We start from the raw sequence: 72,089 nt of genomic DNA, 5'->3' as shown, positions 1-72,089 counted from the left end.
CCCAATCTTAAACTTCAGCTTAAACCCCTTCTTCCTTTTCTTATTCATCATAAGGCCTTCCTCATCAACTTCAAGTGCAGCTTCTTCATGCTCATCACTCAACAAAAATCCTTTAAACCTTGCTGTAGTTTGAAAACCAAACTCATCAGGTATCAACACGTTCTTCATGGAAGAATTAGCCAAGGGGAGTTTTGCGGCATTGTCTCGAGCAGGTGGTGGATTTGGTGAAATACCAAAGCCAAACCCTGCTTGACCAACACTTGCAAATAGGCCAGTTGGATGAACATGAACGTTATCCCCATGCGATACCCATTCTAACTTTATTCTGCGTATTACTACATCTCTGCAGCCATATTCAACACCTTGCACCCTTCCCATGTCCAATGATATATCTTAAGCTACAAAAGACAAGCTAGTTCCTTCAAGTGGTTTGATACTTGTATAAGAACTACAACTCGTTTTAAAAATATTAACTTTATAAAGTGTCGAGAGATTAAAGATGGTTTTGAGAAAATGGGGACACAAGAATATGCCAATTCTGGAGGTGATAATAACATAGACTAAACTTAGCTGATGAAAAAAGGGAATAATTCTACTATTCTAGGAATGACCAGGGCTGAGGAACACAATGAACTGAGGAATAAAGTTAAAGTTGAAACAAAAAATAAAAAAATGGAATTTTATTTGGATGAGGAATATTGACGAAGAACACAAACCAGAAACTCTCTCTCTCTCTCTCTCTGCCTCGGCAACAAAGGCAAAGAAGAGAAGAGAGCGAAGATGGTGTAGTTCTCAAAGCTCTGCTTCTTAGCTTTATGGAACTTGTTTCCTTTGTGTGATCCAAGAGCCAAAGGAAACTATAATTTGTCCATTTAAATTTGGATAATGTACAAAATATTATAACTATTTAAATGATTAAATTTATATATAAATATGCTAAATTATCTGTCATAACTTCAGCTATTTATACTTCTAATTTTATGTAAAATTTCGATTTTCAATTTATAGAGTATGATAGCGCTGACAATCAAATTTTTTAAACAATGCTTAAGAAAAAAATAAAAAGAAATTAGGAAACTGGTAGTTCATTATATTTTATATATCTTTTCTATTTTTATTTTTTTAATTAAGTTTATCTTAGGCCACAGGATTCGGATAAATCTTTTTTGGTGATTTCTTCTAAATCCATGGCAAATTTGTGAGTAAGTTACCTTTGCACATGTGTCATCATCTTAGCCATTGATAAAAAAAATTTTAAACTTTCATTAATTGATTCATTAAATGCTTTCACACTACATTGTATTTTATAGTATTTACATTATACCACACTAAGTATTTATACTGTAACATAAATGGGTACAATATACAAATAATTGATTTTACAAATCCCTCCCCAAATACCATACAAATTAAAACCTTCTCCAAATACCATTTCAATGTCTACAGCTTCTTCTTCTTCTACCTCTCAAAATACAGTTCGAATGAACTGCTTCTTCTACCCTTTTATCCACTACTCCTTCTTCTTTACCCTTCCTATAGGTGATGGGTGTGATTTTTCCGGCGATCCACTCTAAAAACATTCCCCTAATACCCCTGTAATGTCCACAGATTCCTCTTCTACCTCACTGCTCCTCCAACCGTTCCTGTAGGTGAAGCATTTGATTTTTTCGGCGACCCACTCGCAAAACCTTCCCCCAAAAACCGCTTTAATGTCCACAGCCTCTTTTTCTACCTCGGACTTCTGATTTCTTCGGTGACTCATCGTTAGTGAACCGACTTTTTCGAACCCCATCCAAGATCCTGCCTACTGCTTCTTCGTCTAGGGTTATGCGGGTGTCCTTTTTTGTGACTCACAGGCAGAGTGAAGTATTTACGAAACCGTTGAAGAACGTAAGTCATCCCCTAGGCAGAAACGGTTCCGGCAACCCACGAGGAAAACCCTCTCGAAAAACCATTGTAAGGCCTACTGTTTCTTCCACTAGCTAATTCGTTTGTTTCAGTTGTCGATTTTAACAACCAAATTTGCATGATTTGTTCTGTTATTCACTTTCTTTAATAACCGTTCATCGAAGTAGATTATTTCAATTTTGAATGTAATAGTTGAGAATATTTTTTCATGGTTGTGTTTAATGTTAATCATATTGATGGCCAGTGATGCATGCTCCTCAAACACGAGACGAGGCATAGTTGAAGCCGGCTGACAAGAGGAACTGATAGCTAGATATGCAAGTTCAATTTCGCTGCAACCTGGGGATGTAAAAGATGGTGTGGCCCCAAAATGCTTCTGCGAAAAATATGCCATCTGTTACATGTCTAAGACAGACACCAACGCGAATAGGCTATTTTTTGGATGCCCATTGTTAAAGGTAAGCACGCAATTCTTCATGTATGATCACTAAGTTTATGCTAAATTTGGGTTGATTTTGAATTTTTGGAATGGAGGTTTAGAATATAGATTTTGGTTATTTTCCCTAGCTCAAGTTGTTGTGGATGTGATTTTGAATTGTTTGAAATGGCATGCCTATTGGTTATGAAAATGATTTGATTTTGTAAGCAATTTGCTGTTAAATTGGGTTGATATTGTATATAATTTGATATTGGTGCTGGTTAATTTTGAAGAATGATTTTGACATGAATTCACATGAAACCTGATCTGATATAAAAAAATTGCTTTAAAATTTAAAAGGATTTTTAATATTTAGCCTTTAGGGATTAATTACATTCACATATGTGGATTAGATTGAATTGAAGTGTTTTGTACCACCATATATTCATTGTGTTCTATTTGATTTAGGTGACAGAAGCACACTGCAAATTCTTTCTCTGGGTTGACGACCACATTGTAAGGGTCAGAGAGGGGGAGGCTACAAGGGGATCGGGTGATGGAAAGCAGAATCATGTTGAAGAACATCTGGAAATGGATAACCTGATAGCACATGTAGAGGAAAGAAAAGTAAACCTAAAGAAGCTGTTGAACAAGAAAAGTATACAAGCAGAGTTGAGGAAGAAGACAACAAAAGCAGCTACAAGAGAGATGGAGGCTTCATCAACAAAGTCTAATGATTAGATGAAAACTAGAACCTGAAGCACCTCTATTAGGTTGAGAAACTTAATAATAATTGCCTTCTATCTGAATTTTTCTGCTAGAATGTAGACACTCAATTGCTTGAAGCTTTTAAAGGAAAAATTGTCGATGTCGTTTATTTTATATGGGCAACATGGTTGGAATTTGATTATGTTTCTAGTTACGTGTTCTTGTTTTAGCTATACATACGTATACATTTTATGTTATATATTTTTGTGAGTTAGTTATCGAAGTGCCCTACTAATTTCAATAGCATATGAAGGCTAATATGTTGTAGTAAGTCAGTCCAAATACCAGAAAGAAACAACCTTTTTTTTAGTGACATAAATGCTGAATATTGCAGTCATGTTATAACTCAATTTTCGGCAATTCTGTGAGAGTAGCAAGGAGAATGGCATGACAATATAGACTGATGATTTGGTGACTTCCATGACAAATTATGCTGCCACCACAATAGATAATTGAGACGATATATTTTTCTTCTAATCCAAATAACTTGTTGCAAGCATTAAGGTATTTAAAGTTTCGACCAAGAAAAATTATTAAAGGTCTAACTGAGCTTAACACAATTATTTGTAGGGCTTAGGTATGAATAACTCAGAACATATTTCCTTTCCCATTAACCAATCTGTCTTCCTTCTTACATATTTCATTATAGTATGTCTTTGCTGCCTCAATAACTTCCTGGGATTTCAGATTGAATGGATTCATCACTAGATCAATAGCCAGCCGCAATCTTGTGCTATCATTTACCTAAGTTCCAAAAACTCAGATGTTGAGTAAGATTTTAAGAGAGTATACCAAACCATTAACGAAATATTTTGGTAAGTACCTTTATATTGTAGTTTCCCTTTCATTGGCACTCCCTCATCCAGGTTGTCACCCAAACTCCACAATCATTCCTTTCATATTAAAAAACTGTTTGTTATAATATATAACAGGGTTAAATTCTTAGGGAACATGATCATAGCATATGGAATGATACTGTAAAAAATAATATCATCCTTATCGAATGCTGGAAGGAAAAGCATTCTATAGCACTATAACAACATCACTTTCTAGGCGGTCTCCTTAAGTTGTGCCAAAGAAAAAAAATTTCATCACAAATTAGCAAAATTATTGATGTGTCGCACTAATTTAGAAATCAACCAGAAAAAAAATTATACGGTTTCTTACGAGTCATCCTTCTGCTCGCCAATCTCTGCAGGGTGTATTATAGGATAATCCGAAATTATTGGTCTGTGTGTGGTCTGATTAGCATAGAAGGTCGAGTCATCAAGCATCTTCTCAATAAACAGTGCCTGTAATCATTGTAAATTTTATTTAATGTGTCAACTCCACACCAATTCTGAAGTTAGAATCGTTATTTCTACTTGTATGAAAGCCTAAATCAGTACCATTAGCTTCGCACAACGACGGCGCCTGGTTCTGCTCCAGACCGATGGCTTAGAATCTAGTAATATCAGGTGTCTTTTTTCAACATCAATTACAAGCAGGTACCAGTGCATGTTATCCTCGTTCATTGGAACGAAAATCTAACATAGATACACACACAAGTTATATTGGACTAAGTATTTTGTGCTAACCGTAACATATACTTTGAATGGTAACTAAGAAGCTTACCTTGCATAATGTTTCAAACTCTCCCATGTATTCGTCAGCGTAATAGCGTTTCAAAGTCTTCGGCGAGTGAGTCCAATTAAGGGCAAATTGCTGAAATTTGAGTTTACATGGTTTAAAATAGGATCACTAGAAACCATGCAATGGAAAATGTGTATGGTTTGCACTTACAGAAAATGTTGTGGGTAAAAACCACATGCAGGGAAACCTGGTGTCTTGGCGTGCATCAGACATGAGCATGCTTGATGTCATGTTAATTATCTGGTAAATTATTTGTTGTTTGAAGGCCAAAAAGAACAAACATAAACTGTTATGACCTTCATATAACTACTTTATACAGTCGCAATTTCATTTACAAAATTACATAAGGCTAATGACGAAAAATTCATACCTCATCCACCAATGGTTTGTTTGGTAGTAGAGTATACATGACTCTCCTATTAGCGTGCCATAAGTTTGTCTGCGAGATTATCTCCGAATTCAATTCTACATCTTCCAAATCTGAACCAAAGACGTAGGTGACGACTGAAAGTTCATCCTTGCATAATTCCATATCAGCTGATGGACGGAACAGAACAGGCGTCCACTGATAAAATGATCACTCACCCGTTAGTTATTAATACATAAGAATAACAACAAAACTTCAAGGATTAGTAAGGATGATATAACCCACCGCAGGTATCTTTGGGCTTTCCTACCAGTTCCATCATCACAAAACAAATTGCGGCGAATAACATAATCAGCTGGCGTTGTTTGTTCACACTTCAGAGACATTGAACAACACTTTGGTTCTTTTTGCGGAATAGAATCAGCGGCTTCATGAATGTTGGACATGTTGGATTGAATCTTTTTTTATGAATCTAGAGTCCTCTCAGCAGTACCTAATGGCATACTGAATCCACTCATTATTACTGGCATCACTGTAGGGCTGAAGTTATCGGCCGGAGGATTGCGAAGATTAATCGTTTGTGGCATTGTTCCGAACAAAGGATAACAAGTCTTGGTCTGGGAAGCAATCAGGTTTGAAAGTGTATTCATCATCGTCGACATTTGCGATACTATATCTTTCAGTGACCCTTCTAGGATGGTACTTTTACCTAATTTCTCGCCAATTTCTTTACCGGATCCACTGTTAAAATTTACATGTAGTCGCTGGTCATGCATGGTGCTTCCGCAGAGACTGTGAGAAACAAAACACAAAACATTTACAAGTTGTAGTTGCAATCGATTTAAATGAACATGGAAAAACATGTTTTTTTCACCTGGATGACAGTTCTATCACTTCCTTATCGATAACCTTTCTTGAGATTTTTCTACTCTGTTCCTTTCTGGCTTCGTCGTCTCCTTTTTCTATTTTCTGTGTTGAGCGTCTCTTTCCTCTGGCAGCCATTGGGTGTTTTAGTTGTTTATATTTAAAAAAAAAAACATGAAAAATATTGCAACATGTACACTTAATGAGTTGCCCTCCACTACCAACCACAATTTCTAAAAAGAATAACAAACATGGTATGTTGTCCCTACTATTCAAAGGAGTTCTGACAGCTGATTGATATTTGGTAGTAGACCTAAGACCTCTAATATATGAAGCAACTTACGTATCCATATTATAGTCATAACGTTTTGCCAATATTTAGTTTATTTAAAACTCTATTCTCTGATTGGCAAGACAGAAGGCTCCATCTTTTGGAACTAATTGTTGTTATTCAGCTCAATAGTCAATACATTGATGTATTCAAAGCTAATATAAATTTTCCAGTAACTTACTATTATTTATTTTCATAAACCAATATGTTAACTGAAGATTGATTTTAATTTTAATTTTCGTAATGAATGCTTCTCTCCATGAATTTTAATCAATTAATTCTCATTATGTACGATACTCGTATAACAGAATTCTGTTTGTTGCTATCTCTCATTATCACACACACGGTCAAAGATTTAGTCCACAACAAAGTTTAATGAGACGGCTAAACACTCAAAAAAGCTTACTTTGAAAAATCATACACGTATTAGGTCAATAACTCGAGAAAAGGGTATATATTCTTTTTCATTTCCTATGAGTTATATTCTTTTTCATTAATTATGTGTATTACATTACCTGTCTCCCACACAATTCTTTAATTTCTCGTTTGTCACGGACACTCATCATGTAATTTATTGCCTAATGACTTTTTTGCTTTCCAGCTTTTAGCCGTCTCCTATAACTTATAGTAGACTTAATTACCCATACCTGATAACAACGCACTTCCACCCCCCCAAAGAAAACAACGAAACTAGAGGTTTTAGGTTGTGTGTTAGTATACTATGTGTTTAGTGTATAATCAACCAATAATGATTTAAATTAGGATTAGAGGTTATTCAATCCATTGAGTAATAATAAAAGACGATAGTTTTTCTTTTTCAGAATTTATACACATTTTACTCGTCTCTGTGGAAATTTTTTAATTAACATACATAATTGAATATTTAAAAACTATAATAGCCCAATATTGTATATATGATCAAATTATGGGAACTATTTTATAAAATTACGATATTTCTAGTGACGAGTATTATTAAGAACCCATATTAGTTGGCGGGACGGGTTGTGTGTTCCGTTTATAGGAAGACGAGGAGCGCCGTTAAACAGTGACCGTCTGAAACTAAACCGCTGAACATGAACCGTTGATGATGCACCCTTAACCGGAAGGAACTAGCCCTAAACCACGCAACCATAAAACCACTACCCTAAACCGTAAATCGTAAAAAGTAAACCGTAAACCAGTATACCATAGATAGTAAACGGATAACCGTAAACAGAAAACCGTGAACTCTACGCATTGAATCGGAAACCGCATACGTTAAACCGCTGAACATGACACGTATATGGTGAACCCTAAACCGGAAGGAACTAACCCTAAACCACGAAAGAAAACAACGAAATTTACAACTAACTATTAGTAATGTGTTTGGAACTTTTTTAGTATAATTGATAGTAGCATAACATTGAAACTATTCACTATAAAACTGGAACCATTCACTCGAAGACCTTATACCTAGTCAATAAACAGTACATATTTAACCGAACGCATTGAACCGAAAACCGCCAAACCATAAGCCATAAACCATACGCACGAAACCATTAACTATAAGACATAACGACCAAACCGTGAACCCTAAACCGTACACATTGAACCGAAAACCGCCAAACCATAAGCCATAAACCATACGCACGAAACCATTCAATATAATACCTAACGACAAAACCGTGAACCCTTAACCGTACACATTGAACCGGAAATCGCCAAACCATAAACCATAGGCACGAAACCATTCACTATAAGGCATAACGACCAAACTGTGAACCTTAAACCGTACACATTGAACAGGAAACCGCCAAACCATAAACCATAGGCACGAAACCATTCACTATAATACCTAACGACCAAACTGTGAACCCTTAACTGTACACATTGAACCGAAAACCGCCAAACCATAAACCATAGGCACGAAGCCATTCACTATAATACTTAACGACCAAACCGTGAACCCTTAACCGTACACATTGAACCGTAAACCGCCAAACCATAAACCATAGGCACGAAACCATTCACTATAATACCTAACGACCAAACTGTGATCCCTAAACCGTACATATTGAACCGTAAACCGCCAAACCATAAACCATAGGCACGAAACCATTCACTATAATACCTAACGACCAAACTGTGATCCCTAAACCGTACATATTGAACCGGAAACTGCCAAACCATAAACCATAGGCACGAAATCATTCACTATAATACCTAACGACCAAACCGTGAACCCTAAACCGTACATATTGAACCGAAAACCGCCAAACCATAAACCATAGACACGAAACCATTCACTATAAGGCATAACAACCAAACCGTGAACCCTAAATCGTACACATTGAACCGAAAACCGCCAAACCATAAACCAAAGGCACGAAACCATTCACTATAATACCTAACGACCAAACCGTGAACCCTAAACCGTACATATTGTACCGGAAACTGCCAAACCATAAACCATAGGCACGAAATCATTCACTATATGACCTAACGACCAAACCGTGAACCCTAAACCGTACACATTGAACCGAAAACCATCAAACCGTAAACCATAGGCACGAAACCATTCACTTTAAGACCTAACGACCAAACCGTGAACCCTAAACCGTACATATTGAACCGAAAACTGCCAAACCGTAAACCATAGGCACGAAACCATTCACTTTAAGGCGTACTCACTAAACCGTACATATTGAACTGTACGCATTGATCCGGAAACCGCCAAACCATAAATCATAGGCACAAAACCATTCACTATAAGACCTAACGACCAAACCGTGAAAACTAAACCATACACATTGAACCGAAAACCGCCAAACCGTAAACCATAGGCACGAAACCATTCACTCTAAGACGTACTCACTAAACCGTACACATTGAACCGTACGCATTGAACGGAAACTGCCAAACCATAAACCATAGGCACGAAACCATTAACTATAAGACATAACGACCAAACCGTGAACCCTAAACTTTACGCATTAAACCGGAAACCGCCAACCCATAAACCATAGGCACCAAACCATTCACTCTAAGACATAGTCACTAAACCGTACACATTGAACCGTTAGCATTGAACCGGACACAACCAAACCATAAACCATACGCACGAACATATTGAACCGTATAATTTGAACCGTACACAGTGAACCGTGAACCCTAAACCGAACACATCGATAGCACTAAAACTCAGTTTTCGTATAAAGTTGCATAAGCTAAATAACTTGGCACGATTCATAAAATATGTGGAGGTTTACCCAGTTTAACTTCAATTTCTCCTTATTAGATAAAGTTATCGCATGTTATATTTCAAGAAGAAACTGTAAACCGCACCTAGTGGTATCCACCATGTACCTGTATACCACGTAATTAAGGACATTAATTAATATTCCAATAGGTAGGTGATGGTTAGTCTAGGATTACGAGCAAGAACATGGTGCAATAAAGTGGAGACCATGCTGCATGCGTACAAGAAGAAGGCAATGAGTTGGTGGACTACGCACAAAAACTACATCTACAAACTATATGCTTACAAATTCTACCCCATACAACATGGATACTAAAAGAAAGCCCTCAAACATGGCAATTGAATGCTTGGAAATGTTCCATGGAATCGATCGAACTGCATTCAGGATGCTGACACAAGTCCTTCACCGTGAAGTTAAACAGTCCTTGATGGTCATGGCATTTCTACTGTCAATGGAGACCATGGGACTGAGTGGTATTGTGCAAACAGCCATAAAAAAGGAAGGCTTGTTTATGAACAATCTTGCCGAGGATTGTGTCATCTGTTTGTAATGCCTACTATCTCCGGAGTTCTCAGGGGTTGTGGAGAAATCCAGAAAACTTGAAACCCTCAGACACGCGTTAAAAACTGAGCTCACCTTATACCAGGTTCATAGTATGAGATCCATCCTCCTAACGATAATTCCTAATACCCTCTCAAATATTTGCTCTAGAATTCTAGGCGACATAACAATGGATGCCATTTGGTTGGAGTATCAGACGAATCCTAAAAGACTATTGGGTTTCAACACACAGGACCAGTGCATATCAGTTACACCAGAGGAATTGAATAGACATAACAACGTCCGAAGAATGCATATGCAACAAGGAGGAAGGCAAACTGAACAAGATAAGGGAAAGAAGAAGTACGTCTGCAAGGAGCTGGATGACGCGGAACATCCAAAGACACTAATTGTATGCTTCGGTCGAGAGTCTATGCCCACTGCAGATGGCATTGCTGAGTTTTTCTGCAACTTGTTTGGTAATGTGGTTCAAAGGGTGACAGTCATGCCTCGGAGGGACAAAGACTCGGGTGATTTTGCTTTCGTTCTTTTCAACGACGCATCAATCCCGCGCATTTTTATGGGGGACAAAAATGTTGTTCATCATAGCATACAAGGCATGAAAAGTTGGATCAGATGGTGGACAGGAACACATTATCGCTGTGTGGATTAGTCTACAATAGACGATAAAGGTTAGTGTTGTTTTTTCAAAATAATTTAGTTACACCAGAATGTTTACTTTTTAAGGGAGCTGATATATACGTTATATGGAATTAAAACACAATTCGAGATACTACAGAAGCACAAATGGTCATTTTTTATATCCAAGTTAAGTTATCGTTCAATTATATGTTACCAAATTTTGTTGATAAAATCTTGATCAATCTGGTTCCTTATTCGGCTGTGGTCATGAAGTTTAAATTGGAAATAACAAACCCTATGACCAGTAATTAACTTCATGTCATTTGGAGTCCTTCACCATCCACCACCCAAACATAAGATATTATGATGTAGTTGAACTTGTTGGGACTAACGTAGGAGACATACCAGGAATGTTTTTTGGAAATATACACATTGAATATCACCTTTTTTAGTTGGACATTTTGAAATCGGAATGGTGTATGTGGCAGACACTTTGTGGCCGCCTTTTTTATTTTTTTTTGTGGGCCCTAAAGCTGTTGTTAGAAAAAAAATTAAATCTTTCTAAAACATAAAGGATTATACACTATGTCCAAAAATTCCAATTGAAACTTAAGTGGGCCGGTGACAATGTACTTGTTTTGGAATTCTAGTACGTTTCATTTTTTTTCTTATATTTTTTAAAACCCAAAACCGGGAGAGTTCCCCAATTAACAAATAACATAGTGAAGAAATCAAATAACACAGAACATCACATACAAAATATCACAACCGGTCACCAAAATGTCAAACACAGAACATCACATACAAAATAACACATTCAGAATAACATTTTGATTAATTAAACTACACAGGAAATTCTAAAGGTCTGCATAAATCTGCTAAGTTGACCCATGGTTGACGGACGAGTCATGAGAGGTATCGGATCGCTGTCGCTTACTAGGACCTGCCTCAGCCCCACACCATGTCCCCTCTTGTTGACACTGTAGTTGAGTTAAAAAAATTTAGGCATAACACATGAAAACGTGAGAAATTAGAACAGAAAATAGTGGTCATATGTTGCTAACCCTGACTGTTGAGTATCCAAATGATGCTGTTGTTGGCTCCCGCGGTGATTCCTAAGGAACATCTCAGTGTGGTAGACTCTAAGTTGGGCTTCTTTGTTGAAGTAAGCACCGCACACCGAAGCTAAGCGTTGTATAATTTGTTCAGGCAACACCTTCGACGTATACAGTTCATCAACGACACACGGAGGTTCATCATTCTAGTTAATGTCCCTGACGATCATGTAGAATACTCCACAGCCAACGTACCTAAGCTCCACACTCAGCAAAAAAGATCGTTTATACATGCATCGTATCCTCCCTAAATCAGCTCCCTTAATCCAGAACCTCTCACCGTCTCTCTTGGGCATGATGTGGAGGCAATTATCTTGAGTGTCTATTAAATAAAGATCAGTGGTACTGTACCACTTGAATAGATTCATGATATTAGGTGGGAATTCAATATCATCCTGTGGTGGAACAAGACAAAACCATGGCAAGTTAGTTTTCTAAATGTTTTTTAATAGAAGCATAACAACGAAAGAAGGAAAAATTGTGGATATACGTACATCTGTTGAAAAGAGCCCAAAGACATAAAACTGGTTGTACGATTGTTGTATGTTCCTTAATGCATTAACATACCTAAACAACATAAATAAACAACAACAAATAAAAAACAGGGGAGCGAAACCTAAAAGAAGGGAGTAGCTAAACATTTCGTGACTCTATCTTTATTTGTTCTCTGCATGCAGTTATTTAAATATGGTCAATTTTATTCTTTACAGATACGGCTGCTATCAAAGGAGGTAGTAAAAATTGAAGAAGATACTAACCGGAATCCAGGTTCCATTCTTGTTTAATTACTTCGAAGATGGCTGTGGTTGAAGGGAGGAAGATGCCAAGGAAGTGTTCAGACGAAGAATAGTTGATTAATGAGTGTAACTTTTTTCTTATGAGTTTTTTTGCTATGTTACTATGTTAGTTGAGAATTTATTAAACATTTTAATGTGAAATTAATCCAAACGTCGAATCAGTGGTAGAGGGAACTTATTATTAGCCAACTCTGTGTTATCCTAATATTTGGAAAACATAAAATATCCTTTACTTGATTGATTATCAAAATGTTTTGGAAATGTGTCGTTTATAAATGTGCAGAGATCCCCTTTAATTGAATCAGAAAATATTTTCAAAAAAGTTATCCCTTGCTAATGCACGTTGTTGTTAAAGAAAATTTTATAACTAATTTATTTTTTAATTTGAATTGAATTGCAAAATAGTTTATTTGTTAATTACTATTAGTTATCAAGATAGCAAGTAATCAAATGATTTCAACATTTTAATTTACCAAGTAAATTTTGCCTCAAGCATGAAAGATTTTTTTAGTTTTATGTAGGTTAATAATTTTCATTAAAGAATTTAAATTTAAACACTAATAGTTATCAAAATAGGTAGTCACAGGCATTAAAAAAAAGAAAAAAGATACCCAGTAATAAAATTATTTAAAAAATTGAAATTAAATTTAAAAAATTTAAAACGTTTGTTTCGAGTTTCAACCGGTTATATTTTAATCTAGCATTAATTTCGCTAGTAACAAATGTTGAAGAATTTAATTTTGAAAGGAAATAGTAGTAGTTACGTATAAACCGATTAATTAAATTAATTCTTTTATTTAAGTCATAAAATGTGTTTCAACAACTTTGCTAACATTAATTGGGTTAATAGCAAACAATTAATAATTTCATTTTTCTAGGATTTCTTTTTTTTTTTGGAAAGCAAATTAAATTTTATTTAGTTTTTCGTTAACAACGGGAATTGATGGAGAGGGATTTACGGAGAGTTATTGGGATAGAACGGAATATTTGTTGGAGATTATCATAAAACGCAAGGTTTTAATAGCTAAATTAAATTTTAAATTATTTGGTTAAACGCCGCGTTTTAATACCTCATTTTTTACCTTTTTTTTTCATTCACAAGTGTGTAACATAAGTATCATTCACTCTTCACTTTCCATCTTCCTTCACAAAACACTCCTCATTGTAACCCCAACCTAACACACAATTTTCTGCTGAAGGTATCGACTCCAACAGCTTCGTCTCCGAGAAAATGTCAACCGAGGTAAAACTCTATCCTAACTCTTCTCCTGATAGTGATCGGTTGTTAATCATCATCTGCATGTAGTGTCAATGTAATAAAAATGTAATCGTTGTAAAATCAAAATAAGCCAGTTAACCTTTTTTAAATGAATGGGTGACTGATTTGGGTTTCTCATTTGTTCGTCTGAAAAAGATTTTATGCATTTAGGTTTGTGTAAGATTGTTCTGTTAAAGATTCAATAGTTCACGACAGTAACCCATTTCAACAAAATATAATTGCACTATTTGTGGAAAAATTGAACCACTTTGTTTCCAATTCAAAAAATATGCATATGGGTTGATTTTAAATCAAAAGATTCAATTGTATGAGTTTTTTTAAATGAACTCTGATTTTGTTCCTTTTCAACTTGATCTCTGTGTGACACTTGCCATAGATGACGTCTTCGAAGGACAAGGGTAAGAGAGTGCAAGCGATGGATTACGGTACCACACAGAACTACAAGTTGAGGTTTCTGAAGCCAGTAATAAGGCCATCAATGTTCAAACTTGTAATTAACATCCCTTGACTACACACCTTTTAACTTTAAAGTTTTTGCAATGCTATCGATGTTTTGACAGAACTTGACCTATGTGTAGCAGTCATTACCTATAACTCTCGATGAGCTACCAAACCGTACCCCCTACCTGGACCTGGTTGTGCCTGACGGAAGGAATAACCCCTGTCGGTGCTTTTGGACGCAACTCCAAAGTGGCAAAATTGCATTTACTCGTGGCTGGAAGGAGTTCTACCAGATGTACAAAATCAATCTGGACTCCATGCTATATTTCACACACAACGGAAACTCCAATTTTCAAGTCCGGATTTTTGATTTTGGTGGCATTGAGAATTCATACCAACTCCGTGATCCTGAAGAACCACCATATGTAAGGACTGGTAATATGAAATTGCAAAGTGTATCAACATCCCTCCTTCAGCCAGTACTAGAGCGGTTGCCACAAAGGTCAAAAGCAAGTGGCCTTTTTTTGTAATGGACCTAACTGCTCGCATGATGTCGTCGCGATTGTTGGTAAGCGTGAACTTCTCGCAACATTTTGGCTCAAATGTTATTTTACTAAAGAAAGCATTAAATTAGCTAATACTAACTGAAATTTCTTGTGTTATAATCAGTCGAACGTCCCTCATCTCAGTCACTTCACTGGTCAGAGGCACCCTATCATCCTTACATAGGGCCACATACAGGTCGAAGCTACATATACAAGGTACAGTAGAAAAAGGGATGGTAGCTTCGGCGTTATTTCTGGAGGATGGGAGAACTTTGCTTCATTGTGCAACTTCAAGCCAGGTGGTGTGGGGGTCTTCGAGGTGATATCAACTGAGCCAATGACGATCATCCAGGTTCGATGCAGATAGGATGCATAAGGATGAGTAACTGAAGGCGTAATGCCCCTGTGTTTGACATCTTTGTCCATATATCATGCTAAGACTTTTCCCATAGTTTTCGGAAATATTAAACTAGATTATATTTTTCTTGCTTGTTGAACAATTATATTGACTTTTTGTGGGTGTTATTAAGTTGAAAACAAATTTGGGTATTAACTAAAACAGAATCGCATTCGCAAATATTATATGTTTCTGCTCGTTTTTTTATTGACTTTACCATTTTAACTTGATTGGACAAAAATTAGTTTTCCAAGTACAAATGGCAGAGTTGCCTTTCTGAAGTAATGCCAGAATGAATTTATAACTTTGTTGGCCTTTACAAAAACTTAAAAAAAAATCTGGCCCAATCGGTGAGGAGGACAACAAAACCTCATGTTTTTGTAAACGAAACTCTCTTAATATGTTGGGTATTAAATTGACCATTTAAAGGGGAATTTTTTTAAAATTTGTTTTATTGGACCTTAAAATGTTAAAGGAAAAAAAGTGACTCGAGAAAGATGAAAACACCGGTAATGTTTGAAGGAAGCCATATGTCACCAGTTATTTTTTTTTTGTTGAACTTGGTTTAATGAAAAATGTTTCTTTTTGGTACATGAACAGAATATTAAAAAATTAATCCGACCCATTCTATGAGTAAAATAGCCCAACCGTAGTTTCTTTTAATGAGTCAAGGCTGGGTGATTTATTGTAGTTGGGCTTAGATCTCAGCTGGGTTCCAGGTCCAGCGTTGAGTGTGTACTTTTTTTTTTATTTTCTTATGGTCCTTAAGCAGATGTAATCAGAGGGTGATCTAGAATCGTAAACAAAGTAGGTAACCGCATACTTTGATATCATCATCCTATCACCTCAGCCATATCATGTTTGTGGTGGCTTCTACCTTTAAGGCGTTCAACACTATATCTTCATCGTAAGAACTACTTCTTTTTCCCTTCGATTAACATGTTTGACTTTGTACGTTATAAGTTATAAGGATCTGTGTGTTTTTCATTTAATTGATTTTTTTAATCACTTTGAAATCAGATGGACAGGGGTTGAAACATTGGAAACAACACGGAGAAGGTTGTGTCCAGTGCGAAAGGAAATTGATGAAGAACCTAATACCCAAAGAAAACAGGATTGGTAGCAGTTTGGTGGATCTCTTTATTTTTGGGTATGTGAATATTTGATTTCTTTGCTTCAATGAATACTAAATTTCTGTATATGTTATTTTTGACATCGTTGTTTGTGTAACCAGGTTGATTTTTAGGTCATTCTTCAGGCCACCTAATTATATCCAGAAACACTAACGGATGAGGTACATGCGAACAATAGTGAAGATGATGATTAATAACCTTTGCTGCTGCATGAAGGAAGTATGAAAACTCGATATACCCATACTGGAACACATGTAAGCTTAAGATCCAGCTATTATACAATGCCCGGACCCGTTTTTCTTCCGCCCACTACTGATGAATCGGTACGTAATTTTGTATTTAGCTTTGTCTATGCCGTTAGAAAATAAGCTGTTAAAATTTTTTCTGACGCAAACCTAATAAAAGGGGATATGTTTTATACTATGAAATTTGAATTCGTTGGAATTACCAAGCGTAAATGAAATAAACGCAAAAGAGAGTAAGAATGAAGAGGTTAGCGTTTGGTTAAATGAATGTTTGGTATAGAGTTCTCAAGTTACAGGGACTAAAGTCTGAGTATTTTTGTGGTATGTATGTGTTAAGGTCAATCCTAAGTTAAAATTCGTGTGTGATCCATTAATGTGACTCAGAAGTCGATTATTCCAGTTTGTCGAATTTCCGTCACGATCACTGCCGTGTGGGAAATGATTTTCCGATTCACACGGTCGCGATCGTTACAAAAAATTTCTCAAACTAAAAAAATCGATCGCTGAGATACTAGATTGAATCACCATGGATTTGTATTTGGATTAACTTGTACTCTTAAAACCCACAAAATATCCATGCTTTAATCCTAGTAACTCATTAATTCTGTGCCAACCTTCATTTAACCAAACACTGATATCTTCTTTCATGCTCGATTTTCCATTTATTTCATGTCCGGTTGGTAGTTTCAACGATATCAGATTTCAAGGTTGTCTATGACCTGCATTACAAAGCACGAACTAGCAACTGATTTTGTTTTACTAGTAGTTGCTTAATATTAATTAACGCAGAATGTCATTTTGGAAATTATTCTAACACATTCTCAACTACATGTATGAGGGGTGATCCATAATCATAAACGTAGTAGGCCACCGCATACTTTAATATCATCATCCTATCTCCTCAGCCCTATCATGTTCGTGATGGTGAGTACCTTTCGGGCGTTAAAGTGCATATCTTCTTTCATGCTCCCTTTTCTTTTTATTTTATTTTCGGTTGGTAGTTCCAACGATATCGGAGTTAACGGTTGTCCCTGACCTTTGTTACAAATTAAAAAATAGAAACAGATTTTGTTATACTACTAGTAGCTTAATATTTATTAACACAGAATGTCTCACTGGTAATTATTCTAACACATTCTCAAGTAATTAAAATGTTGCAGTCTTTGCTTTCTTGAACGGAATTCACATATACTTTTCTAACAGTCATTGTTAATTAATTTTTAGTATTAGGTCATAATAGTCAACAATGTTACGGATGCTAGATGACTACATTTTGGAAATATTCAAGCTCTCAATCCCAGGAAGCAAAACCCTGCCTATCAAAGTCATGTTGTAGTCAAATAGCTGATAACATAGAAAGATTCGCTATTGTTCAACTTAAAGGAAATGTCCACAGTGTTTCAAATATTTATTGTTACTAATGTTAAATTCTGTCAGTATGTAAGACTCTAACAACTTCAATAGGTTATTGAACCAAATAATCGAAACTATGATATGCGCGAATAAAAATGTGTTTGTGTTTACGATTTTCTGCTTCATATATAATAGATTCATGACACATATATATATTTCAAACTGCTTTCATACACAGTGTGCCATTTCCCCTTAAATTAAATTTCCAATGATATAAGAAATCCATAATAACAAAATAGATTCACAACCTCAACGTAACAAAACAGATTTACAACCATCTATGAATAATTCAACCTTGGAGACTACAACCCATTCAATCTAATAATTTGGTTGGTAAATCAAATGCACTAAGAAGGGAAAATACAGCAACTAAAATACAGCAATGTAAGCAAAACACATGCATATTATATTCAACATGGTTGTCATAATAATGGACTAAGTAGGGAAAAAAATCAATTTACACAACTCTAATTGATCAACTGAATTGCATAATCACAATGGTAGCAACTCGTTACCCAAAAGTCAACCACAATTAACTACAACGAGAATACAGCAATGTAAGCAAATCACATACATATTACTGAACATAATTATCATACTAATAGACATATTAACAGTTAACGTAAATAACTACAAGTTAAAACTCCTCAATACCAAGCAATGACAAATACATTGCGGTCAGTAAATCAGGATATATCATGCTTTTAGAACCAATTATACTTGCATTGCACTAAATTCAGAAGACTAATTCCTTCATATGGTCAAAGAGTCCTATGCATCGACGCGAACAATGCAATGTACGATCCTTGTTTGTTGCCACAAGACAGTGACGATGGTAACGGATCTCGGACATCGAAATGCACATGTCGTGTGTCACATTTATCATCAATGACATCATTAACGCATTCATAGTTCGTGAATGAATGTCTCTTGTCCTGCTGTGACTCCTTCACCTACTGATGACATCATAATCCCCAATCAGAAACCATAATCATGCATAAAACCATAATGGTCATTCATCGCAAAGTGGTTAAGAGGAGTTTTACACATCACACTTGTGTTAACGAGTAGAGATTTTTATTGAAAAAACCATTCGTGGACGCTATGTCAATGGATTCATTGCTTTCATGGAGGCTCCGCTGTTTTATAAATTTTTTAAACAAGAAGAACGAGATCTTCATTAATTTACCCAGTTCATGACACAGAAATTAGAGGTTTATATTCAAAAAATTACCTCATCAAAACTGTTGTCTTTACCCTTCCGGCTCCTCATACCCGTCACTGTAAACTTCCTTGTTCCACCCTTTTTAAAAGGCTGCGCAAACAGAGGAACATTCACATAGTTTAATGGTTTTTAAAGGGACACACACCAAAAAATATATTCACAGCAGGAGCCTAGTTAGAATAAACAAATCGTACCTTGGTCTTAGGTCCTGAGTGGTGTTCGGACTTAACTGAGATCGACATCGAACAATTAGCAAACCTTTCTGGACTAAAACCTGAGTCCTTGGCTGATGCATTGCCGTCTGATCGATCGTGAGGGTTACCTTCCACACTATGCTGCATCAGATCTGGACAGGGCTTGTAGTAATGACCGTATTTGTGGCAATTAGAGCATGCTCTCTTCTTCCTCCAAGAAGACCTCTTGGAAGGGGCTCCTTTGCTTTTGACAACAAAGGGATCGTTGATGCCTTCCACGTTAACATTAGGAGTTGACTTGCCTTGTTTGCGTGACTGTAGGCGAATAACTAAATTGACAATTTCAGACTGGACTTCATCAAAATCTGCAATATCCTTACAAGTAATATCACACAGCTTGTTGCAATTTGATGCCAAGGCACCAACTCAAAACTTTAAGACCCTTTCGACATCATCATTCACAGGCATTTCTGTGCTAATAAACTCGTTCTTTGCATTCTTTGTCCACCTTTTGTAGATCAACGACTCTGGAAACTCAAGTATGTTTTCGAACTTCATGGCACAGAATACATGACTACATGGAATACCACGTGATTCAAACAGCTTGCACGAGCACGAGAACATATTCTTACCTCTATCGACTTTCACCCGTCGATCTTTGGCCGGGTCTCCGAGAGCAGTCACACTAAACTCGACCTTGTCCAAGGTTGTGCTTAGTACCTTGATATTCAAAGCCCCTGCCCTCTGAATCTCATTACGAATTTCCTTGAAAATGTTTCGCGTGAAATAACATGATGCAGATTTTTCATATACCTCCAATGAGGTAATCATCACTGGCTCTGAGAACTGAGACTTAAATTCAGCTATTAATTCGTTGTTTCTATACTCCTTTAAGGCCCTATCCAGGTTATGCACGAAATCAATGAGGGTGTTCTTGCGATTAACACAAAATCTGATGAGAGAATTTATACCTTCGCACTGTGATGTCGTCCTTATGTAACCGAAAAATTTATCCCGTAGGAAACAATGGGACCACATCGCACGAGTTTCGTACGTCTTTTCCATCCAGGTACTCCCAACAAGGTTGTGCTTATCCAAAATGGCTGCCCATCTCCGATCAAATTCTCTTTGGTCGTTGTTGTCGTATATAAGACACTTAAAATCTCGCAGGAAATTAGGATTCTTTATATTTTCACATGCATTTCTCTGCAGATGCCATCCGCATAATCGATGGGTCTCATCAAGAAGAACATTCTTGATTGCATCTCGCATGGCAAGGTCTCCGTCAGTTATTACTGCTTTAGGACTTTTCCCACCCATCACTTCAACAAAAGTTTCTAACAACCACTTATACGTCTCTGTGGTTTCGTCTGATAGTAGGCCGGAGCCGAATATAACAGTCTGTCCGTGATGATTACATCCGGAGAAAATGACCAAAGGCTTGTTGTATTTATTCTTCTTGTAGGTTGAATCAAAGGCAACAATATCTCCAAAGCAGTGATAGTCGATAATTGACTGCCCATCTGCCCAAAAAATATGCTCGAGCCTTTCGTCACTAGTGAACGTATACTTTCCAAAGAACAGCGGATCGTTGTTTGACTTGCCAATCAAATAGTTTATTGCCGCATTGGCATCCCCGTTTTTAACTTTTGACTGACGATAACGATCAATGTGGTTGCACAAATCTTTGCGTGTGAAGCCAGCATGACGATATCCACCCTTCTAGAACGCAATATACCCCATAATATGGTAGGTCTTGACACCAAAATTATGAAGATTTTTCACTTGGACTTTATCAATGACACTGAGACGACGATTGGCCGGAACCAGATGCGCAAATTGGGGTGGCGTCAGATCGTGGTTGTGAGATTCCACAAAACCTGATACCTTCCATATACCGCAACCATAGTCAAGCTTTACCCTAAGCCGAGCTGGACACTTGGTTCGCGTTAGTGACCTTGCCTCCCTTGGTCTATCATCCAGATCAAGATACCTCACATTCCTCCACCCCTCTTTGTTGCAAACAAGTTGCCTGCTAATGATTCTACCTTGATTATCCCTAACCACGTCGTCCTTCCTCATTACAAATCCATGCCAACAAGAATAAGCATTATAAAATTGGCAAGCCTCATCCTCTGTCCTAAACTCCAGGTTCCAAATATCCTCCACCATTAAATCTGCTATTCTTTTTACACCACAAACTTCTTCACTCTTGCTAGTAGAATCCAGCGAATCCACATCGTCGTCTTCAGCATCATCTTCTGCATTCGGTTGATAATCGAAATCATCACCCAAATTATTATCAGAATCTTTCTTCACATCATCCTCGTTTATGGACATAATTTAACCGCTGCCAAAATCCAAGTTTGTGAACCAAAATATGAATAAACAGAATCAATGGCAGCAACTGCATAAAGCTAACTTAAACTCCTTAAAAAAAAACTACACTCATCGGAACCAAGGCTCTTAACCTAAGCCAACTGTTTAAGAGTCCAGTATAACATTTTAATTTCAATGCCCCAAACCTAGCTACAGCATACAACTGGCAAATGTGAATTAAAATCCTAATTCCATAACCTAAACCCAACACCATAAACAGAGTAATGTTTAAAAGACAGATACTTCCATTAAAATTAAAATTAAACTAACCTCCATTATTAAAAAAAATTGAAACGGAGATACCTTGATGACAACCAAAGCTTGAAATCCAATGAGTAAAGAACTGAACTTATTGAGGGAGACAATCTTAATTAAGCACCCGCTCGTGATTCGTAGCCGGCTGAGAAATGTGGATGGTAAACCCCTTCCACCTGCAACAGCTTGTTCGCGATCAGATGTAAACCTTCTAGGTACACAAAATTCACAACATGCAAGCACATAGAGGATATCCTTCGACGTCACCTAAGTCGACGCCGGAACCCAGCCGATGGAAACAAGTTCCAGTGATGGCTCCCGCAATCACAGAGTTCCAGTGATGGCTCCCGCAACCATAGATAACAGAATGAACTTGTGGTTGAAGTGAAGAATAGAAAACGAAGAGGGTTGGGTCAGTGGTTCTGTGCCTAGGTCCTGGGATTGAATAACGTGTTGGAGAGTATAGAACAAAGGCCAAAAAATGAGGGTTGGGTGACTAGTGGCTGTGTGTCTTCTTTTTCTCAGAAATGCATGTTGAACTTCAGGAACAAAAGAAGGGTTTGAGGAACAAAAGAATGATTTTGTGTTAAAAAATTAATTTAGAGTGTAAAAATTTTAATTGTAAATTTCTCCAATACATTATAAAGTATTAATATATAACAACTACTCATACATTACAATGTAGTATACTTATGCTATACATTCATTATGAACTTTGACTTTTACAATACATCAATTAATGAACCTTTAAAAACTTTTCTTGATCAATGGCTGAGATGATGAGACATAAGCAAGGGTAACTTACCCACAAATTTGCCATGGGTTTGGAAGAAATCACCATCTTTTTTACTTCTCAGAAAAAAAGAAAAAAGGAGATGTTTAACAAAATTACTAAAAGGGACTGTAGAAGTTTTATGTGCACGTCCTTTGGGCCTACTACGATCCAAAAAGAGTCATTCAAGTATGCCCAACACGATCCATTGGGCCAAACCCATTTGACAATTCAACAATCGTTGACCCGGAGTAATATGTAAAAGACAATATAATCGTCAACAAGGAAAAAATCTCACGTGTGGCGGTGGCATGAAACAGAAGGCAGAGACTGATAAGCACGTGCGACATACAGCGCGTGGTAGTGGAAGACATAGTGCGATTTAACGTTATAAGGCGGAAACGAAGGTTGAGAACAACTGAGGGTTAGAGAGGAGGTCCAAATTTTATCCAACAATTCCCCAATCACGAACCCTAATCCCATGAATTGAAGCAATTCTTCGACGATCATCGTCTCTCTGATTCAATCCCCATCTGTAAGTTCAATTTCAATTCCCTGAATCCCAATCCCAATCCCAAGCTCTTCTTTTTTATTGATTAATTTCCAATCCTATCCCTAATTCCGCAATTTCGATCATCTTCGTTTTCTATATAGCTGGTCAGATCTGTTAACTAGAAATCGAGAATGGATGGGAACAAGGACGACGCGCTCAAATGCTTGAAAATTGGGAAACAGGCTTTAGAATCTGGGGATCGAAACCGCGCCTTGAAGTTCCTTACCAAGGCTCGCCGCCTCGACCCAACGCTTCCCGTCGACGACCTTTTGTCGGCCACAGAAGGCACTGCGGCGGCCGAGTCAAACCCTAATTCACGATTCGAAACGCCAGCGCCAACCCCCGAGGTGCGTTCCAGCGCGTCGTCGCCAAAATCGTTCTCAAACGATCAACCCTCAATCCGACGAAGGGTTTCGGCAGCTGAACCCTCTTCGTCTTCTTCATCGGTATCATACACGGAGGAGCAAGTCACCGTGGTTAGAGAGATTCGGAGGAAGAAGAACTATTATGAGATTCTAGGGTTGGAGAAGAGTTGCACTGTGGATGACGTGCGAAAAGCCTACAGAAAACTCTCCCTGAAGGTTCATCCTGATAAGAACAAAGCTCCGGGCTCTGAAGAAGCCTTCAAGTCCGTTTCAAAGGCGTTTCAGTGTCTCAGCAATGATGAGAATAGAAGAAAGTATGATCTTGCCGGAGAAGATGAGTCCCTCTTCGAGCAGCGGGCCGCTGCCAGGCCGGGCCCCAGGGCCTATCGCCATGGGTACTATGAGGCTGATTTTGATGCTGAGGAGATTTTCAGGAACTTCTTCTTTGGTGGGATGGCTCCTACAACCCAATTTGGTGGGTTCAGTTTTGGGCCTGGGATGGGTCCTAGGCCGGCGGATAATGGCTCCGGTGGTGGCTTCAACATTCGAGCTTTGATTCAGCTGCTCCCTGTTCTGCTGATTCTGCTGTTGAATTTCTTGCCTTCTTCGGATCCTGTGTATTCTCTTTCAAGGTCTTATCCTTATGAATTTCGGTACATTACCCCGAAGGGTGTTCACTACTATGTTAAGACAACCAAGTTCAATGAGGAGTATCCTATAGGTAGCACCGAACGGGCTACAATTGAAGAAAGGGTTGAGAGGGAATACTTCAGCATTCTTCGGCAGAATTGTCGTCTCGAGGTGCAGCGTCGCCAATGGGGGTATATCCAGGAAACGCCACACTGTGAGATGCTCCGGAAGTTTGATTCCGTGAATTGATCATACCCCCCAATCAAGGTCAAGTTTTTATCTTACTTTATTATATAGATGTAGATTTGCCCCCATTGTGATGGATACAGAGAATTTATTATTAGTTTTTGACTCCTATGATGCAGCTTATCATAATAATCCATTTGGTGCCTTGCTTGTGTACCAATTGGTCGTCATAAAAAGTATTGCCTACAACACATTCTTTCTTCTCATCACATGTCACTTCTGAACAAATATATTTTAGCATTTTGTTACCTATTTACCCACCATTACTGATTTTTTCACTCCAGTATATGCATTAAGTTGCCGCCAGGCATACTGTTAGATATTACTTGAATCATGAAGCTCTGTTGAACTTTGGCATCACTAGTAAACTTTAAAGTTTGAATAATCAATAATGTGTACTGATATTTAAACCAAAACAAGCAGTAGCATGTGAGTAGATTAAAAAGAATTTAATATTCAAGATCTTGCTTAGCTCTAGTGATTTTAGTTCAGCAAATTCTCGAGTTTTTTTTTTTCCTTTTTTGTTTTGTTTTGGAGGGAAGGCAGGGTTGAACTTCGAAATGGGTGCGTTTCATACTTCCTTATTTAACTTTAAGGATGACGGTCCATAAATTTAACGCGATCGGTTGGCTGATATCAAAATATATGCATAACATTCAGTTGATACGAGTAATACATAATGAATCCGAGGGTTTCTTATTCTTACATCCGTATTAACAAATTGTACATGGTAGATTCCCCTTATTATCCTCGCTAATAGTGATAGGATCTGTGTTTATAGTTTGTATCATTTGTCTGTGCAGAGTATCTTGAATAGGGTGTTAGCATTTCCCTTTTATGGAGGATACATTGGAAATATGGAATCTTTCCTGGGTCATGGCATTCTCTTTACACGCCATTGGAAACTTTTCCTGTGGAAATTTGGAATCTTCACCCCGAATTCTAGCACGTAAGCGCCTTTTGTGGGGTGGGGGTTATATTTTCTGTCAGTTGATGTATGAAGTTGTAAGGCACTATTAACTTACGATCTTTAATTGTTTGCCTACGTTTAAAAATTGAGCTCTTCAGAGTCGTTGTGCTTGGCCGTGCTCTCACACAACTCGTTAGTTGTATTTTCCTCGTGCGTTTTGTATGGGGTTCCAAGTTTGGGTAAGTACTAAGTACACGTACTTGTGATTGTGTTTTGGGAACATTTGAAAAGCGTCCTTAAAAATAAGGAAGGTTGACTTTAAAACAGGGAGTTAATGGTAATTAATGATCAAATTAGTCTCGATGAGTCGTTCTTTGAAATTGTCACTAAAATATTTTATCAATCAGTTTGGTTCTTCAAGGATTTTAAATTAATCATTAATTCATTTTTATCTTTTTGTCACTCCATTAACAATATGCATTAAGATAGCATATATGATACTTAGGGCTTGTTTGGGTGAGTTTTTAAGAAAATATTTTTTTTCGAGTTATTTTTTTTTAAAAAATCTTATAAAAAAATAAAAATAATTTTATATTTGGCTATTTCATGCAAAAGATCTTTTTATTTATCAATTATGTTTGAGTATAACAATATAAAAATACTTTTTTGTTTATATATTACATAAAAAGTATATTTTTTTAAGAGAAGAAGATCTTTTAAAAAAATATGTAAATTACAACTTTTCAAAAAAGATATAATTTTTTTTAGTGTTTTTATTTTTATTACTAAAAATTTGTCAAGCATGCTAAAAAATAAAAAAAAAATTTCGTTGAAAAATATTTTTTTATTAAAATAATAACGTCCAAACAAGCATTTAGTATGTCTAATTAGACGTTTATCAAATATATTTATTAAAATTTATTAATTTAGTCATTTTTTCAATTAAATAAATCCTAATTTTAATATAATTTAATGACTAAATTAATAGATTTTTAAAATATTTGTTTAGTGTATAATTAAACATATTAGATTAGGTGTTATATATATTGTCAATTAACATTTTATATTATCAATTGCATAGTGTGTAATTGAACATATTAGCTTAGGTGTTATATATATATATATATATATATATTGCCAATTAATATTTTATATTATCAATTACGGACAAAAAATGTTAATAGAATAATGGAGGAATAAAAATAATTAATTTATGATCTTTGTAAAACTAATTTGATTGATAAAATATCTATGAGACAAATTTAAAAAATAATATCTTTAAAAAATTTTTTTATCAAATATAGGAAGATTCGAACCAACAACTTTTTAAGTAAGTATAAAAAAATTCAAAACTTTTTAAGTAAATATAAAAAATTATGTTATTTGAATTATAACTCATTGTTAATTTGACTGCCCATTAGCTTGAGTAATCATTATCCATTGCACATCATCTGAGCCTCTAAAATCAGTTCGAATAAACTTATTACTGGTGCCATTTCGGCACATCAGTTTTTGTTTATGCATGCAAAAGATTTGCCATCCAAACTAGCACCTTGCTTCCGCATGAATGTGCTTTACTTGGTTGAGGTGTTACGTGGTTATTCAAGTTACCCTAACGTGAACATAAACGCTTTTTAATTTTGGTGTGGAGTTTGCAAGGGTGTTTTTAAATAATATGGAGACTTGATGTGTTTTTTTATGTGGAGAGTACATTTGTTTCTCTTTATTTTAATTTTTTTTAAACATATAAATATCTAACTCTCAAATTTATATTTTAGTATTAAAAAAAATTAAGTGTGCAAATCATACACTACAATTTACTTTACTGTAGAAAAAAAAATATTTTAACACAAATTGAATCTTTCAATTTGTAAACTTAAAAATTTGATCCCCAGATTTTTCTACAAATTTTATTATTCTTTAAATTTGAAGGTCTAATTTATTATTTAAAATTAAAAAAAATTAAAATTCATATAAAAAATACATCAATTAACTGTTATCATGAATTACACATGATCTTTTTTCATATCTAAAAAAAATTAGCTGAATATAAATGATCGCAATATAAATACTTTTTTTTTATTGCCCACGGTATCTCTCAACTCGACAGGTCAAGGACGAATCTTTCGCAGATCTGAACTCCATTTAAGAGCCTGTGGGTTGTTGCATGCACAAATAAGAGTAAGATGATTTGATAAGTTCTTGCGGCAATCTTTCTTAAGGAATATGTTTTACTGTATATAATCCAATTTTTACTAAGAGGAGTTATCAAAATATGCTCAAATGCATAAAAAATTTTCTGTTGAAAACTAAGAAAATGACCAATTTTTTTTATACTATAATTCTTTTTCCATGGACTAATTATATGATAAAAATAACGATGATGATGATACTATCTCTATTCACAAATAATAATTCATTTTAAAATTGTAGTTTTTCACAAATAATTGTTTATTTAGAATATCTAGCCAATATTAAGTGAATTTTTTCATAATTACATTCCTCTTTTGGGGTTTTTTTTTAATGATTTGAATAAGAAAAGAGAAGAATCCATCAGTGGAACGCCAAAAATTTTAATAAGAGGAAATTAGGCCTAAAAGATCACAAATTTATTTTTGGAAATTAAAGAGAAAACGTTAAAACGTAGAAGGCCCAGTACGTTTTTGCGCAATAGGCCCAGTTGAGTAGAACGAATGACCATAACCCTAGTAACCCAAAAAAGGCATAACCCAATACAAAAAAAGAAAAAAAAACATTAGTGGGTGTGTATATAAAAGGACAATTATACATATTTAACGACTCAACATCTCTCATAAACCCTGCAGCCCCTTTTTGTGTCTTCGAAAAACCCTAGCCCCCCTTTCTCCCCCTCTCTTCCTTCAATCGAAAATGGTACGTGCTCTCTTTTTCATTCCACTTCCTAATCGAATTCTGTTCAAATCTTGATTCAAGGATGAATTTCTCTTCCTTTATTAATTTTGTTTTGATTTGAGTTTGCAGACAGGAGAAGCTGTGAACCCGAAAGCTTACCCTTTGGCAGATGCTCAACTCACCATAACCATACTCGATCTTGTTCAGCAAGCTGCCAACTACAAACAGCTCAAAAAGGGTGCTAATGAAGGTATTATTATTATTATTGTCACTCTATTGTTACTTCAAACTGCAAAGGTTAACCATCATTTATTTATTTGTTGCAGCCACTAAGACCCTGAACAGGGGTATTTCGGAGTTTGTTGTTATGGCGGCTGATACTGAGCCGCTTGAGATTCTCCTCCACCTTCCTCTTCTTGCTGAGGATAAGGTATATATATCTCTCTTGCTCGCATAACATTTATTTATAGCGAAGGAATTGCATTGACAGAGTGTGTATGCGGACATTGGAAGTTATTATTAGTCACGATTCAGTGTGGGAGGCTATAAAAATCTATGGGATTAATTGAAATTGCTCCTGGATCGCGATTAGTATGCAAAGTAACGATTAAGGAACAAGCTGGGTTATTTTATTGTTAGTGACCAATATGTCACGCTTCTGCATATTGATCATTTGGAAAATTGAATTATATAATGTATCTTTAGTTTAATACTTTAGTTACTTTTTGGTCATTTTTATTTCAGGATTTTATTATGTGGCATGTATTATATCTTCATTTAGAGGTTTTAGCTAACATGTGCTCTAAGGGAACATCATAAGCTTACCATTAGTGAAAAGTTTTAAATGTTCTCATTTAAATGAACGCAAAACATATGAATTGAAAACTTAGATTTTTTATATTTTCAATAAAAACTTTCTTAACTTGTAAACCCTAATTTCATCTATTATTATCGTTTATGTATCTTATGTTCTTTTGTAGTACCTTTCTTTTATGAGATTCTTTCTTTGCAATTATGTGCCATGATGTGTAATAAATCGATTAAGTGTCATGGTTGAATTTGTCTCCATAGTGTAGATGTTGATTCAGGTTGCGGGTTGTTGTCAAGTTGTTTAATAGTTGGAGCAAGTAAGATATAAATTGTGTGTGGAAATGATAGTACAAGGCTTTTAATATTGATTCATGACTATTCATGATGCTTATTTTAACTCTCTTACTCTGTTTTTTTGTGTCTCGTCATTATAGGTCATTGATCATTTATATGTGTACTTGATTTTCTTTTAGAACGTTCCCTATGTCTTTGTCCCATCAAAACAAGCACTTGGGCGAGCTTGTGGTGTCACCCGGCCAGTGATTGCATGTTCTGTGACAACAAATGAAGGAAGTCAGTTGAAATCACAGATACAGCAACTAAAGGTACTTTCATGATATTTCTATTGCTGTTCCTTTGGTTTTTGTGGTCATATGTTTCTTTAGTTAAGCATATATTCTAAGTATGTTGTTTCTATTGCAGGATGCTATTGAGAAGCTGTTGATCTAAAATATCCATGATATCGGTATGATGGGCTTCTGGAGCAGTGCTGAATGAGCCCTCAGAGGCTTTGACTGGATGAGATGTTGTTGTTCACATTAGGCATAGATGATGCTTATATTTTAATCTACTTTAATTTTTCTATCTACTTTGAAAGATTATTTGAGTGGTATTTTTGTTGAAGTTAGAACGAGTGAGTGTGATGTTTTAAACTTGTTATTATATTTTGTTCATTGCAGTTCTCTGGTAGTATGGCGGTGATCATTGATGAATTTTTAGAGTTACTGAATTTCTTTTCATAAGTCAGAATATTTTCTACAGACATGAAATTTAAATCAATTTATCACGATGCAGTGCTAAGGGAAAAAAACATGGCCAAAATTACAGACATCTTTTGTAACAAGTTGATAACCCATTTTCTATCATTTAACTACTCAATACATTAAGCCCGTAGAATTGAGTTTATCTTCATCAACTCTCAATTTATATAACCTTTAATTAAACTTATGCAAAACTGCGTATTTATATTAAATAGATATGGTTAATAGTTAAATTTGTTTTTAGAATTACTTATTCTTTAAATTAGTCTCTAAAATAAAAGTTTATACTAGTCATTAATTTTTAAAAGATAAAACATAAATTAAATTTATTTATTTTTTAATTAGTTAAAGATGTGTCATGTGACATGATGTTATAACTTGTGACATGTCACATATTATTAGACATATCAGTTATTTAGAGTCAAATTAGTATTTTTTTTTTGGTGACTAGTCAAATTAGTATTTAAAAATACACATGTAAGTTATTTTATTTTTAAAATTAATTAAATTAATTTTTATATAATTTTTTTTTCATAATATTACATTTTTGATATTTTTTAATATTACTAATTTTAATATTTTTTAAGACCTTAATAAATAAAATTTTCTTTACATAAAATAATAAAAATAATTAAATTATTACAAAGTTATCTTTTTTCATTTGCATTTCAAAATTTTACATTTCCAAATTTTATCCTTTTTGTAGTGATTTTTTTTATTTAAATGATTTTATGAAATTATTATTAATTATATAATAAAAAAGTAATTTTTTGAATTTTATTAAATAAATATAATAGTTATTTTAAAATTTAAATCTTTTAAATTTTTTAAATTTATGTTTTATTATTATTTAATTTATGTGATAGAACTCAATAATTAAAAAATCGAATTTGTAGCTTGAATTTTAATAATATCTTAATGTAATATTATTATTATTTAATTATTGTCATTCCTTATGAAGCATAGACGCTTTTCTTATTTGTCGTGGCTGTGTGTCGGACATATTTCGTATCTCCGTATTTTATAAAAATTCTAAATTTGCATGTCTGCGTGTCCTATGTCAATATCAGTGCTTTATAGACCATTTCTCTATATCTTTTTAATTATCAGACTTTTTTTCTTTTCTTTTTTAAAAAAAAAGTTAATTTGTTAATCAGAATTTTGAACTAAAACAACTATAGAAGGATGACAATGGATAGCTAATTATAGATTGGACTAAATTTTGGGAGGAATCAACTAAATTTTGCATGTCATGTGTCACTAATTTGATATGTGAATCAATTATCTTGTGACAAATGACATTAGCATACTATGTTATCGTGATACTTAATGTAACATGTTATTATTTAACTAACAAAATAACTAATTTGACTTATGTTTTATCTTTTAAAAATTAATATGATTAATTTAATTTTTTGAAGATTAATTTAAAAAATAAATAATCTTTTAAAAATAAATTTGACTATTAAACCCACGTATATAAACTTGCTGTTATCACTTGGAGATTTTTCCAGAGAGTCTAAAAGTATAATGGTAAAGACATTATTTCACGAGTTATAACGTATTTTCACTATTATTTCAACTTTTTTTTTTCTTTGAATGATTTTCAACTTGGAATACTTGGACTAAAAAGTAAAGATACAAGAATAAGCATGCTATATTATGTAGCATCTTTACTTTCTTCAAAGATTTCCAACTGAGAATACTTGGACTCAATACAAGGATAAGCATACTATTCTACGTGAATATGCGACATATTTATTTTCTTCAGAATACTTGGACACAAAATACAAGGGTAATCCTGCTGTATAAGCAGTTTTCAATAAAGTGAAATTTCGATTAGGGGAGTCAACATGAACTAAATATAGTGGGTCGATCTATTTATTCATTTAAACGGAGCGAATTTTATTTCTAAAGCTAAGTTTGTTTATATTTCAAGTTAAACAGATTAGTTTGTAGGATAAACAAGATGCTATTAACATATGATACTTGTAATTTTACCAAAAATAATAAATAAAAAAATAGAACCTCAATGCATTAGTACACAATCCAAAAATAAAAAAAGTATAATGTCGTTTTAAAAATATTTATTAGGGAAAAGCACATTAAAAAGTGGGCGTGCCGGAGTGGTTATCGGGCATGACTAGAAATCATGTGGGCTTTGCCCGCGCAGGTTCGAATCCTGCCGCTCACGTTTTTTTCTATTTGGCAGACTTTGAAGCAAATCCAATACCAAACACCTGTCAATGCAATATTCAGAACGATGGGAATAAGACCACAGAGTCAAAATGGATCCCATTCTCATGCATGTGTGGTATTGGTTGTACTCCATCACCTTCTCTTTTTCAAGCCTTAATTTCCACACATAAATAATATGAACAAAGAACTTAAGGGTTCCTTCACCCTGATCCATACAAGCTTAGATTTTGCACCTTTTCGATCCATTTTTTAAGCAAAGATATGTAATCCATGACTTTATAAATTATATGTACAGCACGCAGCGTAACTATATATTTGTAACCAATGGACCAATTTTGAACATCTTTATTTCCATCATATACTTGCATTGTTAAATATGTGTATATACCTTTAAAGGAATAAGGTGGTGAGGGTATAATAATCAACAGTTATGTTACGAGGGTACATAAAAAGATCGGTCACTAAATTAATTACATGTATAAAATATAAAAAAAATTTCAAGTGTTTTTAATATATTGGTATTCTAGTCGTTTTAACCGTTTATCTCAACTATAAAAAATATATAATATATATTAATTAAAATCAACAGTTAAAGTTATTGTAATTTTAGATATACTTACAGTTTTTTCTAAAATATATATTATAAAATTTAAAATATATTTTTTATTCTTAATGTTTGTAATTTTTTTTTAAATATCTTTAACATTTAATTTCATTCAATTTTTTTTAATTTTTTTATTTTTGTCAAAAATCAAAACTATTTTTAAAAGTTTTCAATTTTATCCATAACATTTTACATGAAATTGATGTCTAAAAATAATTTTGACACAAATCAAAAATATTAGAAATAAAATTAAATGAAACTAAACACTAGAAAATTTTTTAAAGAAAATCACAAACGTTAAAAAAAGTATACTTTAAATATATATTAAAATCAAGTTAAATAATATATATATTTATATATAAATATATAAGGACTAATTGGTGACTATTTTTTAGTATGTACATAAAAAATAATTAACTATCATTGTTCAAAAATCTTGTTTGTTACCTATACTTTTCAAATAAACTCTTTTAAAATGAGAAAGTTAGTAAAGTAATAAATGAGGATTTAACCATTATTACTCACATATAATGAGAGTTATAAATTTCATGGTAATTAACCCTTCATTTTATTACTTTAATTTACCAATCTTCTCATCTTATAGAATCTAAATTAAAAAAAAATGTATGTAACGTCTCATAAAATTTTTTTATTATATTATTATAAATAAATTTGATTATTTTATTATAGCATATTTGATTATTTTGACGACTGATTAAATAATTTAAAATAAAAATTCTATAAATCAAAATATATAAATATGTATAAAGACATAATAATTTATTTAAAAAAGAATGAAAAAATGTACACATAAAAGATCGTACGATAGATAAAATTACGTTATTTTTATCTATGCTCCGATGGTCACATTTATCACTCAATAAAAGTGTATCTCCTTTAGTAGAAATGTACATGTGTCATGTTTTTTTCCATTCTAACAGTGTGCAATAAGTAATGTGACTATAGTAATTAGGTGGATATTTGTTTAAGATTTTTAAATTAAAATTGAGACTAAAATTTCTTTTACCTTATCTTTCCTTCCTCATTTTATAACCAGAAATGGGGAAAAAATTGTGGAATTCTAACAAAGAAGAAATGATTACAACTCAACGAAAGAAGATCCCATATTCTTTAGTTGCACTAGTATTTCTGATTGCTCTTCTTCGTTACTTAGAAGCAAGAAGAAGAAACAATTTGACTACAACAATAGCAAGTACGTATTTGCATAAACTTGATGCAGTGATGCTGGAGTCTAGAATGAAATGGAATCTTAGAAAATTGTTTTTTCAATATCTACCGTGAGAGATATGCTGTGGCGGTGCGTTGCTGTTGTAATTTATTTTTGTTCCATGATTTGTCTTTCTTCTCTGTTCTTTCTTCAAATTGCACAAAAAATTGAACATTGATGTGAATATTTTGTATGTGCTAGTGAAATTGAAGATGGTGAAAGAAATTTAGTAGTTCTAGAAAATAGTAAATAAAACCCATAAAAAGATTCATGTTTCTAAAAGACAGAACTTGTTGTTGGTGCGCCAAAGAAGGATGAAAATATATGTGAAGAAATTGCTATTCACAATTTTCAGATTGATGAAGAATTAAAGTACATTAGAAAAAAATAATACGAAACATTTGCTTATGATTGAGATTTTGTGCTTTGTTGTCGCTTATGGTAATTATCCAAAAGTGAAGTTCGAATTATAATACTTTTGTAAAATTATTCTTCTTTGTTAGAATTTTAAATATATTTTTTTCCACAGTATTCTCTAACTCGACAGGCTAAGGACTAATCCGCCTCCATTTAAGGGTTTGCCATTGGCCAATGGGTTACTGCATGCATAAGGCGATATTTAAACCCCCGACACTTGCTTAAGCGGACTAGTGAGCTAACCACTAGACCAACCCAACTTGGTTATTAAATAGTCACATCACTTAGACACTTATTGCATAGTGTTACATGAAAAAAAAAAGCATAATATTTATGCAACTTTACTAACAACAATACACTTTTATTGACAGAATAATGAATGTAATTAATAATGAGTATAATTTATGTATACACTTGATTTATTAAATAATGCGTGTATAATTTTGTTCACTGTGTGATCTTTTATATCTACATTTATCCATTCTTCTTTGATTTAACTTTTGATTTTTACATAAAGCATTTATTTTATATCAATTAATAACTATCCCACTCCCACCTCGACCTCCCACAATGGATTTTATTCCGATTTATTCGTGAATAGAGTACCCATGATGCCATAGTATCCTATATTATTTGAGGCTTATGGGTGGTTTCATAATAGTATTTGTTGAACCATCATTATCATGGACCATAAATTCTAAGTGTGGTCCCATCTTGGAAATCCAATTAGCCAGTCAAATTGTTCAACACTCGTTTTTGGTTGTCAATGTTGTCCTTTTTATTTCATTTTAATAAAATCAAAGTCTTACAAGTGTTGTAGGTGCGGGATAAACGTGAAGATTGCACTTTGAGATTCACTAAATAAAAATTGTATATATTTTCCATAGCAATTAACACTTGCTGGAATTTCAAAATCATTTGATGACACTCCTTAATGGTGGGAATAAAATAATGCTATGCATGACAAAACATAGTGCACACCCGTTAAATAATAATAGAGAGAGAAACAAATTCCACACTCTATTATTCTTGCCTTTAAGTCTTTAACATAATTACTCGCGACAAAACTAATTCATTGTCATTAGATTAATCAAACCAACAAACATTACTTTTTTCATCTCAATCGCATATAAGAGTTGGTAATTTTGATCGCTATTGATTACTTGAATTTAATATTTGTTTTTGTATTGATAATGTGATACGAGTCATGCTAAGTGGTCAATAATTTTTTTTATCAGCGTATGGTTAATTTAACACTGACATAATTTGTTTTAAAAAATAAGTGAAAATATAGTTAAGAAAAAAAATAGACTACACATTATGACATTAACCAAAATTAATTTATTACCTAAAAAATATTAATCAAGTAAAATTTCTCAAATAGAAACAAAAGATGACACTAACATTACGCTTTTTTTATTATATTTAACAAATTTTCAATAATAAAAATAAAAATACTAAAAAAGTTAAAAAAATATGTTTTAATGCTATAATTTAGAATTTGTTAGCTTCTAAGAAAAGATATTACTCTAAGTAATTTAAAAGATATTTTAAAAAATAAAAGTAATTTGATATTTGGATATCTCAAATTAACCATTTATATTTTTATGAGATATTTAAATATTAGATTATTTTTACTTTCTTAAAAAAATTAAAATAATTATTTAAAATATATTTTTTTAAAATTCACCAAAAATACCCTAACATTCGAATAAATTATTTGAGATACAATGAATTCATACTAATGGTAAGACCAAAAAATGAGTTGCAAATGTGTTTTTTTTTTTATTTTTTTTTTTATTATTTTTCATAATCATAACCACTCCCAGATATGCACATGTTTTGGCAGTTTTGCACAATCGCCAGTGTTTTCGAAACTTGGGGAGGCTTATCATATCATATCACGCTGGAAAACAACTTATTTGCATGCCACTAACGAGAAACAATTAAATCACACTTATTGGACCCCTTTTTAAATAAATAAATCACAGCTCGATCGGGATGTGAAAACTCGAGGAATTAATAGTGCACCACGCACTATACACTATATATTGAACACTGATATTATTGTTTATATTACTACCTAGTAGCCACTTTACACTTGTATAGCAAGCAAAAGAGACATGCATTTAATTTAACACTAAAAGAAAAAAAGGAAGCAAGAAGCACATCCTTAATTTTGTCAGCTTTTATGTATGTTTATTTGTTCCCATGCCACTTGCTATGTGATTTTGTTTTCGGATAATGCTGCTGTGCATGTATATTTGATTATTTGCAATTAATTTCAAGGTGATGAGTTGGAGAAGATACCATATGTCAATGAGACCAACATTGCCAAGATTATATTTTCATACACTCCATTTAAATTGTTCCATTTGGTGCGTTTTTGCAATAAAAAAAAGAGAAGATAATGACAAATCAACAGAACGGATTAATTACTAGATAAACTCATGCATGTTGTATATTTGAAAGGATATGCTCATCTCTAGTAATATATAGTTTAGGGGCTTAAATAGTGCCAATATGTTTGTTTCATAAGAGGAGGATAAAATATTAATTATCCACTAATGGAAGGTGTGATTGACATATCTCACATCAGAATCATATCAATTGCAACACTTGACGATGAATACGATTATTTAGTGAAATGGTAAGGACCAAGTTGTAAAATTGATAAAATTTGGGTTGTTGCTATATACTAGTAATAGTTTAGTGATCGATGTTTGTAACTTTAGGCCATCACATAAATTATTGATCCATAAAGAGTATGTGAGATTATTAATTATGTATTGGCACTATATACTGTTAGTAATGATCAGGTTGAAATAGTGGATTGCGATTTTTCCATGTTGCATGTTGCTCTAATGGTTGGACGGCAGAATCATACCAATCTCAGTGCTGTCTGTTACTGTTTGTCACGTGTGACATTGTCTTGCACGTGCACTACACTGCACATGGATCTGGTTGGTGGGTAAATGAATAATATTCATCCCCCCTGTCAATTTTCATCAAATTAAATAACTAAATTTAGTTTGCAGCAGCAGGTAAAAAGTTTGTGCTATATATATATATATATAAAATGTATGAAAACCAAAAATAATTCAGCCATAATCTGTCAAAAGTTTTCATATTTAAGTTAGGAAGATTTGTGCTAAAAATAATCTGTCAAAAATAATTCAACCAAAAATATTTGTGCTATATATATATATATATATATTATGGAAGATAGGAAGATTCGAACTCATAATTTTTTGAATAAATATAAAAAAATTATGTCATTTAAATTATAACTTCTTGGCAAATATATAAAATTCTTATCACACAATATATCACATATTTTTACGATCCCATATGTTAATTATAATAATATACCATTTAATAATATACCATCATTTGAATTTTATTTATATCCTATTGCAATAAAAAATTATAATAATATATTTTAATTGTCATTAATTTTAATTTATTTTTTTATAAATAAACACATGATTCACCTCTTCAATAATATTGGAGGCAGTTGAAATAATTAGAATATATTTTAAAAATATAATAATAATTTTTTTAATATTTATAATATATTTAATGTATTGAAAATGTAAAAAAATTAATTTTTACAATAACTTCTATAAATATTTTATTTATGGTCACTACAAAAAAAATATCGGAATAATAACCGATTTTAGCGACTGATACTGTTTGATGAAGGTTTCGTGGCCTTGTTAACATACAAATCGGTCGCTAATGTTTAGCGATTGAAGTTGGCCGCTATTTTTTTTATTAGCAACCATGGTTTTAATGATCGTTGCTAAATCGATCGCTATTCCGTTAATTTCTTGTAGTGGGTATATTTAACCTATCTTTAAAGTACAAATTAACAAAAATTTTAAATTATTTTGAATTTGCATTATAGTTATTGTCAAATATCAACTAGCTATAGTTCTCTTTTTTAATAGTACAGCATTTGAATTGAGTTAATACTCAAATTCGTCCCTAAAAGATCACGTGATCTTCATTTTCGTCCTTGAATGATTTTTTTAATCAAATTAGTCCTTGAAAGATAAAATGTACGTCAAATTAGTTCTTCCATCAGTTGGATGATGACGTGACACGACACATGGTAGGTTAGTGACATGTGGCGCGTCACGTGACAGGTCAGTGACACGTGGCATGTCACGTGTCACTTGACATTTAAAAAAATTTTTATAGTCAAAATAGTATTTGAAAGTCCAGACGTAAGTCATTTTCATCCCTCAAATTTTAAAAATTAGTCAAACTAGTCCTTATATAATGTTTTTTATTTTTTCTTCATAATACTAAATTTGAAATACTTTTTGATACTACTAATTTTTATAGAAATGTAATTGACAAACAAAACATTAGTAATTGTATCTTATCTTCTTAAAAAAAATTTCAATAAAATTATTTCTCTCCTTTAATTCTTCTCAAAATCTCTCTTATTATTTTCTATTCTAAAACCTTTTTCTTACATTATTACATTTTGCTGGAATATATATATATATATATATATTTTTTTTTTTACTACATCTTTTTTTCATTACAGTATTACTTACATATATGATATAATGGTAGTGATACTTAGAGTCAAAATTCAAGAAGATCCACAAATTTTGCTTCAATTTCAAACTTTACAAAATATTGAAAATTTGTTTTATAATAATAATAATAATAATAATAATAATAATAATAATAATAATAATAATAATAATAATAATAATTATTATTATTATTATTATTATTATTATTATTATTATTATAAACGAATTGCTTATTAAGCGTAATACGTGCAAAGATTATAATAAATTTTTGTGTGTTTCATATGTTTGAGATAGATTATATAATTTTTTTTAATTTCACAAATCAATGAGATAAAATGAAATAGAAAACATTATACTTATGCATAACACAAGTTACTCCGCACTAGTACATTATATAAATAGATATGCTTCGTATTAAAATAAAATTTCTTTTGTTTTAAATGAAATATTTAAAAAATTATATTAGAATATTAATATTCAAAAAGTGATTTTATAAATCAGTTTTTCAATTATTGAGTTTTACTATATAAATTAAACAATAATAAAAATTATAATTTCAAAAAATTTAAAAGATTTCAAATTTAAAATAATTACTATATTATTTAGTAAAATTTGAAATATTAAATTTTTAAATATATAATCAACAATAATTTGATAAACTCATTTAAATAAAAAAAATTCACATAAAAAATTACAATTTGAAAATGTAAAATTTTAAAATACAAATGACAAAATAACTTTATAAAAAATGAATTATTTTTAATATTTTATATAAAGAGAATTTTGTTTATTAAGATTTAAAAAATAATATTAAAATTAGTAGTTTCAAAAAATATTGTAAATTTAATATTATAAAAAAATTATATAAGGACTAGTTTGACTAATTTTTAAAATTTGAGGGATGAAAATGACTTACGTCTAGACTTTCAAGGACTATTTTGACAATAAAAAACTTTTTTACATGTCAAGTGACACGCGTGGCAGTCACTGACCTGCCACGTGACACTTCACGTGACACGTCATCATCCAACTGACGGAATGACTAATTTGATTTACATTTTATCTTTTAGGGACAAATTTGATTAAAAAAATCATTCGGGATGAAAATGAAGATCGCATGATCTTTCAAGGACTAATTTGAGTATTAACCCATATTCGACCTTAATACGAAATCTATGTTAGAAGGAGTTGAAAATTTTGAACAACAAATAGACTCACCTGAAGAAGTTATTTATAATCACCCAATTTTTGAGAATATGAAAAATCACACTAGCGTTTATAGGTATTGTGTTAAGCTGCTTTAATTTTTTTTTGTTTATGTGTATATATATTTATAAATAAATTTAATATTTAATGAAACATAAATTATATTGTAAAAATAATTATACAGTAATTTTTTTGCAATTTTTTTACAACAATATATTATATATTGCATGATACAAGTGGCACCGACAAATTAGAGGTGCTTTTGAAAGTGTCAAACAGAAAATTTTTTAAAGTTGACTTGTACTTATTAAAATAAAAAAGTCTAATATAATTCTATATAACAATAAATATCCAAAATTATCTTTATTAATTATTAGTACCAAAAAAGATAATTATTCTTTATTATATATATTTCTATTATGGCCTTTTTTACTTTTAAAAGCTATTTTACCAAATACAATTATAGTGCTTGTGCTTATCGAAAGTCATTTTTAGTTTGATTTTATCAAACGCAAGTACTGTAGCTTTTAAAAAGTTGCTTTTAAAAGATAGCTTTGATAAGTTACTTTCGAAAAGTAAAAATTTTACTAAATCAAGCCTTAATCCACAACTATCTGATATGTTTTGCAACAAACCGACAGCTAAGTATGCATGTGATGGACCTGATACAGCTAAATGGCCAAGCTGACATTAGACTAAGACATACCAGGCACTAGTCAATGCCACTACAAATAAATACTAAGTACCGTCTGATTTATTGGTGAAATAACGAAAATAATCTGTCGGTAATATATTTACCGGTGAATTTTTCATCGAAACCAATCCGATGGTATAACGCTTACCGGATTCTTTGCCTGAAAATTATTTAATTACCGATGAAAAATTTCGCCGGTAATTTTGGCGCTCCACTATTTTCTTTCCCGCCTAATTACCATCGGATTTTCTCCCGATAAATCCGACGGTAAATTTAGTTTTTTTTTTTTTATTTTAAACACAAAAAGCGGTCAAATTATTTTTTTATTTTTTATTTAAATTTAGTTTATACCCAATTAGTAGTCAAATTCTAAATAATAGAAATCAAATATAGTAAATTAAATATCAACTGTACAAAAAAAACTAAAAGTCAAATAAATAAAATACAATAAAAAGTCTAGAATTAAACTCTAATCACTAAATATCCTAATAGTTGTCATCCCCCTAGTCCTGCTGAAGCAGTAGAGTAGGTGGTGATGTTGATGCACTTCTAACAGCGCCGCTGCTGCCACTGACCTGTATCTAATCTTGGTATACCGCCATCTATTGCTCCATCCGCTGAAGCTGCTCCAGCTCCCGCCTCCACTCTTGCCTAAGGGAATCTGTATGTGACACATGTGTGATGATCTTCTGATGCCTCTCCTCAGACTGCTGTAGCTTCTGAGCCTATTAGTGAAGGCATTGGGTGAGCTCCAGCACCCGCCCTCAAATCAATGTCGTCCTCTGGATCGATGGGCCGAATAATGGTAGAGGCAGATGAAGGTCTTAGTGTATAGGTGCGAAGGTTGTCAGCGAAGAATGATCCTAACCTGTAGGCGCGATTTTTGAACGTTTCAGTTGCGGTCTTGCGCCAAACCGTGTTAGGATTGACTTCTGTTGTAGTGGAGTTATTCTCATTGTCTCTAGTCTGCTGAGATTGCTGGCTTACGACCTCTAATTTCTGCGTGTAGGACTCTTGTATAACACATGTTATGATTAGGACCGTAGTTAATTGAAAACTTTATACCATATTGTAAGACCTTAGATCTTTTAAAATTAAATAATAAATTATTTATGATTTATTTTATTTATTCAATATATTATTTTTAGAGATCTTTATATTAATTGAGTATTTTCTTATTATTGGTTTAAAGATTTTTATATTAATTGAGTATTTTTAAAGATTTTTATATTATTGGTCTTTGTCATCATCGCATCACAATCCAACGACTTAGACTACACAGGTTGAAATAACATGTTAAATTAAGTAATAATAATATTATATTTTAAAGACAACACAAACTTAATAACAAAATGAAACAAGTTACATACTAGTTTGACCTTTGTCTTCATGAAAGTCGCTAACCCACCAGTATAGTTTGACAACTTGGATGATGCCCTGTTAGCTCTGTTCATGAGATAGCGGCGTTTGAACTCCTTATCAATCTTCTAGTGGATGTACATTGCCTTCTTAATGTCCGAGAAGAGCCAATAGTGAGGTGGTCGCACTGTTCACATACGTCTTCGAAAATCTGCTGAAGTTGCCTAGCCATCTGATGGTCGAAGATCTTCCTGATCATGGCATCATGAGTCTTGTCCCATATAAATTTCTCCTGCACAAAGAACATTTAGCACTATTTAATCCAAATAAAATACATAATTTAACAAAATAGAAGATACAAACTATTTAAGATTTGAATATGTTGAGTTTTTACAACTCACTTCTGAAATCATCACTCTCTGATCTTAGCAGAGATCTTCTTGTAACTCGACCATGGGTGGTTGTATATTAGCTTGATGACATTAGTATACTCCTGTATATATATGCATTGTTATTTGGCGCAAACCTATCAATGAAAAACTTAAGATTAGTAGTTTGCTAAAAAATTATTTGAAGTTATTTATAAACTTTAATTATATTTAGATTTTTTATAAATTTCGTTTCATCTATAAATAGAAGGCGCTAAAAAACTAATCCATCAACAATTCACTTAACTAATTCAAAAATAAACCAATATGAAATTATATGACTTAGTCAACAACATCCATAAACAATCAAGAATTCTCAAATACTTTTAGCAGTTCAAATCTACTAACCTAAATCGAACCTATCTTAACAACCTAAATCCACTAAAACTAGAAAATTAAATGTAAATAATAAGGCTAACTAACTAAAATGAAAAATTTAAGATTATCAACCACATATGTTAAATAAGAATGTCAAAATAATTTGCATATAAAAGACTTAAAATAATACGCACGCTGTCAAACCATTAGGTCAAATCGTCATCCGTACAATGGGAGGTGGTGGAGGGGCATCTGGCTAAGATCGATGAGAGAATTCTAGCACTGCAGTGTCTGTCGGAAGAGGCATCATCGTCGAAATAGTGGTTGCTGAGTAGATAGTATAAACACCGCGAAATTAATAAATAATTAGCCAATAAATTAATTATTATTCAAATAAATTAAGAAAATTAAATTTTATAATTTAAAAGAATAGAAATATTAAAAATACGAATTTTGACACTAATTTTAAAGATTTTGACCCAAAATTAAGCCAACGGACCTAATTGGTCGAACCGGGGCCAAACCAGACCCAAAGACCCACCAAACAAATATAAGAGCTCAGCCTCTTGTCCCTTCTCTTTCATTTTTACGCTGAAGGGGAGAAGAGTAACGTTAAAAACCTAAACCTAATGTCTCCAAAAATTCAATCATTCGTAACTTTCAATTCGGAGGTCCGATTGACGAGTTGTCAGCGGCTACGTATTCGTCTCAGAATTTTTTTCAAATCTTTGAATAAAGTGGTAAGAAATTAGAATTTCTTTTCTAGTTCTCCCTTTCCTCAATTTTGTAATTTTAGGGTTTGGGTATTACGAAATTGAATGATTTTGATAGTTTAGGCAAACTCTAGCGGCGGATAATCACTGGATTTTGTCCGATTGAATCCGTGGGTAAGGCAAGAAACTGTTAAATCATTGTAAATCATTAAATTAGTGAACTCTATGATGATTATAGTGATATTGTGTGGAATAGATTGTGTTATGGTTGAATTGGAGTTCAATTGGGCGGTTTAGAAAGAAATCTGGGTAATTAGGTTTAAGGAATTGACATTCGGAGGCTTGGAGCTTGTGAAAGGAGAGGTTTTTGAGGCGTTCCGAAGTTAGGTAGGTATCGGCCAAGGTATGATTTTGATTTCTCGTAGTTAATGTTTAATGTCACGTGAAAACTTAAACTAAAAGATCTTAAGATAGCTAGGAATGAACTGAATAAATTATTGATAGATTGTGTATATGGTATATGATGTGTGGTTCGGCTTTTGTAAATAATTTGCTATTAGAGTTGGTTGGTTTTGAGAAAAGATTTAATATTGGGATTGGTTTGATTTTGAAACAATTTGATACTAGAAATAATTTGAATGACTGAGAGGTGTTTGGTTTGGTGGTTGGGACCCTTGAAGGGTGGCAAAAATTTGAGTTTTAGAGGAGATACTGTCAAAATTTTTATAAGAATTGGAGTTTTGATTTGAAGTGTTATTTTAAAAAGAAAAAGATTATTATGTGGCTTGTGTATTTGAGACTATTTATTGACCCTTTGTCGCAAGATGTGACCGGGTACTTTAACTCCCCGGGTTCCCCTATATATATATATATATATATATATATATATATATATATATATATATGACTTTTGAATATTATACTATTGATCTTGGAGTCTGACTCCATGGAATATTATATTTGAGATTAGAGTTTGACTCTGTAAGAATCGGAATAACTGTTTTAATAAAATAATAATTTTAACTGCCCGGACTAAATTCGAAAATATAGAAAATGTATTTTGAAAAAAAAATGGTGAAATTTGAATTCAATGAATTTTTCTGAGTGGGAAAATATATCTTCTATGAAAATTTTTTGTAAAAATGCGTACCGGCACTTAAGCCGGCAGTACCAGCTCTAGCCTGACCGGTATTATGTATTGAGAAAAAATAGGATTTTGAAAATTGAATTTATTATTTTGAAAGGATAAAAATAATTTAGAATTGAAAATCGGGCGCTAATCTTAAAGGTTTTGGCCCAAAGTGGGCCAAATAGACCAAAAACGCTAACAGGTTAGACGGGACCCAAACCAGACCCAAGGCCCAACATATATGTGCTCTATTAATGAGCTTTCAGCTTATTTTAAAGGGACGAGAGAGAGAGAACTTGGATAGATTGAAGAGAAGAGAAGAGAGGGAAGAACACTATTCACCTTCCTATTCTTTTGCTCATATCTTGAGCTACAGAGTTCCGATTGACGAGCCGTTTGTGGCTACGCAAAAATCTTGCCAAGCCCGTCATTTCTAACTAAATTTTGTAGATAGAAACTGAAAACACATGCTCTAATTTTTTGTCCTAACAGTTTCATATTTTTTGTTCTAGTTCTTGAGTAGATTTTGTGATTTTGTTTGTTTAGGGGTGTTCTAGTATTGGAATATTATTGGAGTTTTCTCCTAATCTCATTGAAAAAGGCAAGTCTTTTCAAAATCTTGTGGTTTGATGTTTTGGGTATGCCCTAGTGATGTTTTTATATGTTATGTGATGTTAGATTGAGGTTTGGTGTTTGTTGGAGTGAACTTGGTGGTTTTGAGCTTGGTGGCCTTTGCTTGGTGTTTTGAGTTGCGTGAGAATTGGCCAAGGTATGATTTCAGTTTCCTCTATATATATGTAATATGTAATATTTCTGGACATTTAGGCTAGTGGACCATAGGACAGGATTGAAATGGTTGTTGATAATTGTTGGATTGCTGATGTATAATGATTTTGATGAATTATGATGGGAATTGTTGATGTTAGGTAATGAATATAGATGATGAAATGAGTATTAATTGTGTGGATGATAATTGTGATATAATGATTGTGATGTGATGATGTTGTAAATTGATGAATAGTGTATATGAGAAATTAGATTGTGTAAATTATTGGTATAGAAATATTGAATTGGGAATTATAGATTTGTGTTAATTTATGGTGGAAAGGTTGATTGAATTAGGTGCGGAAGTGATAGAAATACAATAGAATGGTAAAGTATAGTATATGGTAGTGTTTGTGATGAAATTGGGTATGTTTTGGTTTGGTTTAGTTTTGGAATTTGGAAATTAGAGAACTTTGATAATTTTTGTGTAAAACTTAATTTTTGGTGAATTTTGGCAGATCATAACTTGAGCCTCAGACAATGAAATTGAATGCGTTTTAAATTAAAGATTATTTCAAGAGTTTTAAAATGAAATAAAGTTTGAGAAAAACGGAGTTTTATAGAAGAAGTTATGAGCGTTTGAAATTTAGTATAAAAATCTGATTTCTGCAGCTTTAAGATTTTTCTAAGTTCATTACAGCATGCATACGCGACCCAGTACACGCGACGCGAGCATTCCATTTGGGTTGGAATACTCACGTACGTGAGCAGGGTGCCGCGAACGCAGACACGCACTTTTTCAACGTGTACATACGCACATAGGGGTGTGTGCACGCACAGATCCTGTTTTGCTGAAAAATGGTTTTTCTTTTATTTTCAAGGGTTCTCTAGCCTTTTAAACTTCTTTATCTATCGTTTAAGATTGCTAACTAATAATTAGACCTTAAGACTAATAGATTTTGGGTTAGTGAGCTAAATTGGTAAGTTATGCATGAGTTTAGAAGACAGTAACTTAGGCCTGATATGTCACTTGGATGGAGTTGTCATGTGAATTGATGGGGAGTTGGGTTGATGATGAACTTAAGATATTGATTATGGATGATGAGATTGGAACTTGAAAATGAATGATTATGGTTAATAAAATGAGTATGAACGGAAGTGTTCTATGAGCAGTGGCCTCTGAGATGGATTATGTGATTGTGACATGTATTGTTCTCCATCGTAGGGACTGTAGTAGTCTCTTGCCTACGTTTAGATGTGAGGGCTGTGTCAGTCTCCCTCTCATGTGACATGCATTATTTTGGTAAGTCACTATGCGCCTCGGGTAAGGGCAGTGGCAGTCTCCCGCTCACATAACTTTTTTGCCGCAAGAGTGAACTTGGACACTATAACCCGAAAGAGTGTTCTGGGTACTATATCCACAGGTCAATAGTGTGCAGAACACTATATCCCTGGCGTGGCAGAAAGGCGACATCCTCGGAGATGTATTGGGTTGGCATTTTGAACCGACAAGTGATATCACGAGTCAAATAGAATAGACATCCATCATATGCATATTCTACATGCTTACTTGCTTTGATTACTTGATTTATGCCTATTTGAATAACATGCTTAAATGCCAGTTGATTTACCTGCTATATATGTATACTATTTGTGTTTTACTTGGTTGCATTATTTGTGATTGTCTGGTGCTGAGGAAGTCAGGTAGGCAGTGGCGATGGGATCGCACAGAGGTTAGTTTGGCGAAGGCTGTGGGATACAGCGGTGTAACTAATTTTAGTTAGAAATCTCCTAAGTTTAGATAACCTTGTTTTTGGTTTATGGTTTAAGTTATTTATTTTGTTAAGCTTGAATCTACGTATTGATGTGAAGTTCTAAGATTGCCTTTGGCGTCCTGGAACTTTACATCTTACATATTGGGCATTGTTATCATACTGAAAACCTCTGGTTCTCATACCATATGTTGTTGTTTTTCAGATGCAGGTCGCAACCCGTCATGGTGAGTTTGCAGATATGTGACAGAGCGGAGGATGATCTTTCTTATGTTTTATTTCACTTTACTTTTATGGTAGTATTCTCTCACTTTTTTTTTATATTTAACGTTGTTGCCTTAGAGGCTTTATTTCTGAAAAACTTTGAGAGATAGGTTGTTGCTGTTTTAAACTTCTAAAACTCTTTTGTATTTCAGTTTGACTAGCCGGCTTAAACTCTGTAGGCCGTGACTAGTCCTCTTTTTGCATGTCATACTTATATATATACATTGTTTACTTTAGTTATTACCTTGTGTATCCTGGAGCTATCTACAAGGTTATATATATTATGTCTTGTTCTGTTTTTACCTACGTATTTAGCTATTGTGTGTGAACGCTTCGCATTTCGTAATTCTATTTTATGCGACTTTGAGCTTTACTCCTTCATCGGGCTTCTAGTTATATAAATTCTTGGATATATATTATATATTATAAGCTTTAGAACTGTTGTGGCACATTGTTATCCTTTGCTTTGTGGCTAGAGGTAAGGCTTAGGGTAACGGAGTGTTATAGACTCCATGGAATATTATTGAACTTGGAGTTTGGCTCCATATAATATTAAATTATTGAGCACTCTATGGATATTATTTTTGAGTTTGGGGATGCGCACACAGAGGGACTGTCCAATGGTTAACTACCAAGACATGTCGGACTGGCTATATAACTGACAGATGAGCTCATTAGCTATAGGACAGACAGACATCATGTGCATTTGTATATTTTGCTTGGGTGTGCATTGTTTTGGTTTGCTTAATTGCTTAACTCTGCTTATCTGATACTTGTTCTATTTGCTGTAATTGCACCTCTGCCTGTGTTTTCCTTAAATTGTATGTGTATGTTTTCTGAGAAACCCCTCTTGGCGGAGGTGTGAGGGGGGTTGTTCAACCGGTGATTCGGAGGGTTGAAGGAGACAAAAATTGAAGTGTTAAGTTAAAGTTAGCTTTAGAACTTGAATACCTTAGATAACTTACCTAATTTCTGGTTAGTTAGGTCTTTAAGCTGAAATCTGAGTGTCGGAGTTCTAGGAATGCCTCTGACTTTCCCGGGACCTTTGATATTAACTATGCGGGCACCTTTACCGTGCTGAAAACTTCCGATTCTCATTCCATATATATTTTGTTATTTTTCATATACAGGTCGAGAGACACCTTGTTGAGCGTCTAGAGTTTCCTGTGCAAGCGAATTTTAGTTATTTTGGGATATTGTATTTTGTATTTATGCTATGTATATATGTATATAGATTCTTCTTTGTATAAATTTTATGTTTGTCCTTCCTAGAGGTTGACTTGGAGAAACATGTGTTTATTATGTAGTTTGAGTTTTATTTTGGGTTGTATATATAATTATATACTCTGACCGGCCTTAGCTTCGCAGGTTGAGTCTGGAGCTTGATATCTGTGTTTTTTGGAACCCTGATCTATATATTATGTTTTTAGCCTTTTTTTAGCTTACCTATCCATTTTACGATCATCCACGCGAGTGTGAAACAATTTTCTATTTTTTCTTTGTTTAGCTTATTCTTCAAAGCTCTTGGATATAATTTCTTTCAACTATATTTATATAAGTCTTTTCTTTTAGAGGTCATAATACCTTGCCACCACTACTTTACAACTTAAGCGTAAGACTCTGTGTGATAGGGTGTTACAAATGGAGGTAGTGGAGGAGTCCAGTCTAGTGAAGCCACTACAAGAAAATAAGACTTTTGCAATGCTCTTAAAGCATGCTGAAAAGTACAAAAAAGCGTGCCAATAACTTTTCGCCACGCTTTTTGAACTATCGGCGGGGTGGTGTAGCAGAAGGAGCCACGTAGTTGGGGTTAGGTACTATGATGAATGAATGACCCTGTGTACCTATTGCTCGTGATATCCCATGGGTAGTCAGAGTAGAGGGAGATGATTGAGAAGTCCCAGGAGTACTAGTAGACACCATCCCTCTCCATAACTACGAGGTCGATTCGTGACACATCTCCCTATCGTCATGTCTGCAAAGAGCATACCAATTAAATTTGAATTTGATTTTAATTAAACTTATTATCTTTAGTAGTTTAAATCAAATTTGAAGTAATCTATAAACTTCAATTATATTTATATTTTTAAAAAAATTTGGCACAGTTTCATCTACAATTAGAAGGCTATTAAAGCTCTATCCATCAATAATTTACTTAAACAATTCACAAACAAACCAATATGTCATTATATCACTTATGATAATGCCAAACAAACTCAAACATTCGAAATCACATGGTAGCTATAACATGCAATTTGAAATTCAAAATATTCAGAGGCATATTATCAAACACTTGTGCATATGCATAAACAACAAGAGATAGCACAAATAAGCATTCTTTTTTCATCAATTCACATAAATCAGCATATACAACACAAAATCAGTAGCAATATCTATCAATAATAAGGAATTCTCAAACACTTTCAACAGTTCAAACCTACTAACCTAAATTAAACCTATTTTAACAACCTAAATCTACTAAAATAAAAAAAAATTGTATCTAACTAAATTAAACTAGCTAACTAAAATCAACCTAATAACTAATACTAACTAAAATAGAGTAAAAAAAATAGTTTGATAAAAAGCTGGAGTTTTGAACAAAGATAGATGAAATAGAGAAATATAGTTGTTCTGGTGCTGTGTTTAGGGTTGAGAGTTGGAGTGCTAGATGGACGGAAGGTGAAGAAGAAGGAGAAAGTCACAAGAGAAGGGAGATACAAGACCACGACCGTGCTAGGTGGCTAATGACGGAGTCAGGAGATATAGGACTGCGACCGTGCTAGGTGGTTGATGACGGAGTCAGACAGATAGATGAAGAAATGAAGAGAAGGCCGACGAAAAGAAGAGGAAGAAGAAAGGAAAGAAGGATGGTAAAGGTAACATCGCTGATATGATTCGAACATCATAAGGTAGCAAAGGTAATTCCTTTCACTCCTAATCTCTCACTAACTCGCGTATATAAGTACCAAAAATCCAACAATGATACCTTTCTCTTTTCTCACTGGAACCTTATACCGCTCTCCCCTTTACCGAATCATCGTCCAACCACAATTTTTCCGTAAACCTCTCAATGCTATATAAAGGTTAAAAATTTCATCTTTTTCATCCAACCCAAATACATGTAATAGTTAATAAAAAAGTAATTATGTACTAATCAGCACAGAACATGTAAATAGATAACATACTTTTATGAGTAGAAGATAATGCTTTAATTTTGGTTTTAAAAATGGATAATTTTGTGTCTAATTGTATAAAGGCAGGCGCGGATCGATGAATAGGAGATGTTGTGCGAGTATCTACAGGACCCAAATTATCAATAAGTTTGTCAAGTACGTTAAAAATTCGTCCTAGAGTTGCTCCGCCCATTGGAACACTTAGGGGAGCTCTCGTATCAATCACTTCCATTCCTCTCATTAGACCATTTGTAGCGCTCATAGATGTTTCGATTATGAAATTTTGGAAATTTTTTTCTCTGATTTTTCGGTTTTTCTTTTTGTGAGTTTATGATTAGAATAGGATTGAAGAAACTTGGGATGTTTTTCTAAGTTTAATGTTCTATGGTTTTTGCTACTTATTTGGGGAGAAATTACATGTTTATAATGAATAAGATTGTGACTGAGAAATTTTTGGGATGTGATTCGAAAAAATCTAAAATTAATTTTGAAAGAAGATTAATGATCCAAATTATAAAAAAAAGGAGAATACCTTAATAATGTATATATTATTCCACACACGCACTTATCAAAAAACTATAACTCATTAATAATATTTTTTTATTGTATATATTTTTTTGGTTACTTATCAAGTTATCATAACCAATATATATATATATATATATATATATATATATATATATATATATATATATATAATTAAATAACAATATTAATGGGAGTATGCTTTATATTTAGTAACAAGGAACTGTAGTACAAAAGTTTAGGATGAAAGAATTATTCTTCTTTGAGTATGATTATTATGTTAAGACTTGGTTGGACGAATATCCACATGCAATGGTATGAGAGATAGATATCATAGTTTGTCAACTCTGTGGACCTACCCAGTATCAATTATTGGAGTCAACTCTCCTTTTCAATTATATATATACATTACTCCTTTCTGATATATTGATATCATATAAAAATGTCCCTTGCAAATATGATAATTAAGATATAAATAAATGTTATATTAAACAATTTGATCATATATTAATTTTTTAACGTTTTCATCATTATCTTATTATTAATGGTTGGATGTATTATTATCAATTTAAACGAAATAAGAATTTGCAGGTGTATGTGAGAATTATAGTAAGACTTTTTCTTGATGTTAATTCTTATTTTGTTATAATATCTTACAATTTGTTACATATTATTGTATAGATTTTTCACATGATAAAAATTTTCTTCTTCATATGATTACCATTGGTTTATTGAGGACCCCACCCCTTAGTTACTTTCAGTTATTTGAAATGTATAAAATAAATATGAAAAAAAAAATTTCTCTTCTTCCAAGTGAATACAAAACTTGTACAATTATTTGAGTCCGGAATTCTGTATAGAATTCATACCATCATCTTTCTTATTATTATCTTGATAAAAAAAATAATAAATTTTTTGTTTCCTTATGATTTTGAATCAAAACAAAATATTGGGTGCGAATGAAAGGAAAACAACTAATAACAATAGCAGTCCCTTTCTGCGAATATGATAAGCCAACAATTTTCTCCCAAAAACTCAAGAAATTTAGCTATACAAATTTTACAAGAGTCTTTAACCTAAGCTATTTAGCATGAGAATAATTCTAGTTTTGCAGTTTAATTTGTATTGATGGAGTAAATCATCCAAAACCATGAACGTTCAAATATTGAAAAGGAGTTGAGATAATAAGATGTGCACCAGAAAAATACTTCCACATGTGTCACTGTGCATGCATATATATTCCTTAATTAATAATGTGCATGAACATGGACCTCCTTTACTTTTGTAAAATTGACACACACATAAACTTACTTTATTGTGTTATTGGTTAAAAGCATATATAAACCAAAGGTTAATCAAACCATTGAAACACAATTAATTAGAATGTGAGGATCCTAAACACATGTGTTATCCTTTTCAAAGCAGAGAGAAAAGTGAAGGTAGAGAGAGATTAGAGAATAGAAGCTGTGTGGGGTAGCAAAAGCACTTTGTAAGAGAGTCGGCCAAATGTGGAATGGCTCAGTGGCTCACAGCATTCACAGCCCCAAAATCAATCAATTTTACCACAAAAACATCAATGTTGGTATTGATCTAAGTCTCTAACTTCATTTGGTTCCACATATTCCTCTATAATAAGTCTCTTTTCCAATCAACATCACCTTTTGTTAATATTGTTATTATTATGAGAACAAAAAAGTAAAATATCTGATCATAAAACAAAGTTTGAATCTATCCTAGAACCTTCCACTTAAAATTGTGATAAACCTAATCCCTTTATTTATTTTTTATTTAATTTTGGAATAGGAAAAGAAAAGGAGGACAAGTAGTGATGTGTCTCAAGTCTCAATGCAAAGTGGTAGGTCGCTTTTGGGATCTCAGTGGTTTATGTTGTGCCTATAAAAGGGGGAACCTCACACCACAAACTTGTTAAGCATAGCCAAGTATAGCAAAAAAAAACTTCTTCTATTCTTCTATTCTTCTATTCTTCTTTGTGGAAGCAGAATCTTGAGAAACATGGTTAGTAGTTTAGGCTTAGGCCAAATTAGAAACATTATATTTCTTAGCTATCTTTTATGGTATTAATTATTTAATTTGAGATATATACATGCAGGAGGGAAAAATGAGTTGGACAGTTGCAGATGCTGTGGACTACAAAGGCTACCCTGCTGATAGGTCCAAAACTGGTGGTTGGGTTCCTGCTGCTCTTATTTTAGGTTTGTAATTATAATAATAACAATCATCCTCACAGTAATAACCTTAAGCATGTGAAAGAGTTGTTTCTTGGTAATGGTTCATTCATTAAGTTAAAAGTGATATCTGTAGATACAGATAATTAAGGTGTTGATGTGTTACACTCAGAGGAATTACAGACCAGATATAGTGATAATTCTAGTGTCACTTTCTGTTTTGACTTGAAGGAGGAAAATAACAAACAGCATAACATGGTATATCTGCCATATATGAATATCTCATTTTATCTATACTACTGCCACAATGTAAAGTGTGTCCTTTTTGTTTCCACAGTATCACCATTGATTTCATCAACTTTTAATGTACACTACATATCATATTACACTTCTTTTTCTCTTTTATTTTATTTATCACTCTTCTTTTCTGCCTTTTAGACCATTAGATTAATCTACACTTTTCATTCCATCTCTGCTTACCAACACAATTATTATTTAATTCAACTTGATTTTCATTACACGTGCTAATCAACACTCATGCTTCGTGATGGAATACAAAATTAAAACGGAACTAATTAGAATCATTACAGGGATTGAAATTGTTGAGAGGCTCTCAACCATGGGGATTGCAGTGAACTTGGTGACATACATGATTGGAGTGATGCATCTTCCAAGCTCAACCTCAGCCAATATTGTCACTGACTTTATGGGAACCTCATTTCTCCTATGTTTGCTTGGAGGTTTTCTAGCAGATTCCTTCCTTGGAAGATACAAGACAATTGGAATCTTTGCTGCAATCCAAACACTGGTTTGTTAGTTATATTAATCTTAATCAACCATATTAACTTAAACATCAAAATTAATATCACCATTTACTTAGAGGACATGGTGAATTGGTGATTTCTTCAGGGTACTGCTTCATTAGCAATCTCAACAAAATTGCCACAGTTACGTCCACCACCATGCAATCCAAGATCAAACAGTAACACTTGCCAACCAGCCAATGGATTTCAAATGGGAATCTTGTACGTGGCTCTATATCTTATTGCACTTGGAACCGGTGGCCTAAAGTCTAGTGTATCAGGCTTTGGAAGCGACCAATTTGATGAGAAAGATGAGAAAGAAAAATCCCAGATGGCCTATTTCTTCAACCGGTTCTTCCTCTTCATAAGTTTTGGAACTCTTGCAGCTGTTACAGTTCTTGTGTACGTTCAAGATGAAGTGAGCAGAACTTTGGCTTATGCTGTTTGTTCTGTTTGCATGATCATAGCCATCTTGGTGTTCTTGTCAGGAACCAAGAGGTATAGATTCAAGAAAAGCATGGGAAGCCCCATTGTTCATATCTGCCAAGTTATTGCAGCTGCAATCAGGAAAAGGAAGTTGGAACTTCCATACAATGTTGCCTCTTTGTATGAGGACACTCCAGAGCCTTCTAGAATAGAACACACCGATCAATTCCGGTATGCTAATTAATCAATCTTAATAAGGGCTTGTTCTCATATATAAGTAATAAGTAATAAGCAAGAATCCTTTTGAATTGTGTAGTTTTCTGGAGAAAGCAGCGATTGTGGTTGAGGGTGATTTTGAAGAGAACTTATCAGGTGGGTCTGGACCAAACCCATGGAAACTGTGCTCACTAACAAGGGTGGAGGAGGTGAAAATGATGATGAGGCTTCTTCCAGTATGGGCCACAACTATCATATTCTGGACCACATACGCACAGATGATCACGTTTTCAGTTGAGCAAGCCTCCACCATGGAAAGGAATGTTGGCAGCTTCCAAATCCCCGCTGGCTCTCTCACTGTCTTTTTCGTTGCTGCAATCCTAATCACTTTGGCTCTCTATGACCGAATCATCATGCCCCTCTGGAAGAAGTGGAAAGGCAAACCAGGTAATTATGCTTTTCTCTTCTCTTCTTACATTAATCATTCATTTCAATTATTAGTCATACCAACTTTGTAGGGTTGAAAATCGTTAGATAATTTAATATATTTGACTGAATTTCCTTCTAACGGTTTTTAACTGTTAACTTCACGTAAAGACAACTGCATATAAGAAGGTTATTTTGTGTATTATAGGTTTCACGAGCCTACAAAGGATTGCAATTGGGCTTGTACTTTCAACATTGGGAATGGTGGCAGCTTCTGTATGCGAGAAGAAACGGTTAACAGTTGCAAAGAGTGTTACCGGTAACCCTGCAACACTGCCTATAAGCGTGTTCATTCTGATCCCACAGTTCTTCTTGGTTGGTTCGGGTGAAGCATTCATATACACAGGCCAACTCGATTTCTTCATAACACAGTCACCCAAAGGGATGAAAACAATGAGCACAGGGCTCTTCCTCACAACCCTCTCCCTTGGCTTCTTCGTCAGCAGCTTCCTCGTCGCCGTGGTCAAGAAAGTCACCGGAACCCACGACGGCCAGGGGTGGCTAGCTGACAACATTAACAAGGGAAGGCTTGACTTGTTCTATGCACTTCTCACCATACTTAGTGCCATTAACTTTGTGGCGTTTTTGGCGTGTTCTTTATGGTATAAGCCTAAGAAACCAAAAGCAACAACCATGCAAATGGGTGAGATTAATAACAACTCTGCTGAGAACAGGTGTTGATGAAGATAATCAGAAGGAGGAGGGAGTTTTTGAGGATTAGAAGACACCATAATTAATTACTCTTGGTTCTGTATGTGTGTGTTATCTTTTTTTGTTTCTGAATTGATATGTAGATAGGTATAGTTTTATTCTTATGAAGAGTGTATGTGTATACGAAGAATTGGTTGAGATATTAAGCTATTCTTCGTGCATATATTGTAGAAATTAAATAATGTTCTTCAGCTTTGGCTTCCATTGTAATATATTGTTCTCATTTTCAAGCCCTTGCTCTTGTTTTATTTTTCGTCTTCCATCTCTCATCGAACTTGCTTATAGATCTTTCATTTCTTCTACCTTTCGATGGAGAACAAATACAAAAGAGCATGCCTTTTTTCTGTTAGGAGTAATATTTTTAGTGGAAAAAAAATTAAAAACGTGTTATTATATATTGGAAAAGTCTAAGAGAACAGCAACTTTTGTGTTTTTTTTATCAACACTTAACCATCAAAAGAAAAGTGAGTGATTTTTTATTATTAGATGTAATTTCATACCATTAAAAACATTATTGATAATCAATTGATAGTTACAAAATACCAAAATTGCTGATCCCTAGCATTCCTCATATATATTATTAGTCTAAAATATAAAAAAACGAATCAATTAATATATTTTTTTAATGTAAACAAAGAGTCCAATAATACAAAAGCATATTTTTTTAACAATTCCGCTAGATAAACAATAGAGATCGTAAACAATATAAATAATAGACTACATTCTAAACTCACTAAACATGAATAAATCTAATTAATTTAAAATTAAAATTTTAAAATTAAAATTAACTTTTTTTTAACTTATTATTTAGATTGTTCAAAAAAAAAAAAACGTTGTTCTCTTATATATATATTTTTAATTACACTACTTTTGTATGTCAATCATCAAACTAAAAGCAAAAACACAAAATAGTTAAGGTGAATAAAGTACTTGATAAAAGTAAAACAATATACTAATAGAGAGGTGGGTTTACTTGTGATTTCTACATATATTGATTGTGGATTTGTGGGTATATAATAATAGATCAATATCTTTAAAGCATAACAAGTAAAAAGTATACAAAAACGTTTAATTTTGATATTATTTATTTATCTATCTCACCGTCCTACTTACTTACGTTTATAATATAATATATAAAAGTATTATTATGTATAATGAAATTCCTGAGATTTAATTTTGATCAATATTATTACTTAAGTAATAAAGTGCAATGAGATTTCTCGTGCTTGTAGACTTAGTATATACCCATATCTGAGTAATAGTTTACTGAGTTGATTTGAAATTTATAGAATTTATTTCTTGAAAAAGTTTACAAATAATTCTTAAATATCATATCTCAGTTTTGATTAACTACTGGTATATATATAGTTAATTGATGAATACACAAGAAAATTAACATACTCATCTATCTAGTTCAATGATAATTAAATGTTATATTTAATTGGTTTATAGATTTTCTTGTATATGCAATCATGTTTTATTGTCTTTTTTCATCTTTTAGTTGAAACTAAAATTTTTCTTTCAAAAATATTTTATTTTTAGAAGCCATGATTTTATTTTTCTTTTATTATATTTTTTTTACATAGTGGTAAAAAATTTATTTTTAGAAGCCATGATAGTAGTTGTAGTAATTTGAGAGTGAAACTAATAGAATAATAAATGAGAGAAAAGAAAAAAAATTAATTTTGACCAAAAAATTAAAATAAAAAACATTTTAAATAAGAACATCTGCGATGTTTTAAACATTAAAAATAAAATTAAGATTTAACCCAAACATTAGAAATTAAAACAGTACTTTATCAAAAAAAAAAAATTATTAATCCATAATAGTATATGTTAATATACATTAGTCATTAAACAAAACAAAAAGTTATATTAGTCATCACTAGTTCTTCTTTTTATAAGAAAATTAGAAGGAAAAGAAGTAAAAAAGAAAACAAATAAGGGGGAAAAGAAAAGAGAGAGTTGGTTCAAAATCCAACCCTGTATTTCACTAGTCATCGTTACTATATTGCTTATTGATTGACTCCCCAATCCAGGCTTGGTCCTTGGAAATTCTTCGAATAACTGTTGTACGCTATAGACCATTGACTTAAGAGTGCATGGATATACCACAAGTTCTGTTATGTATTCTACTTTATGTTGATTCAGGAATCATATGACAATATATATAGTTATCATCAAATGTGACATACATTCATGGTATATATTTCTCCATTTATTCATAACATAATACCCAAAGTTTCCTGTTGATGATCACTAAAGTGTAATCAACCGTTGGGACTTTGAAAAGCTACTTAGTTTTAAGAGCCATATTTTTAGTCTTATCAGCAGTTCAATAATGGACACAAAACAATAATCGAATCGTAACAACCATTGATGATTTCACAATGGACCTTGATTCTGAGCCATTGCTTTGGAATCCCGCAGGTCCAACTTAGTAGGGAAACCTTCCTTTAATAGGACAAGGTCAAATATATACATAGATAGCAGCTAGTTAGGTATCTACAAGAATCTTAAAATTAAATGAACAACACTCAAATCTCAAACAACATTCAAGTGTATAATGGAAATTTTAGCACCTATCATGGTTTATGAGGCTAATTTTTAGATATGACCCTCAATTATTGATTTTTATAGTATTTTTTTAAATTTTAAGAGTGGAATAATTTGTAGAAAACGTATTATATTTTTATTATTTAAATATACAAATACGCAAGGAGCGTATTGCATATTTTAATATTAAATATATAATTTGTGGGAGATGTATTATTAATATACGGAATTGTAATGTTCTGTCTCAAATTTTGAAAAATATTATAAAATCCAATAATTAAGTGTTATACTAAAATTTAGTTAATATCTAAAAAAATTTCTGGGTTTATGAACCTACCATTCAAAAAATATTTTAGTTTTTGACAAATATATCATTTTAGTTCAAATAATCACACCATTCGTACATAAATTTATTATAGTAATAAAAATAATTTTGTAGTATTTTACTTCACTAAGTAGGCATTTATTTTAAAGAATTTTAATTTATTTTTAGAATTATATATAAAAATATATTATTCTCGTATTTATTTATAATTTAAAATTTAATTTCTAAAAATATTTTGTGTAAAATATAAAATTTATTATCATATACAAAGATGGCATTTGATATTGCCATTTTAAAGGAATAAAAAATAAAATACGAAATTAGTATATAACATATTTATATGCCTCAGTTATTATGTATATTAAATAAAACCATTTTAATTTAATTTTGAAATATTAAAAATAATTTTAAACTATCCATAATACTAAGCAAACAAGTTTTTTATTCTATTCGAATATAATATTCTTAGGCATGCTTAATATTCTTGAGAATATAATCTCTTACGATATATATATCTTTTAACATTAAAGCACCTACTAATTTGTACTCTCAAATTATTTAGAGTAAGGCCAATTTATTACCAGAGCAACTGTTATTAATAAGACCTGTATATTTTTCATGAGAAAAAAAGTTTAAAAGTGATCAATTTTTATTAATATTAGCTAACAATTCTAGTCAACACATTTTTACTAGTATATTTGAGCCTTTTTTTTATTTTAATTTATAAAAATAAGCTAATAGCTAAATGTTTTAAAAAAAATGGTTGTACTAAGTTTGTAGTATAAAAATGTTAAAAAATCAATAAAATTTATTATTTTTAATCAATAAATTATTAACTAATAATATATAAAAATATATTATTAAATTATTAAATTAAAATATTAAACTAATAACTAAAAATAATAAATTCTACTCTGTCTTGAAATCATTCTGTCGTAGCATTGCGAATTTTTATTTTTAATATTAGAGTGGTAGTGATGTTTTTTTTTTTAAATATGGATTACTGGGGTGTTATACTCAAATGTGGAATCGTTGAATAAGAAAAGCAGAAATCGGACCGTCCGATTTATTAGAGGTACAGAAATCGGACCGTCCGATTTCTAGAGGTACACAAATCGGACCGTCCGATTTGTAGAAGTACACAAATCGGACCATCCGATTTGTGGTAAAAAAAAATTAAAAAATTTGACGTACAGAAATCCGACCGTCTGATTTGTGACAGGTACACAATGATAAAAAATTTTTTTAAAAATTTGAGGTACAGAAATCGGACCCTCCGATTTGTGTACTTCCACAGTTTTAAAAAACACCAAAAATTACAATATTAAGATATATCATCACTTCTACTTCCTTAACAAAAAAAATTAGCCTTGCATTGCTAGCTGATGTTTAATTTTGATTCTGAACCATTGCTTTGGCGTCTCCAAGTCATCTTAGTAGGAAAACCTAAGGATCAAATGTAGGTATTAACTAGTTAGGCACAACAATAAAAAAATCAAACATTCAAATAAATCTCATTCTAACAACACTCAAGTATACTTGAATCCAATTTAAGCATCTACATTCTACACATATGAACCCATGGTTTACGAACACCCCCACAAAAAAGAAGTATATATAGCTCATCGTCATTAGAATCCTTCTGTCAATGACGTGAAATAATTTCCTACCACGATGATATCGAAACCATGCTTTAAATATATTTCAATTATACTTTAAGAGTTAATATTACTAACAAAAATTACTAATGTAAGTATATATAACAATACAAGATGACATGGTAATAACATATGAAAATTTAAACTGACGTCATAGTAATACGTAAGCTTAAAATTGCCATGTCACAATGCAATAGATATTAATAATAACCAAGGGATATATTTGATAAATATTAAAATATTAGGAATGAATTTAAAAATCAAATAGTAGTATAAAGATAAAACTGAAACTAAATATAAATTTTGAGAATAAAATACATTATTATTATTTAGTAAAGTTTTTGTAAATAAAAATATATTAACAACCTTTTTTTTATTAAGATTTATTTTAATAAAATAACATTTTTATTAAAAACAATAGAAGATTTTGGCAAGCATCACGTATTATATAAAAATATCTCAGCCCATATCTTTTAAAAAAAATGATTTAATTTAATTACTAAGAAAGTGTTTGATATAAGTCTAGTGTATCAATAAGAAAACAGTTTTGTTAGGTAGATAATGATTTTTATAAACAATGTGAATAATAAATTTTAGAATTGGCCTAAAATAAAAAATATTTCCCTTTTTAAATTATCTCTTAAATCTTAACACTAGAATAACCATCTGCACACCTAGTAAATTGAATATTCAGCCATTATTAATTGTGCATGAATAGATCGAATCAAAAGAAATAACCATCCAATTAAAAATAATAAACATAATCATCTGCATATCTATTAAATTGTACATCCAACATATCTATTGTTCACATTATTTAATATTCTTATTGTTTACCTATATTTTTCCATAAAAAAATATTCTTCTTAAATTAGATTTGAGTTATTAGGTGGTGAATATATTTATTAAGTCACTAGTATTTAAAGATATTATAGATGTTTTTGAAAAATATTGCTAGAATAATGGTTTTCAACTTTGAGATGAATATAATGTTGGAGTGATAGTTCATAATATGAAAAATATCAAGTTAATACACAACAAATTGAAAAATGTCAAGCCTTTTATCTTGTTGAGAAAAATATTAGAGAGTTATTAGAATTTATTTTTTTTAGTAATCAGTTAATTATTAATTTAATTTCTTTAATCTAAAAATCTAACAATATATTTTATTCCATACTTTTAAATATTAATGACTAACTAATGGTTAAAAACAAAAAAATTCTAATAACCGTTTTAGCATCTTCTATTTTAAATTTTACTATAAACTATGGATGGTTTCTAAGATCTAAATTAGTTAATCTCTTTTCTAATCTTTAAGAATTAACAAAAACAGTTGATAAACACAATTATACCACAAAAAACGCAAAATATACTTATTAATTAAACTAATAATTTCAACACATTCTTGATTACTTTGGTTTAGGCTTCATCTTAGGTAGTCCACCCATTGAAACCTCCAAACAATGCATAAAAGTGGGATATCTTGGTTGCTACCAACCTCAAGCCTTCTATTCCTTTAATTTGTAGCTTTCTCTTCTTCAAAATCTTGACATACTTCAAAACAAAATGCCACTGGTTTATTTATACCTCTTTTGTCTTCTTAGATCTCATCCATGTCATTGGACTTCCAAAGATTTGTAATTCTTCCTTGTTATGTTGGATGGACTTGTTTCCTTCCAAAGTCTCATTTTGAAGTTCAAGTTGGTAGTGGAGGATGAGTTCATCAGTGTTTTTTTGCAAAAATTCATTCTTTATGATTGGAGGTCGGAGATGAGAAAAATTTTGAACTTTGAGATCAGCACGTACAACCTGAATCACCCAAATTATCTATTTTATCACCAATTTAAAGTTAGATACTCTACTATAGATAGCTAGTTAGCAAATATTTTTTATAGAATGAAAAAAAAATGATAATATATCAGCAATTAACTTATCCAATAAAAAAATCTAAGATTTAATGACAATAAACATAAAAAAGTTGGACAAAAAAAATTACAGATCAAATATATAAATTTTCAATGCGTCAAACTTGTTATGCATTGTACATAAAAAATTGGGATAGACATCCTCAATAATTTTCACCAAGATTTTGGCATGTCAAAACACTGCAGCGCGACCATTGAAGTGAGAAAAAATAAAATAATTCTTTTTTGTAAATTTTATAAATTTATTTTGTAAATTATTGTAAAAATTTAAAAGATTATAATTAAATTAAAATTAAAATAATAAACATAAAAAATAATTTATCTTAATTTTATTGTGAACTATACAGTTTGTTACTAATTTTATACACTCTCGAATATAATAATAATAATATCCTTCATTTCAAATTTCGTTCATCTCCAAATTCTTCCTTCTATCTTTCTAATATCTCGGATGTTTTTTATAGCAATTAAGTTTCGATTCATTTTCTATTAAGAGAAAATTTTTTTGCTAGTCATACTTTAAATGATCATTTAAGTATTTGTTTGTCATGACAAAATAATACATTTTCTGTTGATGATTCAGAAAATACAGATGGCAAAATACCATCTTCTAAGAGCTTGTCCTAAAATAATAATAATAAATATTATTTATAAAATATATATAAAATTTAAATAAAAATAATATATTAATTAAAAAAATAAAGTAACTTATATTCTTAAAAAAATTCAAGAACATTGTAAGTTCACTTGGAGATTGACCGAAATTGTGTAAAGACCATAAAACTTATAGATATTGAATTTGATGTTGGTATATACATGTACAGCTAAATACATAAGTAGTGGCTTAACTAATTTATTAATTGTACACCTGGCATGACTTGGTAAATATCATTTTAATACTAACTATTAATTTTAATATTTTTCCTTAAGTTTGGCATATAGATGTTTAAAATGCCAAACTTGGCTATAAGATTATGAAACTGAGTTGCTAAAACGGGTTTGGTGAGAATATCAGCTAATTGGTGTTTGGACTTAACATGTATCAATTTGATAAATCTAACAACTACTCTCTCTCAGATGAAGTGTCAATCAACTTCTATGTGCTTTGTGCGCTCATGGAAAATCAGATTGGTAGCTATGTGTATAGCTGATTGGGAATCACAAAATAACATGGCAGAATCAATGATGATATTGAAATCAAACATTAATCTTTTTAACCAACTAAGTTCAGCCGCCACTACTGCTAATGCCCTGTACTCTGCTTCAGCTGAGGATCTTGATATTGTAGTCTGTTTGCTTGATTTTCAGGATATTAAAGAGTTGTCAATGAAAGTGTAGTAGCCTGTAACACTGCGTCTGGTGTCTGGACACCCTACCCAATCTGAATCAGCATAGGCCATGAGCCGTATGTTGGAGTTGGCTGAAAAAAACAAACCTTGTCCTGGACTTCCCTTCAAGTATCGAAGGATGTGGTGAAGAGCATCCATGTGAGACGAGCTTGGACTTTTCAAGAACTGACTCAAGGTGTTAACTGCATAAGTGATTTCAGGTCTGGATATTGTTAAGTATATTAGCCTGTCTACCAGTCTTTGATATAAGGATGAATCACTCAAAGAGGTGCTATCTGTTGAGCTCAACTTTAGGTTAGGTTCCATTTGTAATGCAGTTGGCTTACAAGCTGTGAAATTAGTATCTTGCAGTAGGTTGAGGGTGTATTTTCGCTGACATAGATGGATGCCATTAGTGGATTTAGCAATTTTTAGACCAAGAAAGTATTTTAGATCTCCAAAAATCTTGAGTTTAAAGATGGATTGAAGCAATTTCTGAACGTTTGACAGCATAATGGAAGAAGCACTTGCTAGGATGATGTCATCTACATACACCAGTAAATAAATCACATTTGTACCAGACCCATAAGAAAAGAGAGAGTAATCATTTCTTGACTGTTTGAAGTTATTCTTCAGCAAGGCAGTTGAGAACATGAAAAACCACTGTCGCGAAGCTCGACATAGCCCATATATGGAACGATTCAGCTTGCAAACAAATCCTTTATTTCTGTCCTTTTATCCTAATGGCAGCTCCATGTACACCTCTTTGAAGAGGTCTCCATTTAAGAAGGCGTTGTTTACATCCATTTGCCACAAAGACCATTCTTTGATAGCTGCTAAGGATAGGAGAACTCAAATAGTGGCAAGCTTGGCTACTAGAGAGAAAGTATCATAAAAATTCACCCCAACTTGTGTGTACCCTTTTTCAACTAGCCTCGCTTTATACCTGTCCACAGTGCCATCAGCCTTGCATTTGATTTTGTACACCTACCTACATCCAATGGTGTGCTTGTTTGGAGGTAGTTGAGTCAGGGTCCAACTGTTATTATTTTCCATAGCATTTAACTCTTCATCCATTGCTTTTCTCCACTCTGAAAATTTTACTACCTGATGGAAATAGGCTGGTTCTGGAATGACTTGGACATTTCCAATAAAGACATTATATGATGGAGTTAAGTGTCTCTCAGTGTCAAAGTTACAAAAATAGAGTTGACCTGGTTGCATTGGTAGTCAATAAGGTAACTAGGAGGTTTGTTTTGTCTTTGTGATCTCCTAGTAGTAGTTGTTGTTTGGTTTTGGAAAATGTGAGTGCTTGTGGTGATTAGGGCAGTCTCAGAGTTTGTTATTTCAGTAATTTCTATTGGAATTGGTTTGGTATTGGTGTGTGTTAGGGTAGGGTCAGTGAGTACATGTATGTGTGGGTTAGAAATGGGGGAGGGTAACACTATGTCAGAAAATTCTTGGATGAGGGAATATATTTTCTGAAAAAGTTGATCTCTAGAAATAAAAATCTTCTTCTTCTATATATCATACAGCTTGTATCCTTTATAGCCAACTGGATAGCCCAGAAAAATAGCTTTGATAGCTCTTGGAGAAAATTTATTTCGCCGAGATAATAGAGTGGATGCATGGCAGAGACAACCAAACACTCTTAAAGCTTGGTAATCCAGCTGCTTTTGGAAAATTCTCTCATATGGAGTTTGAAAATTAATAATAGGGTTGGGTAATATGTTGATGAGGAATGTGGCTGTGAGAACACACTCTCCCCAGAATTGAATTGGTACCTTAGCTTGGACTAAAAAAATAGGGCGCGGGCTACATTTAACAAATGTTGATGCTTGCGCTCCACAACAGAGTTATGCTCCTTAGCATTGTTTGAACACAGGAGAATTGGTGGAATATTCCTTTGGATTGCAGAAAATCATTAAGAGCTAACTCCTTAGCATTGTTTGAACGGATCTATTTCACCTGTGTTTTGAATTGTGTCTCAACCAGAGAAATGAAATTGATCAAAGAATTTGTTGCATCAAATTTATGCTTGAGTAAGTAAGTCCAAGTGAACTGTGAATAATCATCAACAGTTGTAAGAAAATATCTTATTATATTATAGGTAGGAGTCTGATATGGCTCCCAAATGTCACAATAGATTTAATCAAATGGAGATTAACACAAGTTATTATTTGCATGAAAAGACAAATATTTAAACTTTGATAAGGGATATACCTAACATCTTGAGTGATCAAATTTCAAGGGATTATTTGAAAGAAACTGACTCAATTTTACAAACACATTTTCTGACACATGACCTAATCTTGCATGCCAATTACAACTATCTACATGACAAACTAAAGAATTGGAGTGTTTGACAGAATTGAAGAGTTGATGGTGAGGAGATTTCAACAAGAACAAACCTTCCGCACTCATCACCTTTGTCAATCACCCTCTTGGAAATATGGTCCTGTATTGTGAAAGAAAGGTCAGAAAAGCTGACACTGTATTTAGAAAATTTTATTAAACTGCTGACTGATATGAGATTGACTCAAAAAGATGGAATGTAAATGAAATTATGAAGAACCAAAGACTTATTTATGTGAATGGTACCCATGGCAACAACACATATTCTAGCATGGTCAGGTAATGAGACATAATGGTTTGACAATAATTTTGAATTTATTAAGTAAGGTATAGACATTGGTTATATGGATGGTAGCACCTGAGTCAATTATCCATGAATGTGTCAAAAGATTTAGATCCAAGTAACTAGTTGAGAAAATTTGACTTGCACATATCTCAGGATTGTTATTACTGGAAAGATTTGGTTGAGATTGCAATAGACTCATGAGTTGTTGATATTGAGATGCCATGAGAGAAAACCCAGAGTCTTTGTCAGCTATATGCTCCTTCTCTTGCTCAGATATTATTTCAGCAACAAGATTCACCTGATTCCTTTGTTTGTTCTGGCTGTACCCTGGTGGATATCCATGGAGCTTATAGCATTTATCTTGTGTGTCACCAAGTAGACCACAATGGGTGAAAAGCGGGCGATCTCGCTTTCCTTTTCCTCTGTATTGATTCGTTGACTAGGCTCGATGTGCTGCAGGAGCGGGCTTCACGGCAAAAGTGACTTGTTGAGGTATCGCAATAGAATTTGCCATGCCAATAGCGCATTGTCGCTCTTCTTGAAGAACCAAAGAGAAAATCTTCAAGATAGGTAGAAGGGATGGAATGATCTCTCACTAACTTTCCTTCCACAACGCCACATTCTACGATCCCTTTCCTTTCACAACGCCACATTTTTTCCCCCAAATTTTTCTTGAGAAAACCTCTTTCTCTTTTTTTTTTTTTTTTTCTTTTTGTTCGCTGCCCAATTTCCCTGTTCAAGATCCATGGAAGTTCCTCAATCAATAGAAGCTCCTCAATCGGTAAGATTCTCTATTCAAGATCCCTATGCACTACAACCTGGTGATCATTTCGGTTTAGTGCTGACCTCTCAACCATTACAAGAAGATAACTATGCATCTTGGAGTCGGTCAATTCGCCTAGCGTTAAGTGGAAAGAGAAAATTGGATTTTATAGATGGATCCATCACTAAACCAGATTTAACAATCGACCTTGTGCTTGCTGAATCGTGACAATGCACGAATGATATGGTTACAACTTGGCTTCTAAACTCTATTTCAAAGGATATTGCTGCTAGCGTGATCTATGCTGGTTCTGCAGCTTTGTTATGGCAAGACCTAGAAACAAGGTTCTCTCAAAGCAACGGTCCAAAAATCTTTGAGCTGAGGCTTTAGTTACCCTAACTCAAGGTGAATATAATACCATCTTTGTCTATTGCCTCAAAAAGACATTCTCCATCTACTCCTATAATCAAGGCGTTGTCTTCACATAATCAAAAGAGAAAAGATAGGGAGACAATAATTTTAGTGTACAATGTGTACAATAGGAACAAAAAGGAAATTAAGATCATATAATAATTAATTTAATTAATTTTTAATAATTACTCTTTTTAAATTTAAACAAAAATTAGGATTTATCTCAGGGTCAGTTACGGAGACCGTAACCTCTCTATCTGGTATAAATATAGTTATAAGAACCAGACCAAACCGATTGGTTCAATCGAAAAATTGGTGAACTGGACTTCTAATTGATTCGGTCTAGTCTTCGAACCGTTTAAGGAGAAGAACCGGTCAAAACTAATAAGAACCAGTCAAAATCGTTGAAAACCGTCCAAAACCAATGTAAATGCTCTCTTTGCCACTAAGCTATATTGTTCTTTAATATTTTAAATGCTAATTATTAATTATATAGTAGCCAATGAACTATAGCTCAAATGGCATAATCTCTTTATACTCATTTAGAGGTTGCGGGTTCGAGTCTCCCTATCTTTAATAAAAAAAATTATTATCTTATAAACGTACAATAATTTATTTAGATATTATCTTATAATCACTTATATTTAAATTAATTATATTTTTATTATTCATACTTATTAATTTAAATATAATTAAATATGTATAAATAAAAATATCAAATATTTTTATTAATTATAATATAATTATTTATTTGTGATTATATGATATTTATTAATATTATTTTTCAATAAATATATATAGTATATAATGATATAAACTAATTAGTTAGTTATTAAAATAAAAAATAGCTATTTTAATATAAAAATAAAATTAAAAAATATTTATTATAAAAAAGTGCTAGAATATATATTTATTTAATAATAACCAAATTATAACTTGTTGATTATAATTTGTTGAAACTTGATTGTTTTTAAAATATTAGTGAAGATATATTTATTTTAAATTTTAATTTTAGATTTTTGACCAATTTATTTTTTTATTTATGTAAGACCGATTCTATTGGTTCAACCAGTAATTTATTGGTTGAACCAATGAACCAATAAACTAATAGTCTAACCGGTTCGATTACCGATTCGATTCTGACAATTATGGGTATAAATGTGAAAGCCTTTTTTTATGCAGATATTCATTACACTAAGTCGGTGAATAACTATTTTTATGTTTAATACAGATGGTTATCTAGATAAGTATAATTAAAATAATATGAATGTTCAATACAACAGATATGCAGATAGTTGTTCTAATGAGTATTTGAATGATTAGTTTATTGGATTTGGTTGAAGCGTAAAGATTTAACATTTTAAAGGTGATCAGTTTTATATATAACCAAATAATTATTTTAATCGAGAGGAGTCACAGCGCTGTTGGGGCTACTGGACGCGTGGGTGATGACACAATTAGGGTTGATAGAGGGGTCACGGCGCTGTTGGGACTGCTAGGATCAGGCGCTTCTAAGATTTGGTAGTGGGTAGGAGATGGCTAAAATTTAAAATTGAAGGGAAAAAGTTTTTTTGTTACTAGAGTTTAAGGGTGTTTCTTATTTCTTTAATCCACCATAGGCTAGTAAAACAACCTATTGTACACATTATCAAAATGTTTTATTATCTTTTTAACAAAATTTATGACGAAATTGTATCTCTTGTCATCGTGTACTCTCCCATAATACATATTCTTCTCGTACAAAGTTGAGAATCCTATTAAAAATTATTTTAAATGAATTTTGATTTGGTCCTAAAGTTCTTGTAAAATAAATTTTGATGGCAATGTCAACTAATTTTTGAAATATTTTTTCTGTCTTTCAAGTTGTTTGGTCTGGGTTTGTGAAGCCTTCAATAATTTGACTCTTATGTGTGTGACCTTCCAAATGATAATTGTGTTATTTGATATCTTTTTGTATTTGTCTTTCTATCTATGGACACAGATCTATTGATAGTAATACCGATCATAATTAAATATACAATAAATATAGGTTATATTCTTTTGTGGTGCTGTTTTTAAATTGGGAGTCACATATTAATAAAACTAAAAGAGTACATAGAGAATACATAAACACAAAGAATATTATATTATGTATTTGTTGATTAAAAAATTATAAAAATAAATCTAAAGTATAAAATTATACATTCTTGCAAATCTTATAATCTTTTTTAGAAATTATTGTTAAAAATATTAAAATATTATAATTAAATTAAAATCAAAATAATAAACATAAAAATATAATTTACCTCAATATCATCGTGAACTATACAGTTTCTTACAAATCGAATAAACTCTCGAGCATAATGATCATTTAAATATTTGTTTGTCATAATAAAATAATACGCATTCTATTCATGGTCCAAGAAATAATGATAACAAAATACCATCTTTTATAAGCTTATCCTGAAGTAATAATAATAAATATTATCTATAAAATATATACAAAATTTAAATAAAAATAATATATTAATTAAAAAAATAGATTAACTTACCCTTTTGACATATGACAAATAATTTTCGAAATATTTTTTTTATTTGCGATCTTTAAGTGAGTTTAAGTTATACCTGGTTAAGAATTATGGATGTTGCACATATATAGATATTTTTTTTATATATTATACTAATCAAAATATTCATCTATACAAAATTATAAATTATATTCTTGTGTAATGCTGCTTTTAAATTGGAAGTCAGATGTTAATAAAACTGAAATAGTACAGCGAGAGTACGCAAAAATAAAAAATATTATATTATGCTTTTGTTGATTGAAAAATTACAAAAATAAATCTATAAATATAAAATTATACTTTCTTGTAAATTTTATAAACTTCCTTGCATATTATTGTAAAAATATCATAATATTTTAATTAAATTAAAATTAAAATAATAAACATAAAAAATAATTTACCTCAATGTCATCATGAATTATGCAATTAATTGCTATCGAAAACATATGAGAAATTATAAAGATAGAGTGAAGAGTTTGGAGATCAACAAAATTTGGAACGAGAGATATTATTATTATCTTCGGGAGTTTATAAGATTAGAAAGAAATTGTATAGTTCACGATGACATTAAGGTAAATTATATTTTTATGTTTATTATTTTGATTTTAATTTAATTATAATATTTTGATATTTTTACAATAATTTGCAAAAAAGTTTATAAGATTTGTAAGAAAGGATAAATTTAGAATTTAAATTTATTTTTATAATTCTTCAATTAACAAATACATAATATAATATTTTTTATTTTTATGTACTCTCTATTTATTCTTTTAATTTTATTAATATGTGACTCCCAATTTAAAAATAACACCACAAAAGAATATAATGCATATAAATAGATATTTTGATTAGTATATAATATATAAAAAAAGCTCAATATATATGTGCAATATTAATAATTCTTACTATAAACAACGCACATATACAAGTTTATTAGGTTATGTATAATTGAATTTGTAAAACTGAAATTGTATATTAATTTTTAATACAAAGAAACAGAACCTTTTTTCTTTCTTCTTTGTTGGATCATTTTAATGATAGCTTCAAGTAGCTATTTGTTTACACATTTTAGTTAACATAATTATAACATTCTTCTTCAAAATTAAATTATTATTTAATTCTGTCTTTGCCTTTGTTATTTGACTTTTTAGTCTAATGTTTATTTGATGAAAGATTTTATGGTGCCAACAAAGAGTGAACCACTTCTTCTAAGATGCTTTACCTGAAATGGTGAAGCTCTAGTTGTAGTAGTAAGTTTGTCCTTCATTAAACTAATGTAGTGGACTTAATTGATGAGATTTGTTTGTATTATTGATTCATATACCAGTCTCATTTTTTTCTCTTGTTTTTTTTTCTTTTCAAAGACCGAACTTAAGTGTGAAATAAATGTCCTCAAATGTCTATATATTCTGTGACAGTGTGCTGATATTTGAC

General features: G+C 32.2%; 6 protein-coding genes and 1 non-coding gene across 9 annotated transcripts in view; 4 read left to right on the top strand and 3 right to left on the bottom strand.

The window, feature by feature from the left end:
- The window catches only part of LOC130942601 (adenine nucleotide transporter BT1, chloroplastic/mitochondrial-like), a 2,921-nt gene extending 2,102 nt beyond the window's left edge, over window positions 1-819 (bottom strand). For both annotated transcript variants that reach the window (XM_057871018.1, XM_057871017.1), the window contains exon 1: window positions 1-819. This exon is cut by the window's left edge and continues 222 nt beyond it. In XM_057871018.1, coding sequence (XP_057727001.1) covers window positions 1-378 — 378 coding nt within the window. In that variant the 5' untranslated portion in view covers window positions 379-819.
- An 18,016-nt stretch (window positions 820-18,835) lies between these two features.
- LOC130934669 (protein FAR1-RELATED SEQUENCE 5-like) lies at window positions 18,836-21,833 on the bottom strand. The gene is made up of 5 exons (XM_057864218.1): window positions 21,321-21,833; window positions 19,935-21,215; window positions 19,494-19,868; window positions 19,309-19,389; window positions 18,836-19,027 (listed from the first exon to the last, which is right to left on the bottom strand). Exons 1-5 carry the CDS (start codon window positions 21,831-21,833, stop codon window positions 18,836-18,838), a joined length of 2,442 nt encoding a protein of 813 aa, XP_057720201.1.
- Window positions 21,834-23,209: 1,376 nt separating this feature from the next.
- On the top strand, window positions 23,210-25,765 carry LOC130973245 (chaperone protein dnaJ 49-like). Of its 2 annotated transcripts, XM_057897696.1 has the most exons (3): window positions 23,210-23,434; window positions 23,554-24,714; window positions 25,497-25,765. In XM_057897696.1, the coding sequence occupies exon 2, from the start codon at window positions 23,584-23,586 to the stop codon at window positions 24,694-24,696; it is 1,113 nt and encodes a 370-aa protein (XP_057753679.1). In that variant the 5' UTR covers window positions 23,210-23,434; window positions 23,554-23,583; the 3' UTR covers window positions 24,697-24,714; window positions 25,497-25,765. The 2 variants fall into 2 exon arrangements, with proteins under 2 accessions (XP_057753679.1, XP_057753673.1); XM_057897690.1 differs by lacking the exon at window positions 25,497-25,765 and having other exon boundaries at window positions 23,554-24,943.
- A 2,552-nt stretch (window positions 25,766-28,317) lies between these two features.
- Window positions 28,318-30,253, top strand: LOC130961307 (uncharacterized). Its single transcript, XM_057887095.1, has 5 exons — window positions 28,318-28,495; window positions 28,604-28,724; window positions 28,801-28,904; window positions 29,758-29,889; window positions 29,987-30,253. The coding sequence occupies exons 1-5, from the start codon at window positions 28,493-28,495 to the stop codon at window positions 30,011-30,013; spliced, it is 387 nt and encodes a 128-aa protein (XP_057743078.1). The 5' UTR covers window positions 28,318-28,492; the 3' UTR covers window positions 30,014-30,253.
- Window positions 30,254-32,436: 2,183 nt separating this feature from the next.
- On the top strand, window positions 32,437-32,518 carry TRNAS-AGA (transfer RNA serine (anticodon AGA)). The gene has a single exon. It is a non-coding gene; the product is annotated as a tRNA-Ser (tRNA).
- Window positions 32,519-53,590: 21,072 nt separating this feature from the next.
- On the top strand, window positions 53,591-56,732 carry LOC130960456 (protein NRT1/ PTR FAMILY 6.2). The gene is made up of 6 exons (XM_057885880.1): window positions 53,591-53,690; window positions 53,785-53,887; window positions 54,451-54,668; window positions 54,770-55,320; window positions 55,406-55,752; window positions 55,940-56,732. The coding sequence occupies exons 1-6, from the start codon at window positions 53,688-53,690 to the stop codon at window positions 56,470-56,472; spliced, it is 1,755 nt and encodes a 584-aa protein (XP_057741863.1). The 5' UTR covers window positions 53,591-53,687; the 3' UTR covers window positions 56,473-56,732.
- A 7,538-nt stretch (window positions 56,733-64,270) lies between these two features.
- On the bottom strand, window positions 64,271-64,983 carry LOC130934659 (uncharacterized mitochondrial protein AtMg00810-like). The gene is made up of 2 exons (XM_057864209.1): window positions 64,956-64,983; window positions 64,271-64,839 (listed from the first exon to the last, which is right to left on the bottom strand). The coding sequence occupies exons 1-2, from the start codon at window positions 64,981-64,983 to the stop codon at window positions 64,271-64,273; spliced, it is 597 nt and encodes a 198-aa protein (XP_057720192.1).
- Window positions 64,984-72,089: the final 7,106 nt, after the last annotated feature.

The sequence above is a fragment of the Arachis stenosperma genome, chromosome 1 (assembly GCF_014773155.1).
Source record: "Arachis stenosperma cultivar V10309 chromosome 1, arast.V10309.gnm1.PFL2, whole genome shotgun sequence".
NCBI lineage: Eukaryota > Viridiplantae > Streptophyta > Magnoliopsida > Fabales > Fabaceae > Arachis > Arachis stenosperma.
This window is presented reverse-complemented; position numbering and strand designations above follow the sequence as displayed.

Excerpts from the sequence above, each read along its gene's own strand:
- LOC130934669 (XM_057864218.1), bottom strand. The coding sequence starts at position 21,833 with ATGTCCATAAACGAGGATGATGTGAAGAAAGATTCTGATAATAATTTG. Across the intron at positions 21,216-21,320 it reads CACCCCAATTTGCGCATCTG|AAGGGTGGATATCGTCATGC; the intron begins GTTCCGGCCAAT and ends ATTGCGTTCTAG. Across the intron at positions 19,869-19,934 it reads TGAATGATGATGTCGAAAGG|GATATTGCAGATTTTGATGA; the intron begins GTCTTAAAGTTT and ends ATTACTTGTAAG.
- LOC130973245 (XM_057897696.1), top strand. The coding sequence starts at position 23,584 with ATGGATGGGAACAAGGACGACGCGCTCAAATGCTTGAAAATTGGGAAA.
- LOC130961307 (XM_057887095.1), top strand. Across the intron at positions 28,725-28,800 it reads CAAAAAGGGTGCTAATGAAG|CCACTAAGACCCTGAACAGG; the intron begins GTATTATTATTA and ends TATTTGTTGCAG. Across the intron at positions 29,890-29,986 it reads CACAGATACAGCAACTAAAG|GATGCTATTGAGAAGCTGTT; the intron begins GTACTTTCATGA and ends TTTCTATTGCAG.
- LOC130960456 (XM_057885880.1), top strand. Across the intron at positions 53,888-54,450 it reads TCCTGCTGCTCTTATTTTAG|GGATTGAAATTGTTGAGAGG; the intron begins GTTTGTAATTAT and ends GAATCATTACAG. Across the intron at positions 55,321-55,405 it reads GAACACACCGATCAATTCCG|TTTTCTGGAGAAAGCAGCGA; the intron begins GTATGCTAATTA and ends TGAATTGTGTAG.
- LOC130934659 (XM_057864209.1), bottom strand. The coding sequence starts at position 64,983 with ATGGGCTATGTCGAGCTTCGCGACAGTG. Across the intron at positions 64,840-64,955 it reads TGTCGAGCTTCGCGACAGTG|ATGACATCATCCTAGCAAGT; the intron begins GTTTTTCATGTT and ends TGGTGTATGTAG.